Source organism: Strix uralensis, chromosome 5 (genome assembly GCF_047716275.1).
Source record: "Strix uralensis isolate ZFMK-TIS-50842 chromosome 5, bStrUra1, whole genome shotgun sequence".
NCBI lineage: Eukaryota > Metazoa > Chordata > Aves > Strigiformes > Strigidae > Strix > Strix uralensis.
In genome coordinates, this window is record NC_133976.1 from 54925418 (window position 1) to 54996413 (window position 70996).

At 44.0% G+C, this 70996-nt stretch overlaps 3 protein-coding genes across 4 annotated transcripts in view; 1 reads left to right on the forward strand and 2 right to left on the reverse strand.

Annotated features, from left to right (window-relative positions):
• Positions 1-649: 649 nt before the first annotated feature.
• LOC141944372 (cytosolic carboxypeptidase 3-like) lies at positions 650-24981 on the reverse strand. Its single transcript, XM_074870885.1, has 13 exons — positions 24800-24981; positions 23009-23125; positions 19597-19677; positions 13872-14010; positions 12585-13349; positions 10889-11051; positions 9651-9777; positions 9032-9129; positions 8793-8872; positions 7595-7661; positions 3377-3445; positions 2142-2199; positions 650-1216 (listed from the first exon to the last, which is right to left on the reverse strand). The coding sequence occupies exons 4-13, from the start codon at positions 13988-13990 to the stop codon at positions 1155-1157; spliced, it is 1608 nt and encodes a 535-aa protein (XP_074726986.1). The 5' UTR covers positions 13991-14010; positions 19597-19677; positions 23009-23125; positions 24800-24981; the 3' UTR covers positions 650-1154.
• Positions 24982-45863: 20882 nt separating this feature from the next.
• Positions 45864-54730, reverse strand: PDE6H (phosphodiesterase 6H). The gene is made up of 4 exons (XM_074870887.1): positions 54552-54730; positions 49963-50152; positions 49652-49692; positions 45864-48748 (listed from the first exon to the last, which is right to left on the reverse strand). The coding sequence occupies exons 2-4, from the start codon at positions 50100-50102 to the stop codon at positions 48672-48674; spliced, it is 258 nt and encodes an 85-aa protein (XP_074726988.1). The 5' UTR covers positions 50103-50152; positions 54552-54730; the 3' UTR covers positions 45864-48671.
• A 10729-nt stretch (positions 54731-65459) lies between these two features.
• ARHGDIB (Rho GDP dissociation inhibitor beta) overlaps positions 65460-70996 on the forward strand; it is a 9377-nt gene continuing 3840 nt past the window's right edge. The window contains exons 1-4 of one of the 2 annotated variants that reach the window (XM_074870926.1): positions 65460-65478; positions 66081-66137; positions 69761-69949; positions 70531-70614. In XM_074870926.1, the coding sequence (XP_074727027.1) occupies positions 69772-69949; positions 70531-70614 (262 nt within the window). In that variant the 5' untranslated portion in view covers positions 65460-65478; positions 66081-66137; positions 69761-69771. Of the gene's footprint in view, positions 65479-65988; positions 66138-69760; positions 69950-70530; positions 70615-70996 lie in introns of those variants that run through there. The other variant, XM_074870925.1, reaches the window with a different exon arrangement.

The following is a 70996-nucleotide window of genomic DNA, read 5'->3' on the forward strand; positions in this document are numbered from 1 at the left end:
TTTTTTCTGGTTAAGTTCTCCAAGACAAAACCAAAGTAGTCATAAGGTAGAATAGCTCTGGGTGCATGTCTGAGAAAAACAAGACAGGAATTCAGAACCAAACACAATGTCATTACTAAAACGTATCTCTACAGCATGACATTGTTAGATTTTTCAGCACCCAAAGTGTGAAAATCACATGAATAAGGATCGTCCTGAGAATAAATTCCAGTATCCTTAATGTAGACAGAGAATATGTTCTCACATTCCACTGTTTAACTGATCTGTGATAGCTCCCTATGAATCTGTAAAACTCACAGATCTATATTAAAACACAGATAATATGTATGACTACTTTAATATTTCCCATCCAGTCCTTACTCAGGAATTATAGATCTCTGCTCATGAAAACAATGGCTGAAGTACTGTTCTATATAATTTGCTGACATCACACCTGGAAAAGATTTTAAAGCACTTATATCAATGAGAAGAACCCTTTTTTTTTTTTACTTTTTGCAATTCTCACAGTATTTCATGAGGCTTGTTTAACTGTCTAGGAGACGTCAAAACTGAAGAGAAATGTACTATTAGCTTTGCAAAATTTGCCAATAATATATGCTGTAAGAATCTAAGAAAAGTGACACGATGTTGTAATTAACACTGCTCGAAGGTGTTTATTGGAATAAATAAAAATTATAATAATGGCTAAAATCAATGAATGCTGACTCATGGCACTGTGGGATGAGGGCAGGTAGCTTTCTATTCAGGACATTTCTACTTTGATACTTTCTTCACAGATTAACTTGTTGATTTTGTATGCTTGATAGTGGGCTGTTTCATGGCTTTGTGGGTATCTGTGAAGCCCCAAAGTCTGACACTAAGCATAACAAATCCCATTGCTTTTCAGTACTCAGTCCACAGCAATGTTTTCTATTAAAACTCTACCAAAAACTCTACCAAACCCTAACCTTAAACTCCTGGATGGAATAAACTCTACATTATTGTAAAAAGCCTATTCTGTTTTAATGTGAAACATCAACATTGTAAGTTTATGAAAACCAGATTTTTAAGGCCTGAAAGAACAACAGATAATTTCATAACTGTTTCACCTACCATGAAAAATAGGCTAGCAGTTTCATTCAGTTTTCTGTGGGCCCTGTTGTAGACTGTGTGTTTTACTGAAGCAGGACAGAGAACCCCCTACATCTCCTGGAGTTTGCAGTAATGGGTGTTCTGACTCCCTGCCAAAACATGCATGTCTTATTTCTAATGCAAGTTTGTCTGTCATCAACTCCAGTCACAGCTTCTCATGCTTTCTTTTTATGGACTGAAGCTATCTCTGCTACTTTCAGATACTCTACTGAAGAATATCCTTGTATTTTAGGAGACAATTTTCATCCCATAAAGTTTCATTTCATCATAAAGTGGCTGAATTCTCTTAAGTGTCACAACAAGAGGTTGTCTCCAGTTCTCACATACTTTGATGGGTTCTCTTTTGCAGTCTTCTTTTTTTAAACATTCTTTAAAATAATGATGACACCAGAAGTAGTCAGAGTAATTCAGTGTCAGTCTGAAGTCAAGATGGCTTTTCTCTCCTATTTTCACACAGGCAAAAACTCTATTTGTTCTTGTGGCACAGTATGAAGATAACTCATGTTGAGCTACTTGTTCACTTTGACACGTAAATCTTTCCCAGATTTCCTTGTGCTTGCAATGACACAAGTCCTCTTGTTCTGCTTCCTTAGCCTCCATAGTGCTTCTTTCATTTTGTCTGTACTGAAACCAAAAAGTTCCGGTTGATCCAAATTTTCCATAGGATTTGGGCTGCATTGTTTGACTTCAGTGAATGTTTTCTCCTCTAGTCTCTCTGTACCAAATAACCACATTATTACAAATGTGTGTGCCCTACTGCCAATAGGAACAAATATTTTTTCACCTCTCTGGAATTTGCCTCAGGTTCAGTTTTTCTCCAGTGAGACTGTTCCCAATCAGTAAACAGAGTGTAATAATGTGAAGACAGTTTAAACTAAAGAAAAATGAGCTCTTCCAAATGCTGGGACTGACTGAAATCCCAGCCAAAGGACTCTTTAATGAGGTTTGAGATTATAGAAAAAAATTGGCTTATTACAATTTTAAGAATTAAAGAAACATATAAAGTTTACCTTTTTTCACTGGGTCAAGTACCTGAAATATCTTATGTTGAGTTTCAATGCCTTGAGTCTGTGAAACAGAATAGAAACATGAACAAATTATTTATATTATTAAGTTCCAAAAGATACAATGACAAAAAGAAGGTATTATCATCTTTATGATAAGGCACTTCATGGCTTGTTCAAGGAGTGTACACCAGATTAGGACAGGGGAAGCTTGGTAGGGGTTCAGTAACTAGTGGGAAAACAGTTAACATGTAAAGATCAGGCTTTTTTTTTTTTTTTTTTTTTTTTTTTTAACCAGAAGGCAAGCTAGACATTTGGTATTTGGCCAGATTTTCAAAAACTCAGAAAACTCATCAACTTGTATTCACTTTGCAAGCTGTTGGGTGCTCAGTATTATAAAAAATACTTGTTAAATTCCTTGTCATGGAAGTAGGAACATAACATTAGACTCCACCATTTTCATCTAGGATTTTTAAGTGTTTGTCAACTACAATGCGGCTCACATTTTCCGAATAGTTATGTAGGATGCCGAACAGCAATAATGGAGAAGTCATGTTTTTAAAAAAGATTAGATCTTATACCAACTGTTCTGACAATGACGCTTTAGTAAACTTAATCACACGGTAATTGCTAGGGCAGCTAATGGTGAGTACTGAATCATACACTCTGAATGGTAGGAAGGAGCATGATGCAGCTTTACAAATATTGTCAGCACAAGTATTTCAGAGCTGGGGCTTGGTAATGACCCCAAGTTAATTAAAAAATTTATTGCCTGTTTCCCTAGAACGTCCTGTGACCTTTCCCTTTCTCTCCTCTTCACAGCACTACTGGACTGGAAAACTCAACAGAAAATGTTTTAATGGACTTGGTAAAAATCTTATTCAATGAAACTAGAAGTGAAACAGGTCCAGCTGAGGGAGTGAGGTGTTAGTAGTTTCGGATACTGAAGAACAGCTGGTATAATCTCCAGCTCCAAGGCATATTCCTTGACAGAAAGATCTAAATGTATCAAAAAATATTTTCATGAGACATAATTTTAGTATTTTTTCCTGACCCAGACATATTGGTGTTGATTCATAGATGAAACAGACAATAAAGAGCAATGGGCATTCTAGGTCACCAGCTTTTGGTGACAAAATTTTTTGTCTAAAGTTACAGTGGTTGAATTAAGTTGTCATATATCAGTTTTTAGTCAGAAAAAAAGAGGACAACATGTTTCTACTGGGATGAAAAATACTCACGTTTTTGCTTTTATGACTTCTGTTCTTAGCAATGCTGTGAAAATGTTTTCCTGATGTTTTGGTTTTTTTCTGCACAGAAAATAGTATGTAACCATTTTGATTCATGAGGGAATATTATAGTTGCAAAATAAAAAAAAAAAACAAAACAGTTGCAAATAAACATGATCATCACAATGCCAGAAGGAACACATGCAAGCAAGCTGCTCAAGATTGAATTCCTTATGCTGTTCTGTTCAGCAAATATTTATGAACCTGGACACAAACATATCCTATTGACAAGGGACCTCACTTCCTACTCAATATGGCTTGTTTATTTTTAGTCTGGGAACCTGGACAGCCATGCTTTCTCAGTAGTATTAATTGCCACTGCTCTGTTTTTCCACTGTTGGGGCTTCTGAAAAGAAAGACTGGCATAAAATGCAAAAAGTTTGGGAAGTACTGTTCTACCTATTGAACCAATGAAAAATTAATAAAGCAGCCAGCATTATAATGTTTATGTACATAAAAAGAATATTACCCATCACAATATTAATGTGACTTCTTTCCGAATGACAGTTTGCTTTCTCTAGGCAACAACAACAGTGTTCCTATTTTACACCTGAGGGCCATATAGTTTTCTAGGCTGAACATCAGCAAAATGCCGTTGAGGGGTACATACAGCTCCAGCATGAATTTCTGTCAAAAACTCTACTGAACCTGTGATATTCCTTGCTATTCAGCTTCTTCAAATGCCCTTAAGAACTTCTACTGAGAACAACCACAGAAATTTGGTAAGTCTTTTGATCTAATAACCTTAATTAGTCACTGAAGTAGATCCACTTGGGAAAAGAACAAAAGAAACTTCTTGCAGGAGTTGTGATGTACTGTTCTTTCAAACTTGTTTGATAAACTGTTGTTATTTTCTTTCTTTACACAGCAATGGTATCACTCTGATATGTTTTGCTCCTAGTAGACACTCAGCAAAAGCACTTTAATTCATTGCATGAAAGATGTATCGATGCAATTCATACATTTTCATTGCATGAAAGATATCTTTGTTTATGTTTCAGCACAGAAATTACACAACAGGACCTAGTGAAGCTCCACTTACCTAATAGTTTTGCAATGTGTGTTTATAGGTATTGGCAGGCATAGCCTTACAGAATCAGGCTCTTAGGTGGCCAAAGCTGTGTTCAATCCTGAACATGCTCATCCTCTCCTAAGACAGGCAGGTGATGGGACAGGCTCAGTACCCAGAGGGATCTCTGCTTGCAGAAGACTCCTCTTTATTAAATTAGTGACTAATTTCTAAAGTGTAGTTACTTTTAAAATAGAGAGGTTCGACTAATCACCTAAAGCTGTGGTTTCACAGACTGCTGAGATCTCCTAAGGGCTTCCTGCTACTGAAGGAGAAAGTCTCTTTTCCTTTGTCCTTGGTCCAGCCTCTCCCACTCTAAACTCTGCCACTTTGGTCCCTGCTCCTAGCTAGTATTTTTCTCCATTGCTTAAACTGACTCTGATGCTCAAAAAAAAAAAAAATTCCTGTGTGACCTGATTTAGCTCATTAACCCAGCAGAGAACCATGTAATTCTTTTTGCTGGGTTTCCTTCCTATCAGATTAGTGTGTTAAACCAGGTCACAGCAGGGACTGAACATCAGAGGTATACAAGTGGAAGGAATACACAGCAAGGAATGTGGCAGGAGGAGACAAGGGAGGACAGAAAGTGATTGTTAAATGGCTCATCACATCGTGTGAAAAGTCTGTTGAGATGATGAATATGCTAATGCATTATTTAGTAGAGACCCTGAAGTAATTAAGCTTTAATAAATGCTCTTGTGTGGATAGTGTATTCTCAAGTGTTTCTAGGAATGCACCCCTGCCGTTCTTGGCTCTTGGATGTTTCTTTTTTGTATATTACCAAGCCAGTCTACCAGTTTTAAAGACTAAACTAAAAGGATGAGAAACAATACCCTAACTTTCTCCAGTAGTCTTCTGTGTTTGTTTGGACTTCAGTTATCTAAAGCAGTGTTACACCCCTCCAATTCTTTTTCTGAGCTTGAAAGTCCCCTGAAATCACAATTATTCAACAGGTTTCCACATTTCTCATGTCATCTAGATAAATCTCATTATATGGCCTTTAATCCCAGTCCCTGGGATGAATACCATGCACAGATGTTTTGCAATAAGCAGTTATGAGAGTTATGTGGCAGCCTGCTCAATCTACAGCTTAGTCACACACATCAGGCAAACCTGCCTGCCTTGCTTTTATGTACCATTTATGGACCACACTGAAACAGTGCTTATGGACATCAGAAAAAAAATGGAATCAATCCCACTGACTGGCATGGTGAGTGTTTAGACACAAACAAGGCTATTTTTAGCAAATGACGTGGAAAGGATCAGAGTTTTAGATGAATTTTTCTCAAGTTGCCAGTCCTCAGAGCTGTCAGTCCCATCTCACACCCCCATGCACTGGCATACTACCAGCTAGATGAGAGAAGGTGGGGCAAGAAAGCATGAAGGGCTGAGAAGTACTAAAAGGTCCAGGACACTTGGTGTTACCCAGAAAATGCTACTAACTTTAGGATCCATTTGCCATTTTCATTCTAAAGTTTTCAGGAATATTTTTTTTTAAATCCAGTGCCAGGAAATGTGCCCATGTGGATTTATCAATCACATATAAATAAACTCAATCCCAAAGGCAGCATTATAAGAACAAACATGACAGAGGGTACATTAAGGAAAAAATATCTCAATACTCTTCCCTCCCCTGCGTACTTTCACCAACCCTCTGCTGCCAGTCCTTGTACCGTGCAAAAGAGATTTTTCATGCAGCTATGGTTGACCTTCTGTAACAACATGGTCCTGGAAATACCACAGCATCAGTTGTGGAAATTTCTGCTTGGTTCTTTAGCACTGAACAGAATAGGGGAAGAAATTTCAAGCTGTGGATAAACATTAAAAGCCAATACCACCCTCACAGCCCTTCCATCAGAACTACTACTCCCCGAGTGGGTTGGGTGAGTGGAAAGTCTGTCTGGACTTCACCTTCCCGAAATACAAAACCCAGTAGCTTTGCTTAAACTCTGGGTGACAGTGGGACTAAGTGGAACTGTAGGACTTTGCACAAACATGTGTTCTCCATATAACTCCTCCAGGGACAAATGCCTCCAGGGAGGGACAGAGCACATGAAGGGATCTGTGGCAGCTTCCCTCACCACAAGTGCACTCACCAGAGTTTATCTGACTGCATCATGTTTCAAACTGTCATCTCTGAAACTAGATCTAAAACGCCAAATCATGCAATTTGTCAATCAGCCCAGTCATCTGAAATGCCTATCTGCATGTTTTGCAAAGTGTTAAAGGGGCCACTTCAGTTCTACACACTCTTAGTACACAGTCCTGGTACTAGTTTCCCCTTTTGTTGTTGGTTATTTACTGTATTTATGTCACAAACAGGAAGTGACAAATTACAGGAACTATTATTGTTGGCTAAAATTCATCCACAAGCTTTCTAAAAGTAATACACTCAAAAAAGTCTGTTTTGCTTATCTACAGGAAATATCTTAAGTAATATGGCAATCACAGGCATCAAAAAAATAAACACCAGGTAAACAAGGACAAAACCCATGTTTCAACCCATTCTTTTCCACAAAACATGTAAATACAGGTTTCAGGAAAATAAAATGTCTCATTGCCCTCCAGTGAGAGCACTTTCTTAAATCTGGGGCTACATTTGCCTATGAGCTTAGAAGTAGGCAATGGGGTAGTCTGATGCTGACAGCACTTAACAGCAGTGTGATGACTTGCCCGTGTCCATGAGGGGAGAATACAACCCCTGAACACCCCGAACTGGGTCTCTGCAAAGTATGGCTGACGCCAGTGCACATGGGCATCATACTTCTTGAGCTTAAAGCTGGTGCCCCCCTCCTGCTCACCCTGACCCTAGGTCTGCTTACTCAGCTGTACTGCAGAACCTGACCGGTAGAAAGCCACCTTCTTCTGGAACAAAAACACCACCTTCTGGACAATCTGGGTTAAGCTACAGGGAAAATTAATAGTATTCCTCTGCACTGTTCATTTGGACTGTATCTCTATAGACTATTGATTTGTTAGTTACTATTCTGATTGACTTAATCCTAAGGTTCTTCAAAATGGAGCCTGTTAAACTCTGGTGATTCTTTCCCAGTGGAATTCAGGACAGAGATGTAAACAGACAAGAAAAAGTCACGGCATACCTTGGTGCATAGTTTTATCTGGTGTGCTACAAGATCACAGGAGATCGGGCTGTCAGAAGTTTGGCTGCTGTGAAAGATGAGAATTGTTTTGTTTAATTTCTGAATTTTGTGACTGCAAACAGTATTTTGCAATATTCATTCCAACCATTAGCAGGTGTTTTCTGTAGTAGCCCTAGTTGTAGAGATATAAATGTGTTTTCCACATGCCTGTCTTCCAGATCCACATTTTAATTGTACAGACCTACATCTAACCTGCAAAAAGTGGGCATCATCATTTTAGAGAAAGCTTGGTTATTGAAAGAGATGTGATCTATCCAGATGGCACCTTCTGCTTCTACCTAGGTTTCTTTTAGTTCTGCTTCACACACCTTCTCACTCTCCTCCTAAATCCTCTCACATAACATCATTCTCTTTGTTCCCAGCAAGCCTTCTCCTAGTTCTCTGATAATGCATCAGGATCTTGTGTCTCTTTTTATTTTCTTGCAGTTCAGCATCAGTTGTGAAGCTCAGCTCTTGATTTCTATACTCTGGGCATAGTTTGATGAGATAGATCCAACCTACTGGTTTCCCCAAAAAAGAAATGTACAAAAGTTTTATTCCCTAATGAATGACCATAGGGCCACAGCTGTTCATAACACATAAATGCCCACCTCTCCCAAATCACCTGCACAACTGATCTTGCAGTCACTCCAGTCAGCACTGGCACAGAAGGAGCTGATCATGTTTAACAGGTGTATTGTTTGGTCAGCGTACAGGTTCTTGCACTGCTACCAGTTACCCTGAACTTAGCCCCTTTGGCTGAATGGAATCAGACTGGCATCTTCCATGGTTAACGAAATTAGATTTACACAAAACCATTCAATATAACTTATATTGTGGCTAGATTGCTCTGCAAAAGGTAAGGCTGAAAAAAAGCGTATTGATTTAAGTGATGCAGTAGACCAAGCTCTGTACCAACACAGTTTCATTTCTCCCCAGGAAGGCCACCTGGGGTAGATACAGAGCTCTACTTCTAATGAACTGGCTATTAAGGCTTGGATGTAAGATTTGTATGCAATCTTTTAAGGAGTGTTAAATCAAAGAGTGTGACAATTAAAAGTCTAATTTTAGTAATATTTCTAACATTTACTTTGGCAGTCTTTATGAGGTGCAGAAAACATGTAATAAATTATGGCATATCTGAATAGTTCTAAGTTACCTGGAATCCCAGTCTAACACATCAGAATTGAGGACCTTGGAGTTCACCCTGGCTTGCTGTTTCACTACTTTCTCATGTTCCTTCAGGCGCAGATAATAATAACAAACACCACAAATTTAGTTTACTGCTTAAAGAAAGCCATTATCAGTTTTATTATTGCTACAACCCTATAGAGTATATGCTTTGTCACAGTAGGATGAACTGAGGCAGGAGAAAAGCCTAGGGGGGACTTCCCTTACCTCCTTCTTATGAACACAGCAGCTCAAAAGAGCACCACAGAAATGCTGTTCTATTGACTCCAAGTCTTTCACACTGAAATGGGTACTTTGTCTGCAGCCTGCAGTATCAGTAGGAGCAAGACAGAAATAAAAATGTCAGTCATCTTGCTGACTGATAGGTATCTGTGATATTTCAGGATTGTGGCTGACTGCAAACTAACATACCTTTCACTGACAGATGCTAGACAGGTCTATGACTGTCGGAATTTTATACAGATGATTACAGATCATTATTCTGCCTATATGAACACATCTATCCACTCAGAGGACGCTAACTATAACTATAACCTATTACAAAATTTCCTAAAAATACAACTGGCTTTAGTTACTGCTTTTAATTTGCCATCCACTAATGTTGTACATATGCAATAATGCTAGAGGTGGCCTGAAAGGTTCCTAGGTGAATGCCCTAGTTTTAGTGTTTTTTTCAACTCTTATCTTAAATCATCATTCATTTCTACCCAAAAAGACAGAACACCAACAAGGGGATGGTAGCTCAAGCTACCATTTTCCATGAAAAAATAAAAGTAAAGGTCTTGTTTGATGACTCCTACTACATAGCTACAGGGAATTGTCTCACCCAACTTAGACCTACAGATAGAGGCTTCCAAAGTGTAGCTGTTGTTGATGCCCATCTTCCACATTTCCACTCGACCTATGCCTTTTTTGCTCTTTTGGACCCTGAAACGGCAGTCTGGGAATGAGAACTTAAAAGACAGGTACAGCATTAGATTTTGAAGTAAATAGGAAGATGCAATAATTTAATTTTAACCCTGCATGTTTGTTTAAATCTTATGTACGAGGTAAACAATTGTGAGTTTTCACTACTTAAATATTGCATAACATAGTTCAGAGCATACTTTTATTACTGATATAATGGAGATATAGGTGAAATAAGAGGCCTTTGATTAAAAGCTTATTTTACTCTAAGGATTTCTGAGACGTCTGCAAATAATTTTTTATGCGGCTGTACTTACTGGTTCTGAATGATCCTATATAGAGAGATGACCAGCTGAGTTACCATAAATCCTGTTATATACAAACATGCATATTTACTAAAAAGTTGGACTAACTCCTCTCTCATGAGTTAATAGACCAACAGTTTGATACATATGGATCTGGAGCTCACAACCACCTCATTATTGATATTGGAGGAAAACGGCATTAGCTGCAAGTATGCAATGACATCTAGTAGGTTAGGTTGTGTGTTGTTTTATTCCTGAGCCTTTGCAACCTCTCTGGTTCAAAAGAAGCTTATTGCAGTCAGATTTTGCTGGAAAATGACATATGTTAAAAACCGTCATTTCCTACTAAACCTTTTTTTTTTTTTCCCAAACTGAAACATCTTACACAAACATGGTGATTTTGACACAATTTTCAAAATAAGTTTTCAAAAGGATTCAACACGGAGAAACATTTTTCTTCTTTAGTTTCTTATTTGTTTACTTGTTTGTTTTTAATTCTACAATATTGTATTTTAAAACTGCATTTAATATAGGAGTACACAATATTTAATGTTAGTTTTTGACATTGTTAAAATAATGTTACTTTGATATTCTTTTTTCTTCATTCTTTTAAAAAATCTTCAAAAAATGCTAACTTTATGTCCCAATTCAGCAGGATACTCTTTGGAGTACTGGAATTTCAAAGGAGTTAAAATTTCATATTTGTACCATTTCTAGTTTTAGGCAGTTGAAGATTATTTTACGGGATGAAGTGTGGTCTTTTAGTAAATGTGATAGCTTAACAAAAAATTAGGGATCCCAGACAGTGCTTGAATTTTCAGGTGAGTACATTTCTAGCTAGACATTTGCTTACCTTATCTGGGCAGCTCTTGCTCAGCAGGAGTGGGAAGACACGTGGATGCATGTATGGTGCTTTTGCCTGCTGCTTTCTATCACAACCATACATGAAGACATTTTGTTTCCTGTTGTGACCATGGATATCACAATACAGGAAAACATCATGTTCCCCCATCACTCTGTAATATGGATGACATAGACTTTATTAAAAGTGGGTTTTTTTCTCCACCTCAGAAACTAGTCTAATACATTACACTGAAGCTCATGTGTAACCAAAAGAACAAGAAATCAATAACAGTTTTATATTCTGAGCTCTAAGTTAAACCTTTTGTGTGCTAGATGAAAGCCAAACTGCTCAGTTCCCTCCAGAATAAAGCACTTGTTACTGCACAGAAATAAGATATGAGTGTATGCATCATTAGCCTTTGTCCATGTGTTTGTTCTAACTCTCAGGCCCAGTTATATATATCCAGCTCTGTAGATGTATACATGAGCATGTTGTACAGCTGGAACCCACTATTCTTATCTGCTGCTCTTTCACTATTGTATGTGTTGAATAATAGATGCTATAAAATTACGAGACTGAAGCATAAATGGCAGTGATTATTCTTTCCTTTATCAAACTGGAGACATCAATTTTTATGGTGTGACAAGATTCTGCAATGTATTATTGCTTAATTAACTTTTTTAAGAAAATTTGCAGGTAGACACATTGGTGTTTAGCAACCCACACCCCCACTGCCCAATTCATGTCAAAGCAGAGCTCTACAGGGAAGATGCAATGGCACCACAGCATGTCACCTGGGGCTTTACTCTGGGTAGAAGTTGGAAATCCATGGTGGAATGAAGAAGGAAGCAGTAACAAACGTATCTGTCTCAGCTGACAGTAGCTGAATATGAGACTGAAGGTCAATGGCACATCAGCAGACATAATTAGTATTAATTACAAGGCACTCACAAGTGCAGGCTGTCTCTATATAGTAAGACAGAGAGAGGAATTCTCATGGAAAAGAAGGAGAGGCACAGTGGTCATCCTCTGTAAGCTAGGGATCTACATGCCAAAACATTCATTTGAAAAAACACAGATCTTTTAAAAAAATAGGCTGTAACTAGATGAAAAACATTAAATGTACTAATTCTGACACTGGCTTTCTGCACAAGAATCTTGTTTGTATTAGTTTGTTACAGAAGTTAAACCAGAGGGATTTAGTTTACTAGCTGAAGGTTTAGTTTTAAATCCAGAGTATCAATGTGTCTGTGACTGGAAGTCTGCATAAGAAATCAAATATATTTGTAGCAAAACATAGAGCAAACTTGACAATCTTGTCAAATAGACATCTGGGATCTATTCGTGGTTGTATGCCAGAAAAGAAGAAAATGACAGAAATAAGGAATTTGACAAGTATATTTTGGCAGAGGATAGTGGGGAGAAACATGCTGAAAGCATTTTGATGAAAACTCTTTTACTTTGGAAATACAAGTTATTACCAGAAATGGAGAAAGTATATTAAAGGAAAACCTGCACAATACTGAAGAAAAAAATAACCCACTCTGAAATGCAACTGAATGTAAACAAAATGGTCAGAAAGGGTTGGGTACAGGGCAAAGATGTAAACAATACTGAAACAGTAAGGGACATAGAGAAGTCACACTAACAAAGAGACAGTGGAAAGGAAAATCATCTATTCTAAAGGGAAAGAAAATGAGGTTACCTTTTGATCATGTTTCGGGTATACCAAAAGGAAGGATAAAATTTTTTCATGTTAGATCCATATTTGCGATTCAGGTCCTGACCAGTTAAAGAGCAGCGGTGATTTCCCACAATCACCCCATCTGGATTCAACATGGGTACCACTTTGAAGACAAAATTTTCCTGCAGGATTTGAGCTTTGTCTGAATCACCAAGAATGTAATCCAGAAAGCCCTTCATTATCCAGGAACTGTTAGTTTCTCCCGGATGCACCCTTGCAGTTAGTGTCACAGCCTTCTTCTTGGTGCCCTTGCCACTTCTGGGGGGGCTGGTGATAGTTAAAACATACACTATGTTTCCTGCCAGTGAATGGCACAAGATGTGAATCTTGCAGAATTTGAACTTCACTGGATCTTTAGAGATGGCCACCAGGTGCTCCTGCAGGTTGGAGTAGGTGTAAGGATAGCAGTGGGCAAAGTAGCAGGTGTCCTGGTCATGAGGGAACGGGAACGTCCAAGTGAGTGAGAAGTACTGACGTCTACCTTGGCCTGCATTGTTTTTGTAATACTTGATTTCATCTCCAGTCCTTCGCCAGCCAACCTTGTGTTTCTTAGCATCGGCTTCTGACAAGCCACATTTATGTAGGCTGTTGTGCTTGGTAAAGTTGACAATAGTGAAGTGATATGGCATCCCTGCCTGCATATTGTTTACTTGGAAGTAGTACCACTGCGTGTGTCGGCTTGTGTAGAGGTCGGTGCGCAAGGTCAGCTGGTACTCAAATTCATTGCTGTAGGCAGAAAGAAGACAAAGAGTTGTGATGCTGGTTAGCACTGTCGTGTGATGCAGTATCAAATAACGTGGACTATCATGACAAAGCATCCCACAGAGAATCAGGTGGAAATCTGATTTACACTGTCATAAATCAAAGTCTACACAGCTGCCAGGAAAAGATGCCTAATCTCACTGAGGATGTCAATAATGCAACTGCTGTCTTCTTTAGGACTTTTAATAATAACTAGGACTTCTAAAAACATTCTCCACATTATGCTTTAAATGGAAGTGCTTAAGAAAAAGTGTTGAGTTTGTGTGGGTGATTATCACCTATAGAAGATATTCAGTGCTATGGAATGGCTATCATACCATTTGAAGTGAAGGCTACCTGAAACTACTCTTGAAGCTTACTCAACTAATGTAAAACAAGTTACAAACCCAGAGTAACACATCCTGCTCAGAAACTGATAGCAGGCTGCTGATAATAAGAATTCTGATAACTCCACCTTAATAAAAGAAAAAAAGATTAGAAACTTACACTTTGACCACCTTCTGCAAATTCCCACTCTCAAACCGTGCTTCGAAGATCAGTGTGTTGTCCCCTTTCTGATGGATGATCTGCATCAGGGGGTAGAGATCTCTCATTTCGGAATACATAAAGTAGGAGTTTTTGTTAGCTAGGGGAAGGAGCAGAACAGATCTCTTTCATTTCAGTCTGAGTCATTTTAGAGAATGCCTGTATCCTTTTGAATATTTCTTCTAGAAACAGGCAGCTGCATGGAGCTGAACTTCAAAGCATATCTTAGGTAAGCGTAAAAGAAATTATATGAAGATTTTGCTGATCGTTCCCACTTAATCTTACAGATTTCAGCCAGCCTAAGATCTGACTCTGTCTTGGAGGTGCCTGTGTCTCTCTGCATGAACAATGGACAATTCATACTCTGTACTTAGGCAAAGCAACCGAGTTAGGTGGAAAGACTCTAGGACTGAGCTCCCCCAGGTTTCTTCACCAGTCAGATGGGCAACTTCTCTACTCAGAAATCATATGTAGCTGACAACTCTTGCCATCAGTTTGTTTGTAAGGAACAAAATCTGTATATGCAAGTTTTAAAGCAGCTATTGAAGGCTGCCCAATGTTCAGTAACAGACGGTCAACCGCATGAGTTACTGCGATATATCTTTAAGTATTGTACATGGTTCCCAGTCAATGGAAGTTTTGATTTAGCATTATGGTAGAAGGTCAGACAGGAGTTTAAAAAAGAGCTGGGGATTGTAGTTCTGACCTCTGTCTTGCTTACATGGCAATTGATTTACATGGCTTTACAACCGCTGGCAGAAGAAACAGTAGAACCTGCTGGTACCCTGTCCCAACAGGAGAAAGAAGTAACTCCCAGTGCTCCCCCAGGGGAAACAAGTGGGGGTTAAAGGGTAAAGATGAAGAACTAGAATCTGTACCTCCAGATTTTCCACCTCCCCCACTGGAGGCATTCCCAGTAGAGATTCAGGGAAAAGGGTCTAGGCTAGAAACATGTTTTAGAGAGACACTAAATAATGGGGACCCTGTGGCATCTCTGGTAATTTTAAGATCCAACCAGCAGCCACAGCATGAGTCCCTGCCATAGCCAGTTTTTAAAGAACTGCAGAAAAGCATCGATGAGAACGGGCTTCAAAGCTCCTTTACAACAGGTATATTGGAGGCAATCTTCCATGGGTATCAACTGGTCCCATAGGATTGGCAAGCACTTATAAAAACAGTATTAACGCCAGCACAGTATTCCACCTGGAAAACCGAGTATGGAGATCTCTGTACTGTGCAATCCGTGAAAAATTTGGCTGACGGTACACCGATAGGCTACGACATGCTGGTCGGTGAAGGGCAGTATATGGACACCCTCGTTCAAGCCCAGCAAGATCAGCGCTTGTTTACTGAGGCCTCCCGAGCTGCTTTAATAGAGTGGGAAAAGGTACCTGATGGGGAACGCAGAATGGGTTCCTTTGCGACCATCCAACAAGGGTCCCGGGAGTCATATTGGCAATTTATAGATCATTTACAGGTGGTGATCTCTCAATTGGTAGATAACCCTGAGGCAGCCAAAGCCCTAATATTACAGCTGGCATGTGACAGGGCTAATAGTGACTGTCAAACCCAGGATCTTGGCGAGTATCTGAAAGCTTGCCAACACGTAGGTACCCAGAGCCACAAGGCGCAGCTCCTGGCCGCAGCCGTGCCGGTAGTGCAAGGGCGACAGCAAGTGGCACCCAGGGGAACTTGCTTCTCACGTGGAAAGCCTGGGCATTTTGAAAAAGATTGTAAACAAGGAAAGGGGCAAAGCCCATCGCCTTCTAAACATTGTTCCAGGTGTGGGAAAGGATTTCACTGGCCTAATCAATGTTGGTCAAAATTTGATAAGAATGGTATGCCTCTTTCTGGAAACTGGAGGAGGGGCGCGAGGCCTGGTGCCCCGACAAATGCCTGGGCGTCTCTGGAGCAATCCTCAAGAATTCCACAGCCACGCCGAAGGGTTCGTGAGCTCCAAGCGGCAACAGCTGGCAGCGCAGGGTTGGACCTTGTCATTATCACAGAATTGATCCTTAAAGAGCCAGACGTAACATATCTGGCTTCAACCGGAGTTCACGGGCAATTACCCTCGGGAATGGTAGGTTTAGTTTTGGGTCGATCTAGCACGTCCATGCAAGGACTGAGGATAATTCTCAGGGTAATTGATGCAGACTATCAGGATGAGATGAAAGTAATGTTGCAGACATCAGGATTTCGTGTACTTTCCCCAGGAACAAAAACAGCTCAGCTGATACAGGCCAATGGTATCCTGGCCTGTATCAGAAATAGCGTGGCCAGCAGGGACAGGGAAGTGATCTTACCCCTGTACTCGGCACTGGTGAGGCCGCACCTCGATTACTGTGTTCAGTTCTGGGCCCCTCACTACAAAAAGGACATTGAGTTACTCGAGTGTGTCCAGAGAAGGGCAACGAAGCTGGTGAAGGGTCTGGAGCACATGTTGTACGAGGAGCGGCTGAGGGAACTGGGGTTGTTTAGTCTGGAGAAGAGGAGGCTGAGGGGAGACCTCATCGCCCTCTACAACTACCTGAAAGGAGGTTGCAGAGAGCTGGGGATGAGTCTCTTTATCAAAGTAACAAGCGATAGGACAAGAGGGAATATCCTCAAGTTGTGCCAGGGAAGGTTTAGACTGGATATCAGGAAGTATTTCTTTACAGAATGGGTTATTAGGCAGTGGAATGGATTGCCCAGGGACGTGGTGGAGTCCCCATCCCTGGGGGTGTTTAAGAGTAGGGTCGACATAGCTCTGAGAGATATGGTGTAGATGGGAACTGGTAGTGTTAGGTTAATGGTTGGAATAGATGATCTTCAAGGTCCTTTCCAACCTAGATGATTCTGTGATTCTGTGATTCTGATATTGCCGTATTGGGCACCCCAGGCAGCATCAGCTCAGACGGGTAGTGCTGGATTTGGTAGTACAGGAGTTAAAGACATTCTATGGGCCACTGCAATTCAGACAAATAAACCCATTGTGACAATAAAAATTCAGGGCAGAACTTTTGAAGGTCTTATAGACACAGGAGCAGATGTTTCTATTCTCACACAACGTGACTGGCCATCAGATTGGGAACAGCAAAATGTTCCATCATTGGTTACTGGCATAGGTGGCACATCTGCCCCACAACAAAGTAAGAGGGTCTTGCCAAGTGAGGGTCCGGATGGACAGAAAGGATGGGTACAGGTGTACATAATGGATTGTCCCTTGAACCTATGGGGGAGAGATTTGTTGGCACAATGGAATGTAACCATTCAGACCCAGCCTTTTGGCAAGGGACCATGATCATAATCCCTGGCCTACAACTGACTTGGAAAGTACAAAAGCTGGTGTGGGTTGATCAGTGGCCCCTAAAAGGGGAGAAATTACAACATGCCCAATGCTTAGTTCAAGAACAGCTAGAAGCAGGACACATTAAACACTCTAATAGTCCATGGAACATACCTATTTTTGTAATACTGAAAAAAGGTGGAAAGTGGCAACTTTTGCAGGACCTCAGGGCAGTAAACAAAGTAATAGAACCTATGGGAGCTTTAAAACCAGGTGTGCCAAACCTTACCATGATACCTCAGAACTGGTTTTTAATTGCAATAGATCTTAAAGATTGCTTCTTTACAATCCCACTACATCCAAATGATAGGGGTAAATTTGCCTTTTCAGTACCCATAATAAATAATGCACAGCCCATGACACATTATCAATGGAAAGTGTTACAAGGGATGAAAAACAGCCCTACTATTTGTCAGCATTATGTCCACTCAGTGCTCAATCCAATTAGACAACAAAACCCTCATCTTTTAATACATCATTATATGGATGACATTCTATTAGCAGCAAAGGAGCAGGAAGCCCTTTACAGAAGGGGTATCAGCATTTGCAAAATTGGCTTGTTCAGTCAGGGCTTCAAATTGCCCCCCAAAAGATACAACAAGTAGAGCCATGGAAGTACTTGGGACATATATTGACTTACTGTACTGTTAGGCCACAAAGGTTATGCCTTAATATAGAAGTCATGACATTGAATGACCTCCAGAAACTGTTGGGAACAATCAACTAGGTATGACTGTACCTCAGTATAGCTGTCCAACAATTAAAAAATCTTTTTGATTTGTTAAAGGGAGACCCAGATTTAACATCCCTGCATCAAATAATCCCTGAGGCAAGGAGGGAAATGATAACAGTGTGTGAGCATATTGAACAATTCCAGGCAGACCACTGGTGGGTCAATGTACCTGTTAGGTTGTTTGTATATCCTACTGCCACTTATTCCTCGGCTCTTATCAGACAGTTAGCACCTGAATTATTATATTTGGAGTGGATTTTTTTAACCTGCCACCCTGGAAAAAAACAGTAACACCATTTGTGGATCAGTGTGCTACCTTGGTAAAGAAAGGACGAGAGCGATGTCAAGCATCGACAGGGCTTCATCCACAGATCATACATCTGCCCTGTACTAAAGAACAGATTAACTATTTGCTTATGCAATCTATTACCTTTCAGACAGCCTTTGTGGATTTTATAGGTGAAATATCTTTGATGTTACCAGCAAACAGGATATTACAAAGCATAACGATTTCACCACTAAAATTGTACAGAAGATCAGCCATACCCCACATTCCGCTGTGTTAACGGTTTTTTTAGATGGCTCTGACAAGACTGGTAAGGCAGGCATTGCATGGAAGCAAGCCGGAAGGTGGCAGACTTGTGCATGTTATCAAGCAGGTTCCACACAGAGAACTGAATTATGAGCAGCCGTCCTAGCCGTGCAAACATTTCTGAAGCAGGAAATAAATATGGTTACTGGCTCAGCATATGTAGTTAAGGTCGTACAGTGATTCGAGATGGCGTTAGTAAAAGAAATCGATGATAGGAAACTGTTGTCTATGTTTTTAGCATTGCAAGCATTAATCGACAAGCATCGGCACCCTCTGTTTATCACCCATATTCGTCACACACTGATTTGCCTGGACTGCTGACAAAAGGGAATGCCTGGGCAGATGCAGTTGTAGCAGCCATACTAGCCTTTCAAAAAGCTCAGGCTTCTCACGATTTTTTTCACCAAAATGCACGGAGCCTGCAGAAGACATTTGACCTCACTAAATCCCAGGCTTTGGACATCATCTGAGCTTGTCCGGACTGCCTGCAGACCAGGGGAACCCCCTCTGCCAATGCAGTGAATCCCAGAGGCCTGGAAGCCAATGAAATCTGGCAAACATCGTTTGGTTGTTTATGGTGGGTTCACGTAACTGTTGACACATTTTCTGGGATGATACATGCCACTACAGCGTCTGGGGAAAAGGCCATACACATACAAAGTCATTGGTTGAGCTGTTTTGCAAACATGGAATTGCCGAAAGAAATTAAAACCAATAACAGGCCCGGCTACACAGCTTGAAAAATACAACTATTTTTGCAGCACTGGGGGATTTGGCATAAGACAGGTGTTCCTCATAACCCCACAGGACAGGCAATAGTTGAATGTGCACATGTCACACTAAAAGCCTTGATTTTAAAACAAAGGGGGAATTCTCTGGACGCACCATATAATCAGCTACCAATGGTTTTATATACTCTTAATTTTTTAAGCAGAAATCGGTTTGCCTTGACAGCAGCAGAACATCATTTTAGCACCACAATGGACTCTATAATTAAACCACAGGTCTTGTATAAGGATCCTGAAGGAGACCCAACCTGGAGAGGCCCAGTAGATCTGCTGGTATGGGGGGCAGGGGTATGCTTGTGTTTTGTCACCCACAGGTCCTCGGTGGATACCTGCAAAGAAAGTCAAGTCATGTCGTGAGCTGGAAGGGTCAACCCTCCAATCCAATACCCCAGATCTCTCAACTGACGATGCAGGAATTGACGTGCAGGATAGGTTCCTCTAGGAACTCGGCACCTGCAGCTATGATTTGGGGAAGTCTAAAACAACTACAACAGAAAGCAGAAGACATGATGGCATGGGTAGGAGCGATGCCAGTGCCAGAAAATACCTTTCTTGACTATTTGGCCCTCATTTCAACCAACTTGGCGGTAAGTATAGGTTTGTTATTTTTGCCGGGAGCAGCTGGTTACGTATCTTGGACACACATCATCGACCCACCATTTTTTGCCCTGGTAAGCTGGTGGGATCCCAATGTACTGGTAGCCAATAATGACACACAGTGGACTGGAGGGGCTTGGCTTCCTCCTCGAGACACAGAATCAGTCATATAGTTTGAACGTTGCCAGTATAATATTGTATGCGGATGCTCCCGTGTGTGTATGTCCACAGGAGGAGGGGGTGCATGTGTGCCTCTGCAGCCACAACAGCACCTGTATTTTAGACCATCTGTGCAACTCATTCATATATTTTGTTGGCCAGAAAAGAGGCATGAATAAGCAATAGTAGTGGCTGATTATCAGATCATCATTACAGATCCTCAATATTTTAGTTGTCTATCCACGGCCAATGTATCTAGCCATAAGCTTACAGTAATTTTTCCTTTGAGATGTGGATCTGAATTTGTAGTGCTAGGGCCTGAATAATAGGCCTGAAACAAGTTAACCTCTAGATGAACCTTATAACTAAACATTATCCATTATTAGTATTTGTTAATTAGTTAAATCTGTATTACCATTAGCATTGATTATTAGTATCTGATCAATAACGAAATATGTATGCTCACTAGTGAAGGATGTAGCTTAGACAAAATGTAATTAGTAATTAGAATGTATATCCAACTTTCCTTGTTTAGCCGTGTTCAAGGCTGAGAACCCAAGTGTTTGGCCTTGTTAGAAACTCCCTTGGTTCTCCCCGCCGAGTCCTGGCGAGGCTTCGGGTGGAATCCAACAGGAGGATGAAACCAGATGTTTCCACTCAAAGAAAAGTGCAAGTTATTCTGATTTGCTGATTTTTGGTATATAAGGCTGGACCCTCTTGCTGCGACTTTGGATGCCTCACCTACGGATGGATGCATCACGTAGGACTTCCCACTTGCAGGGAAAGGTACTCCAAATCCTCGCTGTAACTGGGGCTCCCCAGCAACCGTGGGTCTGCATGTTAGTAACGTATGCAAGTGGTGATGTATCTTTCTTAATCACTGTTGTCCCCATCGTCTAGTAATGATTAGGTGCATTGCCTTGCTTAACTGTATGTAGTAATAATTAAGTGTACTATTCTGTATTTTTCATACTGCTTATTTTTGGTAGTACTTAGTTATATCCTTTAATTATTAACAGTAAAATCAGCCTACTCTTTTCACTCTGGTGTCTGAGTTTAATTGGCATTCTCGATCAGCAGAACAGAATTATGGCTACCAGTCAATCTTACTCGCCCTTAGGAGGGTGACTCTGAATTGTCTCAAGTAAACAAGCTGTTGAGACAACAAGTTACAGAAAAATGACAAAAGTGATTCATTGGATTGTTGATAGCCTTTATTATCTTGGCTATTATAATTGCGGCCACAGCTGTGGTAGCCTCTATGGCCCTTGTACATTCTGTTCAAAGAGCCCATACAGTGGCATAGGTTATGAATAATGTTACTGAAGGATACAACATGGGAACTGGTTAACATGCATCTACAAGGAGCCTTTTCTAGCAATCTGCAATAACAAGTTACCAAACTACATAATTCATTACAGCATGAATTAATTGAGATTCAGAAATGAACGCATGATGACATCATGAGAGAGTTAGGTGGAAGTTTATCCTGGCTCAACCCTAGCCATTGGGTTGCAGGTCTGAACCTACGGATATGGGTTTTAGCAGGCCTTGGATGTTTGATTTGTTTTACAGCATTTGCCATCCTACGACATATATGACACCTCCTGTCCACAGTGTGGAAGGCTGAACCGCGACTGATTGCAATGATTGCCACGGAAACGAAGCTACAAAACAAAGAAGGGGGAGATGTGGGAATTAAGAATTGGTAGTTAGCAAAATGTAAACGGACCTTGAGGTTAGAAGAATGATTGTGGATAACTGAGGCAACGTTATGGAACACTGTGTTGCGACCATGAGAAACAGCAGGTTGGAACACCACCTGCAGAGTGCATGGTGAGCAGTAAGCAGACAAAACCTGAAGGTCAGTAGAAGTAAAAATGAACCTATGTAAACAAGTTGTAATAAATTGGGAGCTTGCATACGGTGTGGTGGCATTTTGCTCTTGGCAATGCTCCCCCTTCAACAAACTTGAGTGAGTTTGTCATGATTCAGCGTGCCGCCCCGATCCCAGCTGGTCTGAGATCGGTATACTATTAACAGAACGTAAGATTTGTAATGAATTTGCAAGACCTCAGGACTGAGGCTTGTCAAGTTTGCTCTGTCTGAACTTTTCTTTATCTGCCTGTAGCTTTGTTTCACTTAATTTAGCTGTGACAGCATTTGCTCTAATTGAGCAGGTATGTATAGCTAATTTGTTTTACTTTTGACTATTTTTATGTGGTACGACAACAAACATTCGAACAGCAATAACAAGCAGTTGTTCTGTGTAGAAATGCACGCCTAGAGCTGGACAAAACTCATTTGAGGGGTAATAAAGAGAAGAGGGAAATAATATCTAACATGTAAAGAACACTGTATGTGGTAAATTCAGATGTAACATGGAGCTGCAGACCAATGAAGAAAGAGAAAGGTGTAAGAGTGACCTAGAAAACATATGAAAATTACCCCGGAGTTGTTCGGAACCTAGAATGAGGAAGAAGATATCAATATGAACATTGCATTTCTCCCAGCAAAGGACTCCAGAGGCTGACAATTAGCAACGAACAACTCCCTCCCCTCCACCAGGATGAAACCTCTACAGTGAAACTGCTGACCTTAGGACCTAGAGGAGCAGTGGAAAGGGAAGCCAGGAAAAGGGTGTGAATGAAGCATATGTATAACAAATTTAACTGCATTATTTATTTTTTTTTTCTGTAGCAACTAGTTCTGGACTAATAATGATTTGTCTCTTAAGATTTCACTCACAATAAAAGTAAATTCTTGGCTTTATTTATATATAAGGTGTGCTTCCTCTTTGCCCATACACAAGATTTTAAGCATAAGACAATAATTTACCAATGTGCTCAATTCTGTCCCTAATGACTTCACATGGGTGTGGCCAGTATAGCACAGAAAACTGACCAGCAGGTGATGACCCATCCAGATTCTGAGGCTCCTGAGGTCAGGGTACCACTGCCTCTGAGTCAGATGATAACAGATTCTGTTTTGCCCTTGGAAAAAGATGAGCACAAATGGAATCTGTAAGAAAGTGAAAGAACCCGCACATGAGTCTTTCTTGCTCTTCCCATTGGGAACAGTCTGTGGAGATTATCTACGTGAAATCAACATAATTAAGCACAGCACAAAAAAATTTCATTCCACTGAAATGAAAATTTAATGCTCCATCCCATAAATCACACTGAATTTAAAAGTAGCGTTGAATGAACAGTTAATTCATTAAACCACAAAGCACATCAAGTATTCAGCTTTATTTACTGCTCCTACTTACACTCACCACATTTGCAAATATAACGCAGGGTTTCTAAAAACCTGCTGGTCCAGTAGCTGATCAGGAGCTTGATTTTTACAGGTCAGGAACTGAAAGCAGTTCACAAACCAAAGCACAGATAAAATCATAATGTAGAGGATTTTACTTTGCTCACTAAGGCAGAGCTGTACTGCTCTCGGTAACATTGAGCTAGGGACAAGCTCTCAGGACAGGGATTTGTGTCGGGCCATATACAGCAAAGTCCCAAAACTTAGTTTACAGACAAGGGTGCTCTGCGATGTACTGCAGGTGCCTACAAAAATGGTTTGTTACTGGGGGTGCTCACTGATTTTTGTTATGAGAATATCACAGAATCATCTAGGTTGGAAGGGACCTTGAAGATCATCTAGTCCAACCGTTAACCTAACACTGACAGATCCCAACTACACCATATTCCTAAGCACTATGTCAACCCACCTCTTGAACACCTCCAGGGATGGGGACTCCACCACCTCCCCGGGTAGCCCATTCCAACGCCTAACAACCCCTTCTGGAAAGAAATACTTCCTGATATCCAGTCTAAACCTTCCCTGGCACAACTTGAGGCCATTCCTTCTTGTCCTATCGCTTGTTACTTGGTTAAAGAGACTCATCCCCAGTTCTCTGCAACCTCCTTTCAGGTAGCTGTAGAGGGCGATGAGGTCTCCCCTCAGCCTCCTCTTCTCCAGACTAAACACCCCCAGTGCCCTCAGCCGCTCCTCGTACGACATGTGCTCCAGACCCTTCACCAGCTTCGTTGCCCTTCTCTGGACACACTCGAGTAATTCAATGTTCTTTTTGTAGTGAGGGGCCCAAAACTGAACACAGTAATCGAGGTGCGGCCTCACCAGTGCCGAGTACAGGGGTAAGATCACTTCCCTGTCCCTGCTGGCCACGCTATTTCTGATACAAGCCAGGATACCATTGGCCTTCTTGGCCACCTGGGCACACTGCTGGCTCCTGTTCAGCCGGCTGTCAATCAACACCCCCAGGTCCCTCTCTGACTGGCAGCTCTCCAGCCACTCCTCCCCAAGCCTGTAGTGCTGCTGGGGGTTGTTGTGGCCCAAGTGCAGCACCCGGCATTTGGCCTTATTGAAACTCCTCCAGTTGGCCTGAGCCCATCGCTCCAGCCTGTCCAGGTCTCTCTGCAGAGCCTCCCTACCCTCGAGCAGATCAACACTCCCACCCAACTGGGTGTCATCTGCAAACTTACTGAGGGTGCACTCGATCCCCTCGTCTAGATCATCAATAAAGATGTTAAACAGGAGTGGCCCCAAAACCGAGCCCTGGGGGACACCACTCGTGACCGGCTGCCAACTGGATTTAACTCCGTTCACCACAACTCTTCGGGCCCGGCCATCCAGTTTTTTACCAGCAATATGATGCAACTGCTTCTAACGAATTACCGCCGATTTCCCCACGATCTCCGACCACCTCGGACGGGGAGCAGGCGCCGCCGGGACTTCCAGAGCAGCCTTCCTCCCTGACGGCGAGGCTCTCCCTGCCCCGTCCCGTCCCGTCCCGTCCCGCTGCCTGGGGTCGCCGAGGGGCGCGGCCGGCGGGACAGGGCATCCGGGCCAGGCGGCGGTACCGCCGCGATCCCGTCCGCCGAGGGGCGGCTGCCCCGCTCCGCACCGGCAACCGCCCGCCGCGCCCCAGCGGGGACCCCCCGCGCCGCCCGCGGCACCATCGCCCACCGCGCCCGCCCCAACAGCCCCCGCCCCGCTCTCGCGAGAGTTCGGGGCGGGCGCCGCCCGCGGCCGTCGGAGGGGGCGATGGGGGCCCCTCCGCGTCCTGCAGGCCCGAGGCCGCGGGGAGGGGCGGCCGCGCTGGAAGCGGTGCCCGCGGGCTTGTGTTAGCCCCCGTCGCTGGCCGCCCGGGCAGCAGGGGCCGAGTCAGGGGTTTGTGCCGCAGCGTCCCCGCCTGGCGAGCGCAGGGTGGGGGCGCAGCCGCCCCGAAGGGGCCTGATGTGCGGGAGCTGCGCCGCGGCTTCCCTGCGCCCGCTGGTGCTTCTGCGGGGTGGGCTGCGCGGGGGGAGCAGGCGTTTTCCTTCCCTTGGGTGCAAGCCGTAGACCGGTAAGGCAGGGAACGCAAGCAGCATAAAGCGTTGCCGTAAAGTACACAGAATGTTGACAAACCCTGAGCGTTGACAACAAGGCAACACCACCTCCTGTCCCACTCTGTTACCTGGCAATACCTACAGCCTGGCCCGTGAAAGAGTAGCCACTCTAGATAACGCTCGCCCCCTGTGCAGCTGGCGCAGGAGGCGTGAGCAGGCGGCTGTAACACGACAGGGGGATACATCTCTGGGGTCTCTGTGCCTGGGAGACAGAAGGATACATTTCCTTGTGTTCCCATTCTTACTGCACAGTATCATAGGTGCCTTCTGTAGAGTTTTACTAGCCCTTTCATGGACAGATGATACTCTGCTGTAGTAATCTGTTTTGTAGTTGTTCCATTCTGGCAATTACCCTATCACTCCAATCTCATGGCTAAAATAATTAATATCCTATTTTTTTCAGAGCATTCCTTTTGTCTAAAATAGGTAGAAGGGGATGTAGGAGGTTGCACTGAGTTTTAGGTGTCATTGCCAGCACCAGAGCAAGGCTGCAAACACCCCAAGTCCCATGCAGTGCCTTCTTCCTTGGTGTCATCTCTAAGAGCAGGCTGCCTTCTTAATTTCTAGCTTCCTTGCCTATGGTTCTTCACCTTTTCTAGTGCCTGGATGGCTGATTACCAAACGAGCTAGCTTCCAGAGCAATGCCTCTGCACAAGGCCCAGAGAAGTGCCTGGAGTCCAGAGCCTGGGCAGAGACCATCCAGGGCCCAGAGGAGGAAGGGTTAACCTCTTAGTTGACCAGTGTCAAATGCTGCTGGTGCCAGCCCCAGCTCCTGATATGTCAGTGCCTGTGGTTCACCATCCCAGGCTGAGGGGATCAGAGAGTGAAGGAAGGCAGAGAGTGAAAAGAGTAGACTTATGCGTTGCTTTCCTAGGACAAGGTCAGGGGTTAAAGAGAGGAACGAAGGCCGAACAGAAAGGAGAATTTAGACAGGAGTTCAGAAATAACTGTGATGTTGGAGGTCACAGTCACCTAAGTGAACTATCTGGATGCCCTCAGTTTGCTCTGTTGTCCATGAAGGCGGGTTCTCCCAAAGAACAATTCATAGCACTAAATTTTGGATCTGCTGGATTTGCTCTCTGGAAGACCTGTTTTTCCTCCAGTGGTTATAGGGACACCGGTGGAGAGTTCCTTGGCTAAAACAGGAGTCCAAGTTGGTCAAGTGTAAATATCCACCCTCAGGATTTCTGTGAATTATGGGCAGGCATGACTGCCCAGCATCCTGAACCTTGCCCAAAGCAAGACACAAAGGTGACATGCGATCACAGAAGGGACTGTGTGTGGTAAGTGTACTCTTTTACTGAGCAGAAGACAGAGAAGTTGAACCTGCTTCTTAACAGCAATGACATGTTACTATGCACTTGTGATCTGTATAATCACAGAACACCTAATAGCTCCACAAATACTCTCCAGGACTAAACAGTCATGGGAATTTTGCTGTTTGCCGCCACAAGATGAATGCTGTGACCTCTATATCAGCAATATGTATAACAGTTGTATCAGTTTGTATATGAAATGGAGGATCACTGCTTCTTAACACATGTAGGAAAGTTACTTCCTCCCTGCAATAATCACATATGATTATACAACCCCCTCTAGAGTCAGACCCTGCATCTTCAGCTCTGGAGAGGGATGTATATGTTTCTCTGTGTAGTGAAGATGGTCCTGAGATGCATGCAGGTGTGGAACATCTGTCTCATGCTGATGCCTGCTAGCTGATGCCTGCGAGCAGTTAGTGCCTGCAAGTTGAGGCCTGTAACAATTAGTGATAAGAGAAGCATTCCATTATACCTTATGTGGTCATGTTGCACCTAGTTGTGTATACCTGGAAGTCTCAAAGAGTGGAATATTAAGAAATTCTTTTACCAAACAATGCTTAACTTTGTATTTAACAAGACCTGGGTGATTAAAAGGTACAGAGGAGATATCCTAACCTTGAGAATAGATGCATCCTGGCAGAAATGCTCAAACAAGGTGGATAAGAAAGAACAGCCGGTCTAGACAACAGAGTTGGGAAACATCCAAGGAGAAGAAATTGTTCTCAAAAGACTCGTGACCATAAAAGAGAAAAAGGACTAGGGGGCTAACTCCCCAAACAACCACTGACGACCAACCGAGACCCCCGCGCATGCATAGTGTAGTTTTGAAATGCCAGCATTATGTAAATGTAGTAGATAGGCAGAAAGGTGGAGACTTCTTGGAAAATGTATGAATATTCATGTCGTTAAGGTATATAAAGAATGAACTTTTGTTTTAGTGTATGGACATTAGGTGGAATGATCCCCCATGCATCCAGTGCTGCAATAAAGAATGGCTGCTTTCTAAAACTCCAAAATGAGTCTTAGAGAATTCCTCTGCTGGCTTTTACAGCAACAATGCTATTAAAATGTTTGAAAGAAATTAAGTCTCTGAGAAAAGAGATTTGAACCATAATGTTTCCTTACTTATGATGAGTGAAAATTGTGTGTTTAATATAACTATGTTTAGAGTGCTACTGTGTGCCGCAAGAAAACCTTTGTGCTATGAGCAAATAGTAGGAAACCTCCTGAAACAGGCCTTAAAAATTATTCTGTTTTGTAGGCTGAAAAGTGATATTAACTGATCAATATCCTGATATTTCCAGAATTTCTTTTTTGGTTTCCCAAAATGCCAGTTGAATGATCAGATTTGCTTCCCTTCTATAAACAATAATCTCTGTAATCTAATCACAAAACAAATACAATCAATCATATGCTCTTATTTCAATTATTCACTTTGATTTCTATCGTTACGGTACTTAAAAATCATCATCTCAATCAGAATCATGTTGCACTAGGTGCTGTATTTTGCTGAGTCCACCCTTCCTTTAGAGAGGTGAACAGGAGAAGCGGGGAGGACAGGGATAGGAGGCAGGAGTGACTTTGCCCAGAGGATGGAGTGGCAGAACTGCGAATGGAAACTGTGTCATAAATCTGTCCTGCCCACTGGGCAGCATTGTCCCTTACAGGAGCTTGAAAGTGAGATGCTGAGCTGGCAGGGGAAAGTTCGCAGCTGAAAATTTAGTCTGGGGTCTCCAGGAAACTTTGGGTACCTCTGGTGAGAAGTTATATATTGCTATATGCTTTCTTGGGAAAAAATTTTTGTGTGGGTAGCAGCTGCATTTAAAATGTTTTCTTTAAGCTGTATATTACTGTTTCTCCCTCTCAGTCTTAATTTGTTCCTGAATGAATCAAGGATGGCAGGATTTCAGAATGAGTGCACTAAAGCTTTGTTTGATATTAGAGAATCGTTCTTCACAAATTATTCATTTGTTCTTAAAGCATCTGTGCTATCTTTCCTTAAAAGAGTTTTATTTGCATTTGCAAAATGGAGTGATAGGTGCTATTTTGAGATCCTTGTGTAAACTTTACAAAAAAAGTTTTTGACATGTTTTTCTTTAATGTTACTTTTTCTACAGTGACACGGTTCTCCCACAGTGCTTTGGGTTTGCTACGTCTTTCCCTAAAAATAATTTATCTCCAGCGGAACAGCTAAGAGAGCAGAGGAAAACGAATTAACTTTTAAAGGTTTCGGCTGCTGTTGACAACGTAGGGAACAGAAAGGCCACAAGGTGGTAGCAGTCTGTAAGGCAGAGCCAGGAGATGGCTCTGAGCCTTGCTTCTTGATCCAGGGAGGGAAATACTGCCTGTGTGCGTTATGCCACACAGTGGAGCATTTGCAGTGTTCAAGCAGAGTTAGTTTGGATCTATTTTCTTGAGTTATTTCACTTTGAGATAATCTTGTGTGAGATAGAGCAATGGGGTATAACACCATAGCATCACTCTTGTTGGCCCCATAGGCTACCGGCATGTGACTTAGCCAAGGATACCAAGTGCAAATCCATTTTAAAATTGCCAGCATAATCTGGCATCTGGGCTTGTGTGCTGCTGTGAGTCCTTGGCTGGCTTGTGCAGTCCTTCTGCTTTCTGGGCTCTCCTAATGGCATCCAAAATGGCATGGCCCCAGGTTGCAGAGTGCTGACATCCTACCTACTCCTTCTGCCAGCTCAGATAGGTTCAGAGTAAAGTAATGGGTTAACTTCATACTGCCTGGCTTTGTGAGAGATCAGATGTCATCTGCCCTCCTCGGGCTGACATAACGTTTGTGTTAATAGAAAAAGACAGTGAAAACTCCATCATGTGCTCTGTCTGATTTGACAGAAATGCAGTCATATGCCCACACATGATCAAGATTAAATTTGTGCTGCTAAGTGATCTGGCAGTGTGCAAACTGCTATTAATGTGCATGAAACCACAGTTTTGGGAAAGAAAAATATGCTTTTACTTCTGCTGCTCCTGCTATGAGAGAAAAGAAGAGAAAGGGGAGCTTCTGACAGATTAATGGGACAGACAACTGCAGGGATCATTTTGGTCTGAGTTACAATTACCAGAAAAAATACAGGAGGTTGTTCTGTAAACTGTTTCACTGTGAATTCTGGGAGAATTTAATCCTTTCTTGATGCATGTGAATTATGGGAAGGTGCGTGAGGACCAGCAACACTAACCTCTTTCTACCCTGTATCTGCTCTACATCATACTTGAGTGAAGTTTTTTGTGTGTCATCAGGACTTAATATAAAAGCAACATTCAATTTACAGCATTATAAGGTTAATTTAACTCCGCAATGAAGATAAGCCCTGCATTTCTTGCTGCGGTCTATGTATAAATGCTAGTTGTGCTGTGAATAGCAACAGTTTAATTTGGGCATGGTGCTCAGATGTGAATGCTCAGACACTTTGTCTCATGCAGTTTGAATCTTTTAAAGCAAAAAAAAAAGGGTGTCAGTAACAGTATGGACTCAACATTCATTGTCATTTGCTTTCTGAGAGCCATAACCAACAGTCTGAACTGTTGTTTCCTCCACGAAGTCCATCTTTGCTCTTGTGCAAGTTTTCCTCCTCAGTGCTAATGATTTAAACACCTATTTATTGCTCAGTAAGACTCTGTCCCTGGAGGCAAAGAAATAGTAAAAAAATGTCACTTAATGTTGCATGAAATGAAGTAACGGTTTGTATTAGGTCCCTTTCACCCAGCACTGCAAGCATACACACATGCTTTAAATTTCTCTCAATTTCTATAGGACTATTCTTAGTGGTACAGTGAAATATGCTTGTATTAAACACCCTACAGAGGAGTTCCAAAATAAATCATGTCCCAAATTGACCTGATTCCCTTCATTGTTGTTTTCTTTGGCTGTAATATAGCTTATGGAGTGATAAAATGCAGCACTGAAGGTAATGGTCTAGTTTGTTTCTCTCTGATACAATCATTGATACATTTTTCTATTTCTGACTTAATTTTTATGTTTTCTTTTGATTCCACAATTCTCAGAGGTGCATCCTCCATTTTACAGAAAGCAAACTGTTTAAGAAGATATATTCTAGCTACTTTTAGCTAAATAAAAATAATATACTCTCTGGATACTTATACAACTGGCTTACTAATGGGATTTAGTGAATCTCTGTGAATTTTTACAGGTATTTGAGAAGCTCTTAGTCAAGCAAGCTCCTTTAAATCCAGTTATTTCAGCTTTGTTCTCTTCTGTTCTTTCCAGATATTTTCTTCTTTTGGGCCATCTCATGAACGTCACATCCCTAGCTGCCAATACTGATTCTTGTGTCCATGCTTGGGTTTCTTTTTTTTTTTCCTTTTCCCAGCTCCAACTTTAATAAGCCTCCTGGGCTTTCTTTGAAGATTTCTTCTGCAACTGCAAATAAAACTTTGTGTACTTGGACGCTTCTATTTGGATTAGAAAGCCAAATGACCTTGTTTTAAAGACTGAACAAAGAGCTCTTGAAGATACATGGAGATGGGTACTTGACAGACACCTGAACTCAAACCTGGAGTACAGAAAAAGTAAACAAATTTTTAAATTTTATTCTGCCTTCATTAACAAATTGTTCTTACCCTGTTGCAATGTTTAAATTCCTTCTTGTGTTTCCTGAGTTAAAAAGGAGTTCTGTAAATTTTTTCATTAGAGGGAGTATGTTTCTTTCCCATTTCCCCCCAAACACTTTGGTTCTTGTATATATGAAAAACATTGTCCCACATACATAGGCAATATTTCTAATATTTTTCTTTGTTACCTGGTTCTGTTTTAAAGCCTTGGTTAAAGCTCTTGAGACATGCTGAAACAATCTGAGATCACCCAAAAGGAAACCTGATGTCAGAAAGTTTGCAAGCAACAATATATGCCCTGTTCTGAGGCAACCTTGTTTTAACATAAGTGCTTCCACAAATGATGTTACTGCGTGCCAGTACAACCCCTCGAGAGAAATGGGTGATGGTGAGACCCTCCTGGAAATGGCCGGGAAAAAAAGTCAGAGAAAATGAGTGGTGACGATGCACAGATCTTACTGCTTCTGCACACATTCTCCAAGGATAGGGAGTGTCTTTTTATTATGTGGTTGTACAGTGCTTAGCACAGCAAAGCTTTGAACCCTGCTAAGAGTTTTTGGATGTTTTGGGAATGCCAGTGAAAATTGTGCTATTTAACCAATGGTTATTGTAGTGCTTTGAGAATTTGGTTTGTTCCCACAGGTTTTATTTTTATCCACATTCCCCAGCTACGTATTGGTGACTGTTGCTGTCACTGTCATGCCATGATTGGTCCTCACGGCCTTCTGGACTAGTTTATTTTTGTATTCTGAGTACAGCACTCACCTCTAATCACATGCAAATGTCTGCATCTGAGCTAGTCACCTTAAGTTTTTCCTTTGTCCATGGAGGATTAATCAATGTAGTTGAGACTACAGTACAACTCATCTCATGCTGAAGCAGATGCCAGTGTTTGGTTAGATGAATATGTTCTTCAACACCAGTGATTTTATTGACTAGATCCCCCTTGGCAGCCATGCTATACATACCTAAGGTTAGGAGAGATGAATTCCATCCTTAGAGACCTCTACCGTGCTGCCTGTATAACTAAACATAGAAACCTGATGTGCAGATGGTGCCTAACTGGATCCCAGTCAGAGGTCTGGGTGCTGCAGGAACTGTGTCCCTGGCCCAGAGAAGGGGCTACCAAAGCTTTCCCCTGTCCTGTGAATCTGTCATAACCAGGCCCACAGAGTCATCACATCTGGGCAGAGTGTAAACTCCAGATAATAATCTTTCTCCCTTTTTCCCTCCACCACATCTTCCCTCCCTGCCCTGCCCTGTCCTGCCCTTCCCTTTGGCTAATCTCTGCTGCTGTTCCCAGCACTGTGATTGTGCCTACACTGCCCTCTACCCAGTCTGCCAGTTTTTTACTGGTTTCACTGTTTTTCCACTGAGCGTTTTTCATTAGTGTCTTTCTAACTACAGGGGCAGCAGAAGTAAGAGAAATTCTTTCCTCAGATTTTGAAATAGCTTAGGACATAAGATAAACAGCACTGAACCAGCCCCAGGGTTCATACACCCACCGTCATGTTTCTGATAGCTGCCAGTAATGAATGCTGGGGAAGGATGCAGGGCAAGCCTGCAGAGGTCTGACTCAAAAGCTTTCTAAATCAGAGGTAATATCTTTGAATCTAAATACATGAACTTTCACAAACAAGGTAACAATGTGGCACTGGGTCTGAGGTTGTCATGTCTAATCCCTCCACTACCCTCTTCGCTCTTGGCTGGGCATGGCCGGCTGTGTGGCTGTTTTGTAAACATGGGGTTTACTTACAGGACCCAACTCAATTACTTTTTCTTATTTTTAAAAATGAAATAATAATTAATTTTTTCTTAGTTATAAACTCCATAGAGATTGGCTATAGTCAGAGAGCAGAGAAGCAGTTAATGAAAGCATTGCCATCTGGGGTGATAAGGGTCTTGTGGGATACCAGTGGTAGCAGGTCTGATGCATCTCAGTGTCCGTACAGAGTCAGTGAGTTTGTGAGTTGCACTAAAGATTGCCTCAGATTTAATACTCAGTCATGGGCCTGCTGGAATAACCAGGCTCTGTAGAGGCTTGTGACTTAGGAAGACGTCTGTAAGGTGCAGTACAGCCAGAAGTCTTCTTTAGTTCAGAGGGTACACCCTCAAATTGTAAAATACAGGCTGATCATAAGGAACAATGTGACATCAGTGCTGGGAGGAAGAGTGACCAACTTTCCAAAATGACACAGAAACAGGGGAGACAGTGTGGAAAGCTGATGGGGAAGATGCTCTCTGTAGGGAAAAGTTGAGACACCTGTTGTACAAAAGGGAAGGTGGGCAGACAGTACATGGGTACTGATGGCAAGCTCTGATCCTACAGCACTGCATCAATAAACAAGAGCATTTAGAGAACAGCTATCCTGATTGAGTACCCTCTTAAGGAGCATGAACTTGAGTTTACATTTCCACAGCATCAGTGATAGCCTAAAGCCAAACCCCTCTGAAGATAACCCAGTGGTTTGGAGTTGGCTTTCCTGCCTAACTCAATCTGGGAATGACACCAAGCAGTTCCCTAGTGAAATGGCAACTAGATTATTTTGCTATGGCTTCTTGTACCTGCTACATTTCTAATGTACCACCCTTAACTTGGGCTGCTTTATGTTGCTGCACAAGAGCATGGAAAATATTTTGTTATTTGCTCGTTTATTTCTTTATGGAAACATTTTGTCTAGAGGTGATGTGGTCTGTGTAAAATATTCATTATCCCTCCAGTGATTTCTGGACTAGCACATAGGTGGCCTGTCTGTTCTTCATAGCTCAGATGTCCTTGGAACTAGCTCGAGTTACAGATGGAATATCTGAGCAGTGCTGTGCTGAGATAGCAGTCTGGATCTGGAGAACGGTACAGCAGTTTCACTAGTGACTCTATTTCTCTGCAGGGAAAATTAGCTGGCCAGACTGCTGTGCTGAGGTGTTAGGTTGTTTCCCAGTCCAGGGCTATTTTGGTGGGCATTAACTCTGCAACCTTTGTACCAGACTCTGTTTTACAACACAGGTATGTTCTGTTGCCTGTTTCTGCACCAAACAGATGCATGATGTAACACACAACATGGCACGTAATAACCCGTCAGAGGTTATTTTTGTCTGTCTGTTGCAAGATAGCTGTACCCAGATCAGGACAATATGGAGTAGATACGGTGATGCTTAATGAGTGAAGAAGATCCAGAGATGGCTGAGTAAATCAGCAAAGCAAATATAATGCAGAAAACAAACAGTTCAATAATGTTCCTACTTTTAAGATGAAAGCAAAGCCTCTTGATTCAGTGAAATAACAACAGCTCAGCTAAAGTAGCACTAGAAAGGTGATGAAACCACTGCACTAGCTTTAAGCTATCTGGCATAGATGCTGCTGAGGAAATTGGTGCAGCAGCAAGAATTCTGCATGGGCTGCAAAATGCTACTGAGAAGCTATATAAAATCACCGTAGTTTCATGCTTCAGCTAGTTGAAACACTTATAATCCAGAAAGTGGTATGTATGAAACAGGTTCCTGCTCTTTAGGTGGATTCATGGACTTTTCTAGGCCTCCTCCAACCTTGGATGATGTCTTTTATCTTTTCTAATGGAGTGTGAGATCCTGCTTGCCTTGGTTGTTTTTCCTGGACCCTTTAGAAATAGTTCATGGAGTCCCTAAGAACTGTAGACCACAGGCTGAAAACCACTTAATTCTCTTTCGTAGTGCCTTGCAGATTCCTGTGACACAGCATCTCTTTCAGCGGAATAACCAGGGTGATGCATCCACAAATGCATTCATAGTTTATTTGAGACAGAAGGCATATTTTTTAGGCCAGGACAGTGGGGTATGGATGGCAAAAAGAATCTGATAGATAACAAAAGGGTTAAGTGATATTTAGTGATGATAATGAATTATTTTCTTTTCTCATTCAAAACTTTTCTTTGGAAGGTGAGGTGAGAGGTAAGTGAGTTTGCAGAAAACACTGGTTAAACTTATTCTGCTGTGGATAGTTTCATTTTTTTAAATGTTGACTTGGGGTTAGGAACAGTCTGTGGCTCTTTCTTATTCAATTGTATTTTTAACTTTTGGCAAAGTCTCACAGTCTTGAAGATGCTTATATTTATAGATTTCAGAACAAAATAAATAAAAACAAACTATTTGTATCTCTGTGCTTGTGTCATTCAAAGTCAAAACCATGACTTACACTTGTCAAAACAGGACCCAACAGCTGTTTTTCTACAACTGTTGAGAGCTCAGATAATACTTGATAGTGCTAAAGGTACAATATATTTTCCCAAAAGCCCCCGTCTTTGCTTCCAGTAAGAGAAAGTTCTTACTTATGGGACAGCTGCCAAAAGATAAAATTCATGTTATAAGACTACTTTTTTCCAAGTAAGTCTGTACCAGCAGCTAGCATTTCTTAGAGCAGAAATAACTGCTTTCATGTAGGGGGGGAATTTACCCTGAAATACACACACGTGATTGTGGATGAGTATCCTGGACCCCTCTGAGCTGCTCCTGGTCCCAGACACTACAGTATTGCTCCCCTCCTGCATGGTGGGGTGGGTTGTGGGAGGCAGTAGGGCTCCTCATGCTCTGCGTTCAGATATCAGGTATTACTAATCCCATGGTTCCTCTTCTTCCAGCTTCGGAAAACTCTTTAAATGTTTCTATGGATGAGGGACTTCCCTGTGTTTCAGCGCCAGTAATGGGAAGCTCTTCTTGAGGATGTAGCATGCTGCCATGTGCCAGCCGTGGCTTTGCAAGCCAACCGTTGTGCTGTTGGGCAGTTCTGGCAGTGCATTTTGGAAGACAAAAGCTGCTCCATCTCTCCTTTCCACATTTTTCAGATGGACTTACAGGGCAACAAGAAAGTGGATAAAGGCTGGAAGATGGCAAAGGGCAGTGGGATGGGACAGTGATGCTGTGTTAGGAGGGTCTTCCCTTGGCACGGCCTTACTCAGAATGATTTTGCATCAAGGCCTGGGAAGCATGGGCTGGTAAGGCAGAGGTTTTAGGGCTCTGTTTTTACAGCCTCTTAAAGAATGCCATTATCATGAAAGGAGCTTTCTGGTATTTCTGGATCTAAAAAGTCCAATAAAAATTTAAGTGGGAAAACATGCCAAAGTTACCCTTATTTTCTGTATTTATAACTCCAGTTCTCACAATACACCACAGACATTACTGTCTAACCATACAAGGCTGTGTCCTCAATAAAGACATCTCTGTGTTAAGGAAATTCCCCTTGAGTTTGGCATGGCCAGGAACTGAATGCCCAGCACTGTGTGCAGAGGGGGAGCTGGGCACAGTGACCCCTGGATGAACAGCAGGCAGAATCAGTACTAGCACGTGGGGTGCCCCAAGAGAGCAGGACATGTTTTCCAGCCACTGTCATCATGCTCCAAAAGGAGCTTAAAGGAGGCTGGTGCGTACAGGGGCTGGGGAGCAAGAGTTGGAGAGGGTGCTCACTCACATGCCTGCAGCCTACAGCACTGGAAAAAAAGCAATGCCAGGTCAGCCCCAGTCTGTGCTTAGTGGTACTGACAACAAATCCAAGGGGTGGCCTTGCGTCTGCAGCTGGACTTTGCTCTGAGGGAGTAGGGATGTCCTGGCTACCTTCTCATTAATTTTAATTAAGCCTTATTTGCTACAAATAAATTATTAGTATCTCTCTGTTTTGATACCCACAGGAATCTGCAGTTCTCCCTCTGATTCTGCTATGTCAGATGTGGACCCTGCCTGCTGGACACACCAAATCTGAACATTAATCACCCAGTTTCTGTCCTAGATGTGTCTTGCCAGGCTTTCTGAGGCAGTAATTCTCCACCATAGTTTTGCTTTGAGTAACCCATGAAATGTAATATCCTAGGTTAAGAATTAGTGAGCATGAGGCAGGGTGTTCTGGTTTGCCATAGCTGGCTAAAATGTTAAACCAACAAACTCTCTTGTCTTCTCTAAAATGTTCCTCCTTGCTAGTTACTTCATGAAGGCTAAGAACTTTACATCTCTTTTCATAGTAAAGCCCTCAGACCCGTTGTTTCAATGAACTTAGCTAGATTTTACTGCTGGGATCAGCTGCCAATCCTTAGAGGAGCCCAGGGTTGATATTGTGAATGGTGGTGCCTCAAAAACCAAATGTGAAAAAAGACTGCTTGCTGGAAGAAAACACAGTTCATTGAAACAGGGCATACAAGAGCACCTGAGCTTCTCCTAAGGGCCGAGAAAGCTGGTGTTGTGACCAGTTGCAGTAAGCAAGGTCAATTTTCAGCAGCAGACGTTCTGATCCTGTGTGTGGGGGAAGGCTGTGAAGTGTATTTCTTTATCTTGAAACTACTGGGAGAATGCAGGAATTGTAAAGATTATTTTATATGCCCACAGAAACTGTACTAACCCAACTTCCAGTAACTTCTACTAATCTCCACCATGTCCTATCTGAATTCTTGAAATGCTGCTCTTAAGTAGCACTGACTTAAAAGAAAAAACAGCCTCCCACTGTTGCTTATTACAGTGTTCTGTAACTACATTTAAAGGCAGAAGGTTTCTTGAGCTCTCTAGGTCAGAAAGAATGTAGAGCTTTTAATATTTTTCAAGCAACGATGTTCTAACCTGGATCCCGTCATTTGCAGTTGATTACAACTGGCCAAACAAAAAATGGTCATAACATCTCTGCTTTGAAGCACCAAGAGAAGTAGGAAAGCTTTGCTTTTGTCTGTATAGTACTACTGTCTCTTCCAAGGCAAGTATTGAGGAAACTTGAAGGTGACAGCAAGCAAAATGAGATGCTTTTTTCTGTATTCTGAGACAAGCAAAAGGTCACGCTTTTTTCTTTATTAGGTATGAATGGGTTTATTGTGTGAACTCCTTGCCTAAGGGTACCGTGGATAGTAAAGGTTTCTGTAGGTTCAGAAAGTGTCTCTACTGCATCATGAAGGAAAAATTTACCAAGTTCTATGAAACACAAAGACATCAACTCTGGCTCAGGATGTCCTTGAACGCAAATCACTTGAAGCTACTAGATTATGTTAGTGACATATGTAGTATTATATATTGTTACCTTCTTTTATCTTCTCCTTTGCATCCATTACTGGCCACAGCTGGAGACAGAGTATTGGGTTTGAGGGACCTTTTGTCTGATTTAGTAGAGACACTTCTGCCTTCTTATGCTTTTCTGAATATATCTGATTTAAATTAGAAATGCAGAAGGCAGTAATGAAGCCCTGTTCCATAGCAACAGGCTAGAAATTTTGCAGTGCTTGTGTCAGACTCAGTGACATTGGTTTAATGTACATGTCCATTTTTCCAAATATTTACATATGATTATAAAGGCTATCATATTAAAACACAGCTTTTGTTCATGGGCTCCCACCTGTGCACCAATGGGTAAGCATGGGTGATAGATTGTCAAAACCAGCTGGGATCATCCTAGAGACATCCTGAATAGCTATGACTTGAAAACTTCTCCACTGATCCTGCACAAGACCTCTGAACTGCCTGAACCACAGATGTTGACCACAGCATATCTATCCTCCATCCTGTCACACAGTCTTTGTTTGAAGACCTACATGGCACAGATCACGTGGAAAGTTGTTTCTGAGGTTCATTATTTCCTCTGTCAGAAATGAGCAATGTGGTTCTTATCTGAATTTGTCAAACACTAGTTTCCAGGCACCAGATCTGATTTTACTTTTGCTGCTTGGAAGAAAGACTCATCTCCTATCAGAAATGCGATCCCATGAAGACATTGCTGGGTCTGATCAAATGGCCTTTTGACCATCTCTTTAGTAAACTAAACAGGGGTTATGGATCCCTGATGGAAAGTAATAAGCCATTTTGGCTTACTGAGTACTGCTCAGCAGCTGTACTGCAGCAATGAGCTGTGCTTGTGCTCTGAGCTTGCTGTAAGCAGAAAGGATAGATGCAAGCATAAGCCATCGTGAACTGTATTTTATTGGGCAATTGGAGCAGCCAAAAAGGTCACCTTCTCCAACCCAGTCAATGAGCTTTTAAAGCTGTGGCAAGCCCCTTGCTTTGGATGTGTATCTGAGCCCTGAGCTGCTCTGTGCACATTCAGTCCTTCATCACAAAGCTTGAGGGACTGAAGGGACTGTGGAGACAGATTTCTCTTCTTGTTTTTAAGTAGTGTCAAAGTGAAGACACATGAAGGGCAGTGAATGGTTTTCACGTTGTTGTGTAGCTCCTGGCCACAATTCCAGTTGGAAAGCAAGGCAGAAGTTTTGTTCTATTGGGACCACTTAATACCTTTATTTGGGGCTCGGAGAGAAATTCCAGGCAGTCCCCATAGTATGACTTTTCTCAGTCCTTCAGAAGAGGTGATTTAAAATTTGCTCTGTAATTAAAATATTATAACTAGCAGTAATTTCCTCCTGCTTGTAATTTAGTTCATATTAAATTTACCTCTATCATTTTTGTCTGCACGAACTTGGGAATCTTGTTTTTAATTGACTAATTTAGATAGATCAAGAGATAAGATTCTTCTGGGAGTAGGCACCCAAAGGCTCCAAACTCCTCATGTTGAATCACTGTATCAACCCAGGCCCAGGGTAGTGAACATCAGGAAATATTCCATCTTGCAGAGTTTATGAAGAACATATTGGGATCAGGGTAACTAATTATTCAGGTTAAACACTGCTTGAAGTTCTTGTGAATGCAGATTTTATATACATAGAAAAGTTATGTGTTAAAAGGATGTAAAACCACAGCACTTTTTCGGTCAGGTAGTTTACCAGTTTGAAGTGGGTTGATTTTTTCTGCAGCCTGACCTGATCCAAAGCCAGTGAAAGTCAGTAGAAAAACTCCAAAGAGACTGCTTGCTTTAAGTCAAGGAATTAAGTTGTATGCCTTAGTGCCATAGGATATTATTGCACTAAAGAGCTTATTGAGATTGAAAATGGGATTAGGCATTACCATGAATGAATGCAAAGAGGTTACATGACTGGGTTAAAGCTGCAAAGCTTTATTTCACCTTTCAGGGAAATGGTCCCAGACTGGAGCCAAGAAAAAAAATGACATATCATAGCATTACACATAATGAGGTGCATCTTGTATCTTCCGAAGTGGAGAAATCTGGCATTAAAGTTAGGATGTGGAACTAAGATCTCACTGTTTTTTCCCAAAAGTAGCTCTTGCTGATCAGTGATATGAAAATGTCTCATTTACTTCCATGCTTTTTCTTTTGAGACTTAGATTTTTGCTGGGGTTTTATATTTATTTTTCCAAATGAGCTTTTGGTTGCAGTTGCTCCCTTAGCCCCTAGAAAATCAGCAAAGGAAACCCGGTGCTGCAGAAGGAGGAGAGGAGAGGAGAGGAGAGGAGAGGAGAGGAGAGGAGAGGAGAGGAGAGGAGAGGAGAGGAGAGGAGAGGAGAGGAGAGGAGAGGAGAGGAGAGGAGAGGAGAGGAGAGGAGAGGGGAGGGGAGGGGAGGGGAGGGGAGGGGAGGGGAGGGGGGGAGAGGAGAGGGGGGGAGAGGAGGGGGAGAGGAGAGGGAGAGACCTGCACCAGCTGCTGTCAGTCGGAGCAGATGGAGGAGGAAAAAGGCTTTCCTGAAGTGTATTGTCTGGCAGATAAGAAACGTGAAGAACACAGCAAGGAGGAGGCAGAAATGGGAGGAGAGAGGGGCAGGGAGGACAATGGAGGGGAAGAGCAGACAGTGTAGTGCCAGGGACCACGGATGGGGGCATGTAGATGATGTGTGGAGATCAGGCCCCCCCTGCCTCAACTTGATGAAGGGTTGCTGAGGTCTGCCATTTATTGCATACATGTCTGCACCATGGTTTTGTAGTGCACAGCAAGTGGGTGGGAGGCCATTGCTGCTGACTTTGCTCTCTGATGTTGAAATGGTCCTGCGGCAGCAGGAGGTCGCTTAGGCTGTCTGGTGCTTGTTGAGGGTGAAGGGCAGATACAGCCACCTTTCCCAGAGGGCTTGCTGGGTGCTAACAGGAGTGTGGGTATGCTTCCTACTCTTCTTCTTTTTTTTTTTTTTTTTGGTTTCCACAGAGAAATAATAACTCCTGACAGTTAACAGGGAGCAGGGATGAAAGCTCAGCTCAGAAGTTTTTCTTCTATCATATTAATGTGTCTCTATTTCTTCACTGGTTTGTTTGTGTCTTGTTATCAGAAGCTTACAGATGGCTGCTAAACAGAGATTCCTGTGTATTTAACTTTGATAGTGTAATGACTGAGCATAAATTTCACATGAAAACCAAACTTACTTTCTGTGAATCACTACTGTATAGCTTGAGAGAAAGCAGCGATGGTGATAGCCCAGCGCAACTGCCCTGCCCCATGCAGGAGCTATGCCGGATCTATACCAGATGTTCTCTGCAGGGGATTCTTGGATACTTTCTACAGGCCAGTCACAAATGTCCTAAGTAACAGAGCCTTCCTACTTCCCATGGGACAAGAGGCCAGCTTTCCCAAGAAAGGCATTTGTCAGAACTTCTTGATAACAACTACTTAAATTTTTGATGTCTCGTTATGTTCAGATAGATATTCTTTGTTTCATCCTAGCTAGTATTTGTCCTGCTTTGTTATCTATACCCTACAGCTATCTCCAGATGGGAATCACAACTTCACCCGGCTGTTTCAGGGGGCTGTGCATGCTGGAGCAAATTCCCTGCTGCCTGTGGAGTCCTTACTCCTCCTTTCTTAATTTTTCTATCTCTATGTTTCTTTCCTCTCCCTCCCCTTCTACATTATCTCAAAATGCTTAACAGTTTATTAGCCTCTGTTCTCAAAACACCTAGAACCGAATGCAGCTTTCTGGATGGGCATGCAATAGTGTTAAGTTCCGCTCAGGTTTCTCATAATATAGCTCCTTGTGGTGCTATTTCCATATAGGCAACTTTAGTCCAAAATTGCTTCATTTGCTGACCATATTTCATTGCAATTTCATTGCTGACTTGCTTTCCCCTTGCTCTTGTCTGGGACTGGTGCTTACCAGATCTTCTCCTAGCTGAAGGATTTGTGTTTGAAAGGACTGTTTCCTGATGCCTCCATCTGCATGTTCCTCATCCCAACTGTCTATATGTGACCTGGCTATGTACTGACATTTTCAAAACTGTGCTGCATCTCCACTGTCCCTGCCTTGTTAGTGAAGTTCAGTATCCACAGGCTGGAGTAACACACTGTCTTGGAGATCAAGATTATTACTAATTCATTAGTTCCCAGTGATGTACTTACAAAGTGCCTAGCATGGAGGGACCTTGATCCCAGTGATAGTTTCTGGTAACACTGTTGTTGCTAAAGCCAGATCTAACACTACTTGTTGTTTCCCATGTGGCTGGCCTGCTGTTAGTTTTCTTCCTTTACTTTCAGATCTGCAGCCAGCTGCCCTGGTGCAGACAGATGCAAGCTTGCTGTGCCTGTGATAGCAGCTGACTGGATGATAAGGAGGCTGTCTGTTGTACAGGTTTGAGGTGACTTGTATCCAACTAGCTTGCGAGATGAACAAATGAGCTTGTCTTCTCCTTGTGCTTAGAGAAACCAATGTGGGGTTTTGAAGAAGCAATGTGAGTTTATGCCTCAGGTCACCTGTGGGGCAGAAACCTCTGTATGGCTGAGGAACTGGCCCTGTGTCCCATCTGTCTCTAACCTGCTGCGCCCCTCTTCACCCTCTGTAAGCCTGCACAGATCACGCTTCCAAGGGATGTGCTCTAGCAGCCTACACCGGAGGGGGTGTTAACAGTCCTGAGATTTCCATCTTTTGCTCCTTCTGGTGTCCTAACCAGAGGTGAGGGGAAACAAAACACAGGTTACTGAGTTCTCCTAATAACACAAGATACAGATTCTCCCACTGATGCTATTCCTGCTTACCTTCTCTGTTACTTGTGATTACATGGCCATTGTGGTGGTAGTCTGGAACACCCCTTGCTCCCACGATTTGATGTGTTTCTTTCCAAGCTCTCTTTCTTCCCAGATGGTTGTGCTGCTACAGCCACTGTCTCCCAGATAGAGCAAGGCCTCTTGCAAGGGACCAAGTTCAGCTTGCTCACTGGATGCCCTTTGTAGATAGTTTGTGCCTCATGTGAATGCTTTTTTCAGTACTGTAACAGACTTGGAGCTCCTGCAAGTGCTCCTTGGCTATCTGCCATACCCTATCTGGCACGGTCCGCAGGGTAGAGACTGGTGTGCTGCTTTGGAAGGCAGCTCACAGATCAGGGGCTTCACTGCATTGCTGCTCCATGCTCTCCATGTTCTTGAAGGAATCTTTCCTTCCTATGCACTTTTCCTGTGCTCATCACTGTCCTGACCAAGCTTTCAGGGTACAAAAAGCCTTCTCCACTCCCAGTGCCCCCCTCATTAGACATACTCTTCATAGGGTAATGAAGTTCATCTATGTGTTGCATCACTGGTTTGCCAAGCCATCAGGACAGCCTGGTGTATGTTGTGTATGTGCTGGTGGTTGCTATGCTCAGCCACTTCATTTACAGCCTCAGGAATGTGAGAGACCCTCAGAAAAATGCCAGAGACAAGAAAGTGTTTCAAAATGCCTGAAGGCAACAAGCCTTCATAGTGAAGGTATCTGTTTCACCCAGCAGGAGTAACAAGGGCCAAAAATGTCACCACAGTTATGCTAACTTTAAGAAGCGGAACCACATAAAAAATGAGAGCACTTGTTAAAGATAAGCTGAAAGTTGCAACTGATAGAATTAAATCTTTATGTGCTCCCTGCACAGAGTCTTGAGCCATCCCACTCCTTACAGGTTGATTACAGTCAGTGTGGGGAAGGCTGGAAGCCATAAGCGCTCCCTGCCTTGGACAGTCAGGACACCTCTGGAGATGCAGGTACTAAGCTGAGCCCAGCTTTAACAACCCTGGCAGTACAATGGACACGGGGAGTAAGATTTCAAAGTTAAGCAGTCCAGTATGAGGAAATTCCAGAGTTAAGTACGCTTATAAGCATGTGATACTATCTTTAATTTTAATTACATGATCTTCTGTTCTTTTTTTCCATAGCTGTCTAGATTTGCATCGCAGTGTTGTGGTGATGCTGAAACAGACTGTTGGCTGGAATAACCTGCCCACCCTGAGTGATACTCAACAAGTAATTTCTATGAGGCATTACATAAATACTCTCAAAATGCATACACATTATTCCTCGGATCTCCAAGCTGAGGCCTTGTGTCTTACTGTCCAAGTGAGATCAGACTCAGAGAGAGTGAGGCTCACTAATGAGTACTCATAGCTGCAACCACAACCAATGACAGCTGTATTTTAAACACTGAGACATAATGTTAAGTACTCTGAAAAATCAGTTACCGGCAACCTAAAGGTGATGGATACTCTTGACGTCAATTTTTCTAACTCTCAAAATCCCATTTATAAAATAGAAAAATGCCTCACAAAACACACAGTGATATTGTCAGAGTACATTTCTTAGTCCATACCATATTGATCAATACCGTAGGAAAAAGCGATATACCGAGGTGCTGATTTTCAAACTGTTGTGGAGGATGGGAATCTTGCACTGAACATCTTCAGATCTCCTGAAGAATCCAATTTACACTGAAGATTTTTTTTTAAATTGAGATTCCTGAGGTGATTTATATATATTAGATGAGGAAAACCAAGACAAGTGCTTCTTACTTTTCCCAAGGTTCATTCTTCTTTTCTTGCAGATATTTAGGTTTATTTATCTTTCTCACTAGAGCCACAAACTGAGGTCAGTGAGGATGAGACTCATCTCTGAAGGCACTCTTGGTGTGATACAGAATTTTCCAGGCATCAGGTAAACCCAGATTTAAAGTTGGTGCTATTAAATAGCAGTCCTGTTTTTAAAAAAGTGCTGTTGGGAAGGGATTTATAAAAAGTTCCCCCCAGATGACTCCTGGCTAACTCATATTTGTATCTCACAGGACAGAAAGAATTCAAAGACAAAAGACTTTAAATTAGACACTCAGTGATGAGTTGCAAGAAAAAAGCTCCAAAGATGGCACAAAAGAAAACACTTTCTAAAGCTGAGACCTGGCACCATACACCAGGAGGCAATTGAACCTGACCAACTTGAAACCCTATGAATGTTTAAAAAGTTTGACAAGAACAAGAAGCAAAAGGAAACGAGTGTTTGCAGTTCTATCTTGCAGTCATAGCAATGCGAAGCAACTAAGTGGCATTCACATATCAGTCATTTTTTGCTGTAGGGTAGAAACATGCTGACACTTAGTTGCATAAAGAGTCCCAGAAGACATAACTGGCCAAAAGATTTCAGCCCTAAGGAAATCATGTGCACCATGCCTGGGAGAATACACCAGTCATCACTCAGGGAAAAACTGCTTCTCAGATGATATCACAGTTAGTCTTTATTGCCTATTGTTTGGAGATAAATAGCTGGTTTTCTCTCATGAGGAGTGGTGAGTGGCTTTTAGAGCTTTCCTCAGGAAAGGATTTTAGAATGAAAAGCTAAGTCATCTGCCTTTTCTCTGGATGTATTTTGTAAGCAAGTCAGACTACATTCTTATGATTTTTAAAACATTTTTTATTAGTTTTTATTGGTTTTGACTTGTTTTTATAGTAAAAGAACAAAGAGTACCATATTACGATAGGCTGAAGTCCTTCAACAAGCTACTTGAATACATTTGCTTTCTTGCACCATAGTCATCTCTCACTGTTTGAAAAATTGAACTTTCAGGGGCTATAGCTCATTAGAAAAAACTCTGACCCTCAGACAAAACAACTCTGAGGATGTTTTAAGATTCCTCTTCTAAGTCTCAAAGTTCCTTACAAGTAAAGGAAGGAATGTAATCCTTAATAATAAATAGAAATTATTTTAAACACAAACTGCGTTGACCTAAAACGTCTTCTGATACAGTTCATCAGCCAGGCATGAGAGCTGGAGTATGTGCACATTCCTGTTGGACTCCTCTAGGAAGGAGAATGGAGTAGTTCTCTGATGGGAGCTGGGGTTATGGCAATCAGATGCAGACCTACACCGGGACCCTCCCATTTGCTGAAATGCCTCAGTCCCTGGACTAAGGAGAAGTTTGCTTTTACCCCACAGATTTTCTGACAGAGGATCTCACTATCTTTGGACAGCTTTCCCAAAGCCTGTGATGAAATGGGAGCAAAAGGAATAATTCAAAGGTTATCCTCTTGTTCTCCTGCTTAAAAAAAGGAACACTCAATGATAATAGAGGCAGCCAGCTTGCAGGATCCAAAACTGAATCCAATGGGTCTTTTCCCAGATAGAAGAGGACAAACTGAGAAGGTGGAATAAGGATCACCTGCTACAGGATGGTGTAATATGAGGGAACGCACATTGACATAGGAGCATTGACATAGGAAGAGCATTGACATAGGAACATTCACGTTTAACCACAGAAGGAGAAGACTAGCACGTGATCTTGAAAAAAAATTAAATCAGTACCCTACAATAAAAGCTAAATAAAACATAATTTACATAAAGAACACTTAGGGAAAGAAGAAAAGCCTTAAAAGGTGAGAAAGGCAGGAGAAATTTCCAGTAAGTGGAAAGGACAGACTGCCTCTGCCCAAGGAAATAGCTGTGGGCTGCAATTAGCTAAATGATACATGACTCCTGTGCTCTGATTGTGGTGCGTTCTGAACTGCTTGTTGGTTTACTGCTGTTTCCAATGGCAAGAGTGCTGTATAATAAAAGCTGTACTCTGGACTGCCATCAGGAATTTTCTTTAGCTTCTGGTGCTGAAGCTATATTTTAAATGAAAACTGGTAGCTTTTATTTCTGGAATAACAGTAGTGGATAACTATAGTGCAGCCATGGATTTATAGCAATGCTTTATGCATGGAGATCGAACTTTTAGGTATGATTTGCTTTCCTCTCCACGATCACTCCTTGCTCCCATGAACATGTTCAGCATAGGAAAAATAATCTGGGGGGAGGCAGTTCTTATGTAATGAGGCTTGTCAAGCTGAAGGCAATGATTAAAAATGCCACCTCGTCTTATGAATATTATGTAGCTACAACAAAGCCTCGTTACAACAGCTCACTCCTTACCTCCCAACAAAATAAAAGCCCTTCCTTAATGCCAGGACAGCAGGGAATCTTTGTGCCTTCCCTGTGCATTTAAGTGGTTACGAGTGCCTCACCACTCACTAGCACTCAGGCTGCCAGAGACCAGGAGACACAAATCAATAGGGTTAAGTGGATTCGCTCTGTGCTTGCCTGCATATACACATCTTAACCTCCCCCTGCCTCCCCGCCTGCTCTGCAGTTATCTCTCTCTTGGGAACCACCATTTGCCTGCTTGTCCAGACAAGCTCCAGAGCTTGAAGTTGCCAGGGGGTGAAGAGAGAAAAGCCTTCCTGCTGATGGGAGTGTGTGTGAAGGGAGACTGGCACTGTCCGCTGTCAGATCGTAATGATTCTCTGTCTTCTTAAGTGGCAGCAAATATGTTCTGGGGAGCAAATGCTTCGTGTAAGTATGTGTGGGTATGGGAACAGCACAGGTGTCACACAGGGGTGTCACACCAAAGTAGAGGAAACACAATGTCATTTGGAGTGCTGCTTCTTTGGAATTGCAACCACAAAAGAATGAATAGTAGGATTAATTCACTTAACTATTGATCTCAGACACACACATTTTCATTTAACATTATTATAAAAGCCAGAGTCTCATGGCTTATAGCTTGTGGGCAGTACAGCAGAGACATTTGCAAGCCCTTTTCCCTATTTGCTGATGACGTAAATCTTAGCAGCAAGTTTCTTATGGTGAACTCCTGGGGAAGGGTCTCCTACGGAAAAACAGCCTAATGCCTGGACTGGTGACTCTAATGCTGTTCTCTACAGATATACTCTCACCAAATAATTGGTGACCCAAATAACATGGGGACATATTCATGGAAATCCTATATAGAAAGCTGTCAGGGAAGGAAGAAAGAAACCAGAATGGGCTTGATATAATTAGGTCTGGACATACATGCACACCCATGCACACAGTATCTCAGCTACCGGGGAGAAGCTAACCAGGGGAAAAGTTCAAATACAGCCTCCCTCTATCTCAATAAACACTAAGACCTATGGCAGTGGGAGAAGACAAAATATGGTGCAGGGAGGCATTAAGACATTTTTCAGTAGTTTCATCACATGGAGCATGAGGTCTGTTCAGGGTCTCAAATAACTTCTTTGCCAAATTAATCTGCAAAGGACATTCTCATAACTAGCTCTTACAAAATCACCCTACTCATGAGCAGGTGGATGTAAGGGCCAAAAATAAGTGTCAAAGGTGATGAAGACCATGCTGGGATCTGTGGAGTCATCAGGTGACACCAGTAGAGATGCTGGTGCCTTAGATGATTCCAAACTGGGCCAGCTCATGCAGTTCCAGATGGCTGAAAGCTTCCCATGGGCAAATCACTGTGATATCTGCAAAACAGAGAGAATGAGAAATGGGTTCTGGTCACTGCAGTTCTTGAATTTCTTTGTTATTAATGTAAAGGATGATTTACTGAGGAAACATTAAGAAGAATGAGACTCCACTTGAAGATTAAATGAGCAGATGAGCTCTTCAAATCTGGTACTACCTACCAGACTGAACCACATCAGTGTATCTTCTCCTGTGCCATCTTTCTCTGGGAGCAAAAGGAAACCAGCATTTCCTGTAAGTCTCTTCAGCAACTACGTAAACTGGTATAAAAATTCATTCCGGTTATGTGGTTTCTCTTGTTCTTATAAACTACCTGTAGGCAAACTGTGATGTCCTTGAAGACATATGCAATCTTAAATCAGATGCTGAATAATTTGATCTACAACATTCAGGATGTGTAACTTTTTGATAGGTGCAGTTGTTATTGATACCTAAGTTCTGACTGGCTACAACTCATCCAGTGTGTGTTTCTCAATCCCAGACAGGTGCATAAAATTCTTAAAATTAGGATTCTGGTAATAACACAAATACTTAACCAGATGGGATTTAGTTCCTGTGAGTTTTGGTATTAATAGCTTAGCATTTGGCATTTCTTTGAGAATCTCATTCTGCTGAAATTCTTAACCAGAGTATTAGCAGAAAACAAACAAGCACATCTGCAGCCAAATGAAAGCATTCAGAAATTGAAGCATGCCTAAATAGTGTTTCTGTTTCATAGTGTATGTAAGCATAAGCATGACCGTGGCAGCCTGTAGAGGGTACTAAGCCTTCTCTGGTGACCCTGAGAGCTGCAGAGAGACCAGGGAGACAGAGAGGCCACCCCATAGAGTCCTCTCCTGTGCTGAAGCATGACTGCACTTGTGTTAAAGCAGGGCATGACAACAACATCCCACAGGGCTTACCTGTGCCCAGTCCCTCCATGCCTGGGATGTCATCTCCAAACCTAGGGGAGAAAAGAGCAGGTGAGGGGTGAGTTTGGGCCAGCAGCACCCAGAAAAGGGGAGCTGACCTGTGCCCCCAGCCAGGGAAGAAGAACTGTGGGCGGACAGAAGAGGAAGACAAACAGCTCCAGGTGGGAGAGTTAATGGCACCATGGGGCAGGGGGAAGCCTCCTGGCTCCTTGCCCAAGGGAAGATGCTACTGCAGAAGCCCATCTTAGCAGCGGGAAGCCACCTGACTAGCATGGTTTCTTTTCTTTCCAAAATGCCCTTACCCTTTTACTCCTTTTTTAGGTGGCTTGCTCTTGAACTGCCTTGTCTGTCTCTGCTTGAACTTGGGAGGCCCCTTGCGTGGTGTGGTGGGACCAGTTGGAGCATCTCCAGTGTTGAGGTTGGTGCCTGGCTTCTCACTCATCACTCGGCTACTGTGTGTGGCAGGCCCACGCCTCTCTCAGATCCTTCTGCCTGCAAGATAATGGCAAGGACTGACATAACACTCTGCTTATCATTTCTAGGTATCAGTAGTCAGGTGACAGAATTACAGAAAGTATAATTGTGACAGGATTACAAAATAAGCAGGATAGCACTGCCTTTCATCTGGCATGCTTGAATTAAGATGCCAAACAAAGGACATTCAAGCCAGGGACTGGTTCAGGATATGACTACTAGGAGCCACAAAGATCCACTTAAGGCTTAGAGAAATATCCTATCCTTCTGAATCATCATCACTGGTTCTTCTACTTGTGCCTAAGCAGTACCTTTTTGGACACTGATGGAGATGGGATGCTGAGCTAGATGGGCCCTTAGTCTGGGTGCAGCTGCAACTAGGGCCTTATGTTTGTCAATACCAACCTTAAGGGAAATAGCACAGCATCTTTAAGATTGTAAAGAAGGCTAAGGCCATTGGAGACTGTCTTTTAGACAGAAGTGAATTTCTTAGGATTTATGAGAGCAAAGCCCGTAAGCCTCCCCAGGATATGTCCATTTTGGTATTTTTGAGCATTATATTATGTGCACTGACCTCTTCTGCACCACACTGTACATGAGCCAAGCTCCACTTCATAGGGGCTAAAAAGTTATCAGGGAGCAATTCTTGTGTGGCAGACATCTCTCCTGCCTCAGCGGGCAGAACTGCTGTATCAGAGCCCTTTGCTTCCTTCCCAGAGAGGACAGCAATAAATCTCACCAGCGCTCAAGGGGGAGCTCGCAGCCCTTCATCAAATTTTGTGCTAATTAGTATGCTAGAATGGTCTGACCAAGTGCATTTATGGCACATAAATAATTGCCAACTTTTTCTCCCCTCCTTGAAGTCACATTCTTCCCCATGACCATTACATAACTCCTATCTCCAGGTGTTTATCCCTGTGCAGCCAGGCTGATCGAATCACTGATGGAATTGACTTCAGGATTTGGTATTAAAGGCTAATCCCATTATGTCACCATAGTGACCCAATCCCAAACATCACCTGCAGTGACACTCCGGACTTTTAATCTCAGAACTGTAAATGCCATCAAAGATTTTTTTTTCTTAGTCTGAAGACAGTTTATGTCTTTGACAGTCCTGAAATAGCCAGAGTGCTGGAAAGCAAAGCCTGAGATGCAAGGAGAAAGACCATCCAAGCAATCCCCCTGTGTCACTTCCACATCAGAGCAAGGAGAAGAGCCGTGTTTCTGTGTCTGTGGCAGTCTGGGAACACTTCACCCCTGACTTGTTTCCATCTGTTCTGACAGTAGGATGGATCCTAATGATAGCACCTAGAGGCACGCTAGTTCTTCTGTCGCTTGTGGTAGGGCTCCTGTCTCAGCTGTAATATCCCAAGCAGGAGACTGGATGGGTTCCAGCAGCCCCAAATGGAGCAGCAGATGGTCATGTCTGCAGCTGAAGTATGCACAGATGCTATTCCCTGCCTGTAACACAACGCTGCCTAAGCACACACTGTGCCCACAAACACAGGGATCAGCTGAAATCGTAGAAGTTACTTATTTGGCTGCCATCTCTGCAGCACCTGAACAATCACCCAGTATTTACAGCTTTATCCTCACAGCACGGTGGCAGAACAAGCAAACACTGTCACCTTCATTTTTTACAGAATGGGAATGGGCGCAGTGATTGGTATGACCTGGACTGCACAGCTCGGAGGAGTGACAAAATCTTTTCACTGGCATTTTTTTAGGGCCAAACTGAGAGGTGAAGGCTGTTTGGCTCCACACCAAAGAGAGAATTTGGTGTCTCACTGTTACTCAGGACCAGTGAGGAATTCAGATGGCACTACCCTAAAAAAAATGCTTTGCATTGGAAAACTCCTCCATGTCATGTCTGCTGATGCCCCGAAGTATAGTATTACACCTCTGCCTCAGGTGCAGTTCTCATCAGTAGGGTGCCTGTCTCAGTGGTAGATACCCCTCCTGAACTATGAGAGACACACATTCACTTCTAAGCACCATGTTCATTTAACATGTCAAGTTACTTGGCACTCCTCTCAAGGGCTATTCCCAAAAGTACAACAGAAGAAACAAACTGGCTAACAGATTTCCAACTCTTTGGACTGACATACAAAACTTGTAAGATGCCTTTGAGCTCCATCTCCAAGTGAGCTCGTGCCCTACTTCACCAATGCTTGCTGTCTGCCAGCACAGTACCTTAACCACAAAAACGTCTTTGAGGGTCAGCTCCTCTTAGTTCTTTGAGTCCATGCCTTGCCCCTGGCCTTCACTGAATAGAGAAGTAGCTAATGGGAAGACAGTCCTTGGAGTTTCCTTTTCCCTCAGTCTGAAGTAGTTGTATCACCTACTTGATAACCCAGGATTTGGTAGGAAAAAGGATCTATCCAAATCACACTTCATCCTCTCTCTCATATGCATGAATCAAGAAAGAGCACTCAAACTAAAAGGGACAATTCTAACTTCTTCCTTACCAACCTCCCTCTACCTATTTTCTCCACGCATCACCAAAAGAAATGACGGAGGATGGAAAGCAACCTTAATGTCACATAACAGCCTCCATCTTGCAGCAGGAATCAAGCTGCCCTCCCACCATTGAGCTGGTGGGACTTGCTTGCCATCACATGCAGGCAAAGATGTTCACGCTGGAGAGGGCCCTGTCCCACAGCATGGGAGCTGCCTCAGTTCCCACACCTTGGGAACCAGCTGCCCCTGCACACAGCCAGACGTGGGTGGGCAGGAAGCCCAGGATCATAGATGGGAATGAAATGCCCACAGCAGCTTCCCAGGGGAATTTCCCAGCCTTTCACCTCTCCGTACCTGGGTATTTGGGTAGTCCTTGGCACCACACCAAACAGATGGCTTGAAAAACGTTTGATGAGACTGAGTCTCCTTCTCTAGATCTCTGCAAGTGCTATGCTGCCTCCCTCCCAGGGCCTCCTGGGCTGCCAGAGCTCTTCTGCTGCCACTGACACTGGGATGCAGCTCATGGGTAAGAGCTGATGGCTGTGCTGCCAGCTGTGGATGCAAAGGCGGTTGAGGAACAAGACGTTCTTACACACACTTCCTCTGCCCCCTCCTCTGATTATTTCTGCTCAGTCCAGGGTTTAATCCTCTGGGTAAGAGCTTTGCTTGCGTCTGAATGCTAATTATACCTAATACATGGTAATGGGCTTATCTCAGTTGCGTCAGATATCCCACCTCTGGGTTGCTGGCTAGGCTAATCATCCTTCTTTTAGTTTTCTTTGAACTTAAAGAGGCTTGAATACTACTGACAAATGTTGACTCTTTAATCTGCTCCTTCCTTAATCTCTGATTCTCTATGGAAAATTTACCTGACAGATAATGCAGATGCCTCACTTGACCTTCTTGAGACAGATTCAGTGTAGGAACTCATCTTGCCCTGTCTGAAACCTTCAAAAATACAGACTTCTCCATGTGCACTTGTCTTCGTGGTGCCTCAGGGGTGTCAGACACAGAACCCCCATGGGTTCCATGCAATGATGTGCTGGGAGAAAATGGCATGCAGAAGGAAATACTCTCATTTTTACATTCCTTTTGATGGGGTTCTTGCATGCTCATCTCTTGACCTCCTGAGAGACACTAGCATCATTCATCTGGGAATATAGTATCCAGTGTAAGATGCCTGTGAGGAGTGAGGACTCTCACAGCTCCAGTCTCAGTTGCTTGAGCTGGCTAATCATAGTGATGGAAAAAGTCCATGCAGGTTCAACATTTTCTGTTCCTGTGTTTTACACAGGATCTCAGACCCTTCATTCTAGCAGCAGTTTTAAGACCAAGAACAAATGAAAGAGGATGCACTCCAAAAGACAGAAACTCATTTCAAGCAGAACTATATTCCTGCAACTCCTTCCCAGGTGGGGAATCATTGGAAAGACTATCCCAGTTGAAAGAAAGTATCCAGTAACACCAGAGGTACAGCATCACACAGTATAAACCCCCCACCGATGTGCCCTGCATGTATGGCTGGGCACTGGGGCAGGAAACACCAGCTGCCTGTGCTGAACGCTCCTCAGGAGCCCCCCGGCACTGCTCACATGCAGGCTAAGCCAGCTGAAGACACAAGCCAAGGGGGTGCCAGGGACCCCTGACCGAGGGGTGCCTGGCATGAGAAACTAAGCGGCCCTGCGGAGGCCAGAGCTGCTCACACAGCCAGGAAGCTTTGAGACAAACCACTGCTGTAGCACTTGCCCTAATGTTAGAGGAAACAAAACAACCACCCAAGAACTACAACTCCCTCTCTCAGCTACTGGGTCTCTTCACACTTTCTAAGCACAAACATCCAAAGTTTTCCCACATGGGGTTTTATCAGGACTTTTTTCTCCTTTGGGTTTTGCAGCAAGTTCTGCTTTTGTCCCCCTGCCACCCTCATTATTGCTTTGAGCTCCTAGGAGATACTTACAGTGCTAAGGGCTCCTCTTGCAAATCATTCAACTCCGGTCCTCCAGCCTGTGTAGAAAGGGTCTCGAAGTGTTCTTTCTCCTCCAGATATACTCTGCCATCAGGTGACATCAGGGCGCAAATCATGGGCGGGCCCCTGCATGACGGGGGGGGCATGTGAGGGGAGTGCTGTGACCTTGGTGCTCTGCAGACACAGCTCCAGTGAGATCTGGGGGAGCAGGAGATCCTCGACACAGTCCTGAGGGGCTATGTGTCCCTTTCTGAAAGAAAAGGTTGTGGCTTCTCTGGAGCTCCTGGGGGGAGATCTCTGGAGAAGCAAAGGGGAATAAGGAAATCACCTGCCCTTTGAGTGATGCCGCTGCTCATGAACATACACACGTGCCTGTCTGTACATGCAGGGAAGGGAGGAGTTGGTTCTAATCACCCCAGGTCCCTCCCCTATGCTGGTGAATGCACAGAGAGACATGCAAACTTTTCCAGCAAACTTCTCAGCAGTGCCACAGGGGTCAAGATGTACCTTACAGAGCAGTGCATGCAGTCAGCCCAGTGCCGAGTGGGCTGAGTTGCTCAAGGGACTCATAGGAACACTGATAAGATGCTGCGGAGGGTCCCGGTGAATATTTAACTGCATCCAGCAGATGGGATGGCAGGGGAAGAAGGGGGAACCTTTGTGTTGCATGCAGGGGACCAGCCAGTGGGGTGGCCTGTCACATCTGAGACCCAAGGCACTGGTCTGAGGTTAACAGCTAGGTCACATCTGGGTACTGGTAGCATTGCTCCTGTGAGGGGCTGTCTGAGAAAGGGAAGAGCTGGTGCCTCAGTCCAAAGTCTAACTCAAAAAAGTACATGCATGGTAATGCACACTGTTTTATTGGGTGCTTCATATCTCCGATGCATTTTAACAGTCTGTTGTGACTGCCTGGGACATTGGTGTCAGAGATGTGGAAAAAGTGGGTGGAGCCTCACGATGAAAAGAGAGGGTCCAGGGCCCTGTTAGAAGGTGCTGGAAGATCATTCTTATCCTCAGCTGCAGCAGCACCTAAGTCATGGACTGTAGCTGCCTGGCTCGAGGCATAACCACAGGGTTAACAATCCTCTGGGGTCCATTGGATCTGGTGAAGCACTGCTCACTTACCCTTGTTGAGCATCCAGCTCACACCATGAGATCAGGGCTTGGCAGGGCCAAAAATGGTCCCAGAGAATGGAGCTGCACTAGGAGTATTAGAGCAGCGCAAGGGCAGAAGGGAACCAAGGTGTGGGTTTGTGTAGTGATGGGTGGGCTTTGTCTTTGGATGAGGATGGAGGAGGGGATTTTGGAGCAGCCATGCCAGGCAGGGTTGTGACTACATGTGACCAAGAAAGGACAGGCTCCTTCTGACATGACAGACCCTGGCAGCAGTGACCAGTCCAGCACTGCTCTGGTGCTGAGCAGGAACCCCGCGGCTGAGGCCTCTGGCCTTTCAGATGACTGAAGTTATATGAGGTAAATCCTTCAGTGAGATTCTTAGCTTACATTTAAAAAATCAATAAGGTCCTAGCCCTTGGAGTGGGCACAGAGAAGCTGGGAAGTAAATCCTAGGTGCAGCTGAGGGGCTTTCAATCTAGCAGAGAAGGAGCAAGCACACTTAGCATTCCCACGTGTTTGAGGATGATCACACAGCTTTCAGAGGCTTGTGCGATAATTCCTGGGCATAGGAAAGAGGACGGGGGCAGCATCGTGTTGGCGTCATCTCTTCCTTGTGACGATTAGAGCTTGTATACAAATGTGTGGAGATTGATTGCGCTCAGCAGCTCCTGACAGCAGATTTGATTACTGTGGGCAGGGACCTGTTTGTATGGATATAAAGAGGTGCAGCCTGCTGGCAGCAGACTCCACTCCCATCCCTGCTGCTCATTCCCATGCCTCCATCTGCTGCAGACGGGTTTCTGGGGGCTCTCCCTCCCCTTCTGCCTTCTCCTGTGTAGGTAGCGTTGCTGGGGAAATTGGCTTTACAGCCCCCTACTCCTCTTTTCTGAACCTTAAAAATTTACATATTGTCAGGCTGTTTGTTTTCAAAACACCCCCTTTGTTTTCCTGTTTTCCCAATGAAATCTGTCATTTCTCTTTAACAAAAGTGGACATGTGGGAAAAAAATTTCCATGGTGTCACATGAAGCTATTTTTTGGCCACTGACAAAATGTGGCAGAAACTCCCTAAAGGGCCCCACTTATCATGTTCTGTCTTATCTCCCATGATTATCAGGTCATTCCCCTCTCCCCTCTCTCTCCCTTCTCTTCACAAAGCAGGTGGCATTTGCTTTGCAGGGATGCAGGTGCGCAGCTCCTTTTCAGAGCAACAGGTGCCAGCTTTGTGTTACTGCCTGGCTGTGACAGATAGATGACAAGTTCTGCCCCGGGATCGAGTACCCAGTCCCTGTCCTTCCCTGCCCAGGCTCTTCCTCCCCTGGCCCCAGGACAGCCAGTGCTGGTCTTTTGGGCTACTTCAGTTGCCACCCAATTCAGATCAGAGCTGCACCAGAAGCCATGGGGTCCAATCAGTAGCAGGAGTGTAGTCCCTGTGGCCCCAAAAACCCATGAGCTTCATTACCTCTGGCCAGATTATTCCCTATTCCAAGGAATCACTTAAAAACATCTCCAAGGTTTCTGACCCTATTTATGAGCTGGTGTAGCCATGGTAACTGTAGTTATACCAGAAATAGCAGCTCACTTGAATGACAAAGAAAACACAAGTTTACAAGACAGTGACTTTTCGAGGGGCTGGCTGAGCTCATGGGACTGTGGGAGGAAATCCCAGATGAGGTGCAGACTCGGGGATGCAGCTGATGAGGGCTGTGGCTGACAACTCTTTTGAAACATAGCTCTACAAGCTTGTGCCAGGGGCTTGGGAGACTTTGTGCCTTATTGATAGAGTTTTATCACTTGCCACACAGACATACCTGATTGGAAACAAGCAGGGAATTTCCCAGGCATCTGCAGTTAAGCCTTGGTTTCCCTCCTGCAGACAGGCAGCCTACCAAGTGCCTCTGAATCCCTGGCAAGGGAAGGACAGTGGTAGGACCTGGATTTGGAATGAGATTGTCTATTGGTATTGTAGAAGGTCAGTGAGGTTGTCATGTCAACAGCATTTTGGTGAGCATTTTGTTGAGAAACGCAGTGTACCAAGGTGCCTGTAAAAGAAGATTTGCATGCTGTAACCCTCCTTCCTGAATGCCCGTTATGTTCTTAAGCTGTCTGTGCTAGTGAAGAAAGAGAAACAGATATAGAGGACTGGGCTTTGCCTGGTGCAGATATTTAGCTGTTTGAATACATGCAAATCAGCCCATCAAAGATGCAGAGAAGAAGGCATCCTCATGGTGGGTTTTATTGCTCTTCCTTCAGGAAATCATGCACCACTATTCTGGTGTCAGGATTAAGCATCTACTACAGCCTGCAATAAACTGGGTGTGCTGGCTTTGGGAATCTGTGCCTGCTGCTGGATACAACAATTATGTTGAGTGTCTCTGAGCTCAGCTTGCAAAAGAGCCTGGTCTCAATTCTTATTTCCGCTTGTGCCCTGGAGGCTGCTCTGGCAATGGTGCAGGCATTAAAGAGGCTGAGGTCTGTTTTTCCACTGCCAGGGCTCTAAAGAGAGATTTTCATGGTCAAGCTGGAGAAAAGGGTCCTTCAAGGAAACATAAATCAAGGCATAAGGTTAAGCTGAACTATCAGCAATGGCCCTGTCTGTGTTAGAAACTAGACGGCACTGGGGACAAGACTAAGTCTGCAAGCCAAATGACCATTGCCAAGGCTTCTTGATGAAAAACGAAGTCTTGCTTTTCTCATTCAGTCAAGGGGGCTCGATTTATGCATGTCAGAACATCATTACAGGCCCTAGGCTTTGAGGCACCAATGCTTTAGGAGGTGCTGGGGTTTTTTATAGCAGATGATATAAAACCCATGTAGCCTGTCATACACTTCATTAGTTACCAGGGAGTTACATTTTCTTCTGAGTAGTGAGTCTGGTCTTTCTTGGAACAGATAAGCAAGCCTTACCATGTAATACAACACTGTTACATTGGTATGATTTTATTAACTTACACAAACTTTTCCTTGATTGGCATAAATAAATGGAAAACCAGAATGAATGATCTCTTTTTTTAGATAGCACTTTTCACCCACACATCTCAAAACACAGAGCTAAATTTTCATCATCCTTATTTGTAAATATGGAAGCTGATGCACAAAAAGTTCATAGACCTGCAGATGAGACCCAGCCATCCAGACACCTGCTGTGGGGACTGATGTGCTTGGCCACGCAGCACAAAAAGCTCAGGACTTTATAACTGCTCTGTGATTCATTAAGAGCATTCCCCATGCTCATTGCAGAGTTGTCTCATGAGAAAGCAGTAACATTAGTGAGCCTCCTTTCCGTGCACTAACTTTGCTTAATGTCTTCATCTAGGTTGTTGGTAGTGCTGCAATGGGATTGAGTTTGTTAGATCATTTTAAAAAGCTTCCCCTCTTTCCTGTTTTCATTCTGCCCACAATTAAAATATCTGGCTTTTCTTTTATAAGATAGGTTTTCTCCTGAATGCCATTTACAGAACAATCTCAACATTAATATAGTGAACCTAACAACTTTTTTCCTTTTTTTGACCAAACCCAGGTAGTTAATCTTGTTACCTGTGTGACTTCCAGAAGGCAGAGCATGTGATTGCTCTTAAAAATGCACCTGAATAACACAGTTTGTACAATATTGTCTCAAGGGTTTTCTTTAGTTTTTTTCTTTTCCTAACTGATTTTTTCTGTATGAATTACATGCCATATACCTGTGAACAGTGATTAAATGATCCACTAGCACTCACTAAAAGTGATAACACATTGAACTAAACAGAGAAGTAATACTGCCTTGTTTAAAAAAAAAAAAAAAAGAGAAAAGACAAGAAGAGACTGCAAGAGGGTGTTTTTATTTAAATGGAAATCAGATGATCACTGGGCTAAGAAGAAAAAACTGTACACAAGTCAGCTCCAGATGTCTTCTTTCCTGACAGCTTCTTTTCTCATCTTTTTTCTGAACGATCAATTCTTTCTCCTTGGCAACCAGCAGCCCAATAAAGAAAGGCTCTTCTAAAACATTTTGGTAAAATGTTTCTTTCTTCTTCTTAAGGGGACATATCTCTTATGGCTTTCACACCATGCTACAGACATACTCTTCTTTTCTCCTCCTACCAGATAAAAGCACCGCTGTGCAATATCATTCAGTTCAGCTCTTTGCCACTATTATGATGATTTTTTTTCATGTAACAGCTGAGGCTTTCAAACAGAAGTGATTGCTTCTGGGGAGCATCTTGCACTCTCCTTGGGAACATTCAACTAATGGGCAGAGGAGGCAGCTCTTCCTGCTCCATTATCTTGTCTCTTGGGTGGCTGCTCACCTCCCAGACACATGGATGCTAAATGGTCTGGCTGCCATGCGATAACAGATCCCTGGTGGAAATAACTGTGGAAGGGGAGAAGCCAGGGGATGAAAATGTGAATCAGAATATTATTTTTTTAATTTTCTCCTTTTATTTCTCAGGTGTATTGCTAGGTACTAAGCCTTCTGTTCTCCCCTCAGGATCTTGCAAATGCGTAAGGTTTAATGTTTTAATGTTTTTATTTATGGCCTTTCACTGGCAGATTCCAACCTTTCTTTTAATTTAGATCCTCTACACTCTTCCTTTCCAGTGGAGGCACACACCTCTACAAAGTGAATTAGAGCCTCTTACTGAAAGGCCCCTAAGTATATTTCTGTGCCAAGAGCCTGGAACTGCAGCCTGCTTCTCGGGTCCAGTCAAGCATCATAAACATATCATAGACTAGAAGTGAACTGTCTAGTAGCCATCATTGCATGCTGGGCATGCACATATTGCAGAAATGATGTTCTGACAGTTTCATATACACAAAGATTTATTTGTGGGCTCCATAGCTGATGGCATACTTTGACTGTAATGGTGAAAGTTATTTCTAGAGAAAACTGAAAATAAAGGAAGAGGAGAGAGAGAGAAAAAGGGGAAACTTTCCTCAGTGGCCAGCTGGGAAGGGAAATGAGGGGGTGCCATAGGAGCATCCTCCTTTAAGGGGTCCTTCCAGTGCAGCAGGTGACAACAATGGAAATGATAGGGGACGATATTTTCTTCCTGTGCTTTCCCTTAACATTATATACTTTTCATCAGGACCTACTTAAACTCCCTATTGGTTATTCCTGGTTGTGATTCTATTAACTCTGGGAGGACAATGCTCATCATGTGCAAATGATGTGCATTCGTTGCTTGTTAAGCTTCTGTGAATATATATTATTGGATAATATTTATTGAGAATTTAAATAGCTGTTAGCTGCTTTGTTGAGCACTACATTTGTTTTTCTCCTTAATGTACTAAAGTCTACAAAACAAGAGATAAAGAAGAAGAGGGAGGAGAGGCAATTCTCACACTGGTGTTTTCCACGAGAATCCACCACAATAAAGCTGGGAGGCGGGTTGCAGAGGCAGGGCCGTGAGAGCAATAATATGAGGAACAGCACAAGTGCAATAAAAGAAAAATGTTGCCACAGAGACGCTCATAATTACTGCCTCACGGCTTCAGAGACAGGTTATGTATCTGCAAGCAGCATGCCCTGAGCACTGCTAAGGCTAAAGCACCAAGGCACATAAGGCACCTAAGAGCTAGTGGGAGCCTGGACACAGCCTCACACAAAGCCATGATTTCCAGTATAAAATCAAGGTCTCTGTCAAGAGGAATGTTTAGCACGGGCAAGGCAGGGTGCAGCTGGCAAGGGAGATTTTCTAAGGCCAGCAGAGGAGGAGAGGATGGCACAGCTCTACCCCTAATTTAGTTCCAGCTTCAGGTCTGGCTGTTTTGAAGGAAAGTCACAACACACGGAGGAGTGCTTGGATAAATACCTTCTAACACCCTTCCTGGTGATCAGCTTAGGGCTGAGATTTGACCTTATAAAACCACCTGTTTTCTGTGAGGTCCTAAAATAATCCAGTCCTCTTTCAAATCCAGCTCCAGAGGATGACTTCTCTAGGACACCATCCCCTGCAAGATGCTGTCTCCCGCCACGACATCCACTGAGGGATGGTGAGGAAAAGCTGCTTTCTTCCATGCTGGGCTTGGAAGTGCAGGGGGTGCAGAGAAGACATCCCTGCTTCCCAGTGGCAGGGATGTCTTTCTTCCCCTCACCCAGCCCTGTCCTCTCACTCTTCCCCTTCCACCCCCTTAGCTCACGCTCTCCTTTACTGGGCTGCTCTGTCCACCCTCAGCTTTTCTCACGCTAGCCTCTGGAGGAAACTGGTTCTGTTTTGCCCCTCCTCTGTCATCCCCAACCAAATCTTTCTCCTTGCTGCTCCCCTTGCTCCCCCAGGGGAGTCCAGTCATCCAGAAGTCACATATGAAGTCTTTGTGCACCTTCAGGCTGGAGATAGGGGTTATGGGATTAGCACATTAACTGGCGTGAAAGCTGCTTAGACAAGCATTAAATCTCCAATCTTCTCTCCATCTTTCAAGAAAATCTCTTCTGGAGGAGCTGAAGAGATGGAGCACCCAGTCACGTTTTCTGGTGTCAGGTCTCGTCCAGCTGAGAGCCCTCAAGTCCTGTGGCTGGGTGGTGTGAAGGGATTGCCATGGGATCAGGGGGTAGGAAAACCAGCTAAACCCTTACCAGGGGCTCTTTCCTCTCTTTCTACCCCATCAGCTGCACACTCCTTTGCAGCACTTTAGGAGAGGTGAGTGGCACCACGTGTGCTAGGCACAGCAGGATCAACCTTAGGATGCTCCCTTTTAAAGCAAATCCTGGGACACCTTGTGCCTGTATTTTATCCACATGGAATGAATTGATGCTTCATTGGCTGCATCCCCCTGTTTATCCTGCTTAACTGGGAGGTGGAGGAGGCAATGCTGGGTTTACCAAGGAGTTGGGTGGCACTTTATGATTCAGTGAATGCCCCCTCATAAGTCAGGGAAAGGCCTCGTGTCTGAGATCCCGGACCTGTCACCTTCCTCCATCCTCATCACCTTGTGACTGCCTCAGGCCCAGATTACCTCCTCCCATCTCTGGAGGAGAAAGGATCTGTGCAAGTAGTGTGGGACATCATCTGGGGACACCCACCTGGGAGACACCCACAGCTGAAACTGATGCTTACCTCGCAGCAGCTTTTGATGTGAATTTGCTGCACCATGACGTTGTCTTCTCAGTGTATCACCTGTAGTCTTTCTGGAGACTGCAAAACTCTTGAGGGGGAAGTAAAGCTCATGACAGTGACAGGATTCAGCAACATTATTCATTAGAGAGAAATCTAAGTTAAAAACACCATGTACTGATTTCAGTGCTAATGCAACTGAGTAGCTCCAAAACAAACCACTTTACAAGAGCAGTACTAAAATATATTACACTATTTGGCCTCTTACAATTACAAAAATGGATTCTCTGCCCAGACTGAAGTATCTTTTTATTTTTCCCCTCAGAGCTTCCAGCCTGGGAAGTTTCAGCTCCAAATTAGACTGGTTTGGAAATTAAGAGTAGGTGAAAGTTAAGGATTTTAACAGGTGAGGGTTTCCTGAATTATTCACTTCTAAAGGCTATAAAATAGTTGCTTTCTTCAAACACAGCCTCCTCTTCTGCAGAAGATGGAGATGACACTTAGCAGCATGCAGCAGCAATGTACCACCAGTCTGAAAGATTCAAATCCAGAAATGCTGGACAGCTTATGGCAGCAATCCAAACTCAAATAGAAAAAAAATGCTATGCCTAATTTTTTTAAATCTTACGATTTTTAAGAAATCTCAAGATTTTCTGGGTCCAATAAGGTGTTACAGAAAGTATATGACTGTTGAGAGTAAAGGCTGTGTAGTTGAAGGATATGCATTTAAAAATTTGCATAAGCTTTTGCCCATTGAAATAAGTTTAGACACTAGTGGCTGATGACACGTATTAATGTGGTCAACTAATTGTACAACCAGCTGTGATCAGTGGGGTCAAAGTAAATATTATTTTCCAATGAAGAAAACATTTGAAATATTACTGTTTCTTTTGCAATAAAGCAGGTATATTCTGGCTGTTGTCCTTGCCTCCTTCTGTCACAGACACAAGAATTGGCTGGGGGTGGACAACGTCTGCCAAGAGATGATCTACATTTGCATGGCATCAGTTTGTCGGAGATTAAATACTTGGTGGTAGGGATTTGCTTTCAGCGATGTTCTGCTCCAATGTGGTTCAAAACCTGCCTTTCTTCCAGCAGATCAGTGACGTGGTTCCCCAGCGGGATGTTGGATATGCTGACCCAAAGGATGATGCCTGGTTTCTAAGCTCCCATCTGCTCAGCATGGTGCATATCCAAGGTCTGTAAATCCTTCTCACCTGTCTTACCAATAGGAAGATGAAACACAGAGCAATAACATGATTTGCCCATGATTACATACTTGCTAATTTCTAATCTAGGAGTAAAATCTGTTTCTCCTGCATGCTAGGCAGACATGCCAATACAGGCTGAGTGTACATACCTATGGTGGCATACAGTTATACATTGCTATACCTCTGTGCACATTTGTGGATATACTGGTCTTGATGTATGCTCACACACATTTAAAAATAGTGTGCAAATAGTTGCATGAAGATGTAGGCAGTCTGGTACTTATCTCCAACTGAAAAAAAATGAGAGAAAGCTAAACCCTACTGTCCTTCAGCAAAAATGATCATAATAAAGCTAGAGGTTATGATTGCACTGGTGTCTCTGTACACAGCCGCCAAAACCAAGGAAATCGCAAGCCAAGCCATGAGCAAATGGCAACCTCAATCCATACACCCTCCCAGCCAAAAGGGTGTTCTGGTCTCCCAGTACCAATTAGGAAGTGTACTGAAATCAGAGAGAGTGCAGACAGCACAGGAACCAAGACAAGAAGTTGATCTACACAACACAGGGGCTGCTTAACAAGACCATTTCCTCAAAGCTCCCCATAGTTAACACATCCAGCTCTTCACATCTCTCCCAGGCTAGGGCTGTTCACATGAACAATTTGAGCCACCATAATGTGGCACTGTCATTGAAAGAATTTGCTCTGTCCTTTCCCCATCACTATCCCACACAGTTCCTTCCCTTGTGCTGGCACAAGGGTTTAGCCATATTTGGCCATCATGATCAAAGATTGGAAAACACATCTGGGTTTAAAGCTCACCGGTATATACTTATGCATTTGCTTACATATTTTTGCCAGGTACATTTTAAATTCAGCTCAGGGCTGTATTCAGCTCAGTTCTCTTGTGCTGGCCCATGGGGAGGGTTAGCATAGGAGTGAAAAAGAGCAGCAGAGAATAAAATAATTTCTCTTGGTGGTGAAGCTAATTCATGGAAGCTTAAAATGTTTCTGAGGCTGCAGCCCCTCTTAAATGGAAATCCATTGACAGACAGACATATGCTCTGTTTGTTCCTTGAAATGCATGAGATCAGAATCAAAGTGCCACCTATAGCCTAAATGAAAGCAATGGTAAACTGGGAAAATCAGTCTCCCTCTTTTGAGATCTGTCCATCCCTGAAGGAGACCCCTCTTACTCAGTTGTTTGTAACCTTTAAAACTTTGCGGGCGATAAATGCTTTCTAAAGGACATGTGAATCTGGGTCAGTGAATTTAAGCCCAGTGACAATAGATTTGCTTTGCTTATTTTGCTTCTGCAAATGCATTAAGAGCAGTCTACCAGCCATTGCAGATCCAGATTTGTTGGTTGCAAACCGGTGATCTAATTTGTTGTGCACTGAGGATCATGTGGGTGAAGGATTTATGTGACTGAAGAACGAAGTGGGCACTCCATGAATGGAAAAGAAAGAGAAAATCTGCTGGTATTTCAGAAAGGAAGTAGTGTAAAATCTTTCTGTTCATTTAAGCACCCTGGGAAACGAGAGCTTGTTCTTCTTGAGGTAACTGATCTTTGAAACTGCTTGTGTGAAAACGGCTGGGAGTTGGGAACAATTAGCTGATTAAGTGCAGCAGGTAGCATGCGTTAACCAGGAAAAATGAGGTTCATCAGTAAGGAACCCCATTTGCACATGCCCATATCCCCCCATATATGCAGGAATACACGCAACCTGATTCTCCACTTATTTTAATCGGTATAAATCAGGGCCAGCTTTTGAAATCGACCTTAATTACACCAGGAAAATAATAAAAATAAAAGCCAGGGCTTAAAAAGCAAAGACCTCGCTCCCAGGCACAGCAGCAGGCACCGACAGCCGCGCACGGGGAGCATTCCCGCGTCCCCAGCCGGGCTCAGCTCCGCAGACAAAGCTCTGCGCAAAAAGAGCGCAGCGCCGGGCGGGCGGGCGCGCAGACAAAGCGGGGTCGGCGGAGCGCTGCAGCATGCGGGGCGCGCAGGGCTTCCTGTGCCAGTGGGCTGGTGGTGGTGGTGGCGGCAGCAGCGGCGGCGGCTGCTTTTTTTTTTTTTTTTTTTTTTTTTTTTGCGTGTGAGTGTTATTTTTTTTTCCTCTCTTCACCAACTTCCTTCCTGCTCTAACTGCCAAAGCTGAAAGCTCAGCGCTGAGAGCGGAGGAGGACCCCGGCCGCAGGCGCCGCTCAGCCGGTGAGTACGAGCCCAGGCGAGGGGAGGGCGGGGGGAGCCGGGTAGGGGGAGAGGAGCGGGCTCACCCCCGGCGCCGCGCAACTTTGCGCCTTTGTTCCCGGCGGCTGGCTCCGTTGCCCAGCCTTGCCCGGGGAGACGGGCAGGGCCCTGCCTGCATCCGAGGGGGAAGTCAGGCTCTGCACTGTGATGGGGCAGAGGAAGGGGAGGCAGCCCCCAGGGTGGCGGAGGGGGCCCGGGGGGTGACGGTGGGTGTATCCCTGCGGGGTACCCGGCGGTCCCCGGGGGTGGCTGGGCAATGGGCTCCCCTTTTGCCCTCGCACCCCAGGGAGTGGGATGGGGACGTCAGGTCCGGAGGTGCTGCTGGGGCCAGTATGTTACTCCCCCATCGTGGAAAATTGCTTCCTCCCTGCCAAACCCGCTTCCTGGAGATAAGCTGTCGGTCAGGGGGTGTTTTGGGGGAGTGATGCACAGAGGGAGAGCAAATAAAATGCTGCTCCTGTGACACCCCTCTTTGTGCCCCGTGGTGGCATTGGGGGGTCGAGGAGGTGCCCACCATCCACCTCTTCTGCTGCCCTCCCCCTCCGCCTGCTTTCTGCTGCAGGTGCGAGGGCAGCCACCCACCCGCGGCACAGGCAGAGCCCAGCTGAGAGACGCTCGCAGCCTTCGGCAGGGCATGATTCCTCCTTCGCCTGCTGCAGCCATCTCTCTGGCAGGGAGTCAGTCCCTAGCACTGCATCTGCCCCTCTCTTTGCTGCTTTGTGGGTGCTGCCAGGCCTCAGAGGCACAGGTGACAACACACAACTGTGGGTTGGGGCTGCAGGAAAGCAAGAAAAATGTGGTGGGGCAGGGCACAAATCACCCAGGTTTCTCCTTACATAGAACACTTATAGGGTTAATTTTTCAGTTTTTAATGAGGCTCGTGGCCGTATGGGAGTCTCCATCTTAGCCCAGCCCTTGGCCTGAGCAGTGACACAGGAGCCCAGGAACCCCGACAGTTGAGCAGCGACATGCTCACTCTGGGGAAGCGCTGGTGCCTGAGCCCAGTAGCATGTCTCAGCTTGCAGAGGAGACCAGTCCCAGAGCTGGAGCGAGTGAAGGCGGGGGCAGCTGAGATGTGAGCTTTCGTTTTGGTCAGTCACCTCCTGCCTGGGAATTTGGCAGGCAGGGTCAGGTCCACAATTTGGGGAGAAATGCTGGACTTGGGTCTGATCAGTGCCATCGTGAGATGCGTGTGAGCCAGGGGCTGTTCAGCCCAGACAGCCTGGCTGGTCCTGTTCAACTCAGGCTTTTGCTGTTGACAGAGCAGGCTGCCTGTCCACCTCTCTGGGAGGTTTTCAGAGCCTGAAAGCATCCCCCCCTCAAGTGAGCCTCCCCCACGGGCTGGCAGGGAAAGTCTCTGCAGCATGTGTGATGCAAAGAGAAGGTCTGAGGGATGGGAAACAACCTGCTTGTCCAGTCCTGGCTCTCTGCCTTTTCTCTGCGTGTGGCCAGAGCTCGCTCGCTCTCTCCATCGCCTGACTCTCTCCCTCTCCTGTGATAAACCACAAAACCCCCCGTGGAGGACAAGGACAGACAGGCAGCTCTGCTCTGTGACTGTAGTGGTGACAGATGCAGCCTAGTATCGCGAGAGAGCTCGGGAGAGTGGAAATGACTCAGATCTGCAGCTGGAGCCCAAGTGGAAGGCAAGACCTGGTGGTGGCTGCCATAGTTCATCATGTCCTCTTCCTGTGCTGAGTGTGGGATGGCACTGAGGGGATTGTGAGGCTTTGTAAGCTGACTGTGCTGAGGCTGCAGAGCAGTGGGGCATGAGCAATCATCATTTTCATGAGGGAGCTTCTGGTTTCCTTCCTCATGAGGACAAATTCAAGGGCCTTTTCCATGATATGGAGCACGCCTAGGGATGAGTGTGAACTCAGACAAAGTTATTCAGCTGCTGGGACATGCTTTTTTTTCCTGTCCATTTGAGTTGGAATTCCCTTTTATTTCCCAGCTGCCCGCTCTGCACTACTTCCTGACTCACCACAAAATGCCATTGCAAAGTATTCTTGCATCAGAGCTGTTGTCCATTAGCGTGCCCAACTGAGTCGTCTTGTTCCTGTGCTGCTTGGTCCTTTTCTGTCCTTCTGTAACATGCCAATATACCCCTCCTTGAATTTTTTCCACTGGTCTCACCCATGCTGGGATTGCACTGGGAGGTCTGCTTATTACTCACTGCTGCCCAGTGATGCTTGCTGATTCACCCTGAACTGTTGCATATTTTTTTTTTTTTGTATTTCCTTTCTGTTTTAATGAATGAGAAAACTATCCCAGTAGCTCCCAATTTAACTTTTGGGAGGAGAGGAAAATGTTAAGGCCACAGCTGCAGAGAGGGATAAAAGGGCTTGCTGGGGAAATTGCAAATAAGCAGGCAAGAGGGGAATTTTTAGCAGGGACAGCCTCTGAGAAGGAATTAATGTAAGGATAAGCTGAAGTGAACTAATGATCTATGTAGCTTGACCAAATCTCCTTGTGGCCAAACGGCAAAGGAATGGCTTGGCCATTTACAACCACCATCACTGCACCAGGGCACTGCTCTGTTTTTCAGCCTTTCTCTGAAGAGCGGGGAAGTGGCCAAGAGCATGCGGCTGGCTCCATGAGGCAGGCAGCTGACTAAGGGGGACCTGGCACAGCACTGCTCACCTCTCTTGCCTCTGTCTCCTGTTCCCCATTCCCTGCCCTCTGCCTGGCTGCCCATCAGTTGATCTCTCCCCGCTCTGGCTCCCATTTGGGATGCCACTTAAGCAGCTTCGCTGCCCTCCTGCATTCAGCAGCACATGTCCCAGCCGTCCTGGCTGCGTGGCTACAGGCTCCAGCTGTCCTGCCTTTCCTCGCTGAGAAGCCCCACTGATTCAGCGCAGGCATGCAGGGCTGCTCTGCAGCTGGGCTGGATGCAGTCACCGTCACTCTTCCTTCCTCAGCTGGAAGGACACCTGATCAGTGTGTGAAGTGAACTGTTCCTGGGAGCAAGCACTGGAAATGCCAGCAGCTCGACTCTAGCGGGTGCATTTCCTTGAGGGGTTCAGAAAACTTGCTAATAGAAGGGAGTTGCTGTCACATATTTGATCTTTGTATGAAATGCTGCCTGACAGTGGTTTTTAACCCCTTAGGAGAGGGTGAGTGAAACCTCTGGCCTTGGCTTTGTTCATGTCTGTGTGTGGCAGTGGCTCTTTGTGCAAGATAGCTGGCGAGCGCTGAAACCTTGTACGGTGGCTTGTAATTGCAGCGTTGCTGGCCAGCAACTGTGCTGCAGAGTGGCTGTAAATCACTCCAGTTTCAGCCGCCACTCCTGCACCTCCTCCCCAGGAGGGAAGAATGGTGTAGGTTTGCGTGTGCACGTGGTGCCTGCAGGGAGAGGAGTGGGAGCAGAGGGGCATTGTGTTCGAGTCAGAATATCAGCACGGCAGTGTCAGAATCGCAGCTGATCACCATTGCCATTTGCCTGTAATGATCCTGCTGCATTTGGTGCTGGGTGGGTGCCTGCCTGCCTGGAGGTCTGAGCCGTGCTGTGCCCAGATTGAGTGCCCCTGGGGACGCTAGTCCCCTTCGGAGCAATCCCATTGACTGTCCCCTCCTCTGTTACACAGATCAAGCGACCATGACTGAGAAGACCCAAGAACCTCATGTGGAGGAAGATGATGATGAGCTGGATGGGAAACTCAACTACAAACCTCCTCCTCAGAAAACACTGCAGGAGCTGCAAGAGTTGGACAAGGATGATGAAAGCCTCGCTAAGTACAAGAAGTCCCTGCTGGGAGATGGACCTGTGGTAGTAGGTAGGCTGGGGCACGCTGATAAGAAGGGACTGGGGAGATGCATTGTGACAGTGTGCTGTGGGGATGGGGCAAGGTGGCCTCAAAGAAGAGGGAGCTTGTTTGACCAGGCACATGCACTGTTTCTGCTGGAGGACTGGGGATGGGCAGGTGGAGAGATGCATGTAAAGGAAGCAAGGAAGATGCTCTGAGCATTAGGTGTAAGGTTACTACGGAGTGCTGACGTTAGAAAGGGACTTGTGGTGGGAGGTGTGTGGGCCTTGGAGGACACCTGAGGGGTTAGAAACATGAGGGGACCAGCCTATGCTGAAAAGGGGTTTTGCAGCTCAGAATGATCTTAAGAGGGGAGTATCCTGTAGTGGAAAGACCTCCTCTAGGTATTGGGATGGAGGCTGGAGAGATCCGTGTTGAAAGACTGGGGTAGATGCGTGGTCCTATTGTGCTAAGAGAAGTCTAGCGTTACTGGGTGTTTCATGAAGTGCAGTTTCTGTGTGGGAAAGCAACCCTATTTCTTTGGTGTCGTTCCCCTCCCCCTGCATTTAACTTTGCAAACTGACAGTTCCCCCTGACTTTTCTACCTGCAGACCCAACAGCTCCCAATGTGGTGGTCACCCGACTTACCCTGGTATGTGACTCTGCTCCAGGACCGATCACTATGGACCTTACAGGTAGGCACAGACTCTGTCCTTAGGCACAAAGCGGCCTGGCAAAGGCCCTGGCATGCTTCAAATTGAAAGGGAGTTTGTCCTTGGGATGCTACAGTGGGTTTTAGAGGAACTCTGAGGGCATCTTAGCCTTGTTTCTTATTTTAAGGTACATATGTATGAAAAAGAAAAGGAGATATAACAGAGGAAAACGTCAAGGGTCTTTTTCTTGACCTCTAGACTGCTCTAGGAGCTCCTGGGTTTCTCCTGCCTTCATCTGCTTTCAGTGAGGCCTCACGAGCACAAGGGATGTGCATGTGTTAGGGTAACGGGCTGTTTTGAAACTTTAGAATCAAGCAATACTGCAGTTCCGGCTCCTGGGAGCATGGGGAGAGAACAGGCTTCA

Bases quoted from the DNA above. Each gene is read 5' to 3' on its own strand.
- PDE6H (XM_074870887.1), bottom strand. From the start codon at position 50,102: ATGAGTGAGAAGCCAGGCACCAACCTCAACACTGGAGATGCTCCAACT. The intron at 49,693-49,962 runs GTAAGGGCATTT...TTTCTCCCCTAG, and splicing joins CCTAAAAAAGGAGTAAAAGG to GTTTGGAGATGACATCCCAG. The intron at 48,749-49,651 runs GTAAGCCCTGTG...TCTGTTTTGCAG, and splicing joins CATGGAGGGACTGGGCACAG to ATATCACAGTGATTTGCCCA.
- LOC141944372 (XM_074870885.1), bottom strand. From the start codon at position 13,990: ATGTATTCCGAAATGAGAGATCTCTACCCCCTGATGCAGATCATCCAT. The intron at 9,778-10,888 runs GTAAGCAAATGT...CTGTCTTTTAAG, and splicing joins GCAAGAGCTGCCCAGATAAG to TTCTCATTCCCAGACTGCCG. The intron at 3,446-7,594 runs GTATGCCGTGAC...TTTTCTGTGCAG, and splicing joins AGATAAAACTATGCACCAAG to AAAAAAACCAAAACATCAGG.